We start from the raw sequence: 72,089 nt of genomic DNA, 5'->3' as shown, positions 1-72,089 counted from the left end.
CCATTATCATACTACTTCGGGGCTTTGAGTAATGGAAGTGGATCGGGGAAAACCATGTCCCACATTAAAATAGCCAACTTGTCAATAATACCAGGATGTGCGGTATATGAATGCAGCCAGCACCAATTCAAGGGATGTGGGAAGACATTTCATATGCAAGTATCTAAATTATTAGTGTAGAAAATGTTTTTGGGGGTGCAGGCTGTAACCATAGCAACGCATGTAAGCAAACGTCTGTGTATGCTAGCTAGCTTAAAAAACTGTAACCCATTTGTTGATGTTATTAAGCATGGATGAAGTGGTGATACATTTGTACAATTAAACCACAGATCTTCATTGTAAAGGGTTTAAACACTGTTTCCCATGCTTGCTCAATGAACCATAAACAATTAATGAACTAGCACCTGTGGAACGGTCGTTAAGACACTAATAGCTTACAGACGGTAGACAATTAAGGTCACAGTTATGAAAACTTAGGACACTAAAGAGACCTTTCTACTGACTCTGAAAAACACCAAAAGAAAGATGCCCAGGGTCCCTGCTCATCTGCGTGAACGTGCCTTAGGCATGCTGCAAGGAGGCATGAGGACTGCAGATGTGGCCAGGGCAATAAATTGCAATGTCCGTACTGTGAGACGCCGAAGACAACGCTACAGGGAGACAGGACGGACAGCTGATTGTCCTTGCAGTGGCAAACCATGTGTAACAACACCTGCACAGGATCGGTACATCCGAACATCACACCTGCGGGACAGGTACAGGATGGCAACAACAACTGCCTGAGTTACACCAGGAACGCACAATCCCTCCATCAGTGCTCAGATTGTCCGCAATAGGCTGAGAGAGGCTGGACTGAGGGCTTGTAGGCCTGTTGTAAGGCAGATCCTCACCAGACATCACCGGCAACAACGTCGCCTATGGGCACAAACCCACCGTCGCTGGACCAGACAGGACTGGCAAAAAGTGCTCTTCACTGACGAGTCACGGTTTTGTCTCACCAGGGGTGATGGTCGGATTCGCGTTTATCGTCGAAGGAATGAGCGTTACACCGAGGCCTGTACTCTGGAGCGGGATCGATTTGGAGGTGGACGGTCCGCCATGTTCTGGGGCAGTGTGTCACAGCATCATCGGACTGAGCTTGTTGTCATTGCAGGCAATCTCAACGCTGTGTGTTGCAAGGAAGACATCCTCCTCCCTCATGTGGTACCCTTCCTGCAGGCTCATCCTGACATGACCCTCCAGCATGACAATCCCACCAGCCATACTGCTTGTTCTGTGCGTGATTTCCTGCAAGACAGGAATGTCAGTGTTCTGCCATGGACAGCGAAGAGCACGTCTGGGACCTGTTGGATCTGAGAAATGTTTGGGAACTTGCAGATGCCTTGGTGGAAAAGTGAGGTAACATCTCACAGCAAGAACTGGCAAATCTGGTGCAGTCCATGAGGAGGAGATGCACTGCAGTACTTAATGCAGCTGGTGGCCACACCAGATACTGACTGTTACTTTTGATTTTGACCCCCCCTTTGTTCAGGGACACATTATTCCATTTCTGCTAGTCACATGTCTGTGGAACTTGTTCAGTTTATGTCTCAGTTGTTGAATCTTGTTATGTTCATACAAATATTTACACATGTTAAGTTTGCTGAAAATATACGCAGTTGACAGTGAGAGGATGTTTCTTTTTTTGCTGAGTTTAGTATTGTATGAATTTAACAGAAGCCAATAATTGATCAGTGAAAATTGAAAATATAAAAACATTTAGGACATTTTCATAGAGTTCTTATGTTGCGGTCCCCTCTACAATAAAGAAATACTTAAATGCATGTATTTTTGTTCTTGAAACATGACAATGAAATTCCTATGGAGGCTTTTCATATGGAGGAGTATCATAATGACCTCCCGGGTGGCGCAGTGGTCTAGGGCACTGCATCGCAGTGCTAGCTGCGCCACCAGAGTCTCTGGGTTCACGCCCAGGCTCTGTCGCAGCCGGCCGCAACCGGGAGGTCCGTGGGGCGACGCACAATTGTCATAGCGTCGTCCGGGTTAGGGAGGGTTTGGCCGGTAGGGATATCCTTGTCTCAGTATGTAAAATGTAATAAAATGTATGCACTCTACTGTAAGTCGCTCTGGATAAGAGCGTCTGCTAAATGACTAAAATGTAAATGTAATAATGGCGGACGGTGACTTCCGAACAGCACCCCCTGTCAGTCATCTAGTGAATACACATATATCATTTGTTACACCCCTACTCAATTGTCAACATGTTGAAACTTTATCGATGTTATATACGTAGATCTTGGTAAACAGAATTTTTGCTTTCTGGATCTGTTTCTCTGACAGGAAGACTGATGCGTAACGCATTATTGCATCTCAGTCGTGTCTGTGTGGCCAAGGTCTAGAAGAGTACACAGTGCAGTAGTATTGATAAATGTGGGATAATAAATTAAGTCTATAAAAGAACATATCGTACAACAGGAGAAAAAATAAGATTCTTTCACAAAACTAATTGACTAGAGCAAAAGTCATGAAGCAGTAGGCCTAGCAGATGTTAAAGCAATTGTATATGTGACCCGTTCTCAGTAAATGTCTTTCTGTAAATGAGTAATTTGACAGGCTTGCAGAATGGATGTCATACATTGAATTTATTCATTGATGTTACAAGACACGTGGTAAATGTCTGGTGAACTTTGAAGAAGGTAGGTGATTTTTAGGCATACAGATGGCATGAGCCTTGTGGTCAGTGTTGGCTAGAAAGCTAAGCTCCCATTACTGTGTTATTGGACTCAGTGTGAACATGCCCACACCCTTTTTCTAAAATAACCTTTTTACAGACTATTAAAATAGTCACTTCATCTCTTTTCAAAATCTTAATCAAGACACGTATATATATTCCCAGCTGTTCTCTCTACCACTTTGGAAACAAGCGTTATAATTAATACTTTCAAGTGATATCCTCTGGGTCCACATTGTGCATTTTGTTGTATATGTCTGTTGCCCAAAATAAATTCAATTCAAAAGAGAAGAAAAAAGAAAAGAGATCAGTCCTTGAAGTTTGACATTCTCAGCTTTGTTCCTCTTTTCCCCCAAAACAATGCAGAGTTCCATGTGCTTGCAGACCGGTAGTTAGTGCTGTTGTGGCTGCTTTAGCTCCATCCTGGCACTAAAGAGTTGTGTTCAAAGGTGACCGACCGCCTCAATTCGATCTTACATTATGTAGGAACATTTTAAATTGTGTTTTTTACATTGGATAAAAGTTTCAGAGCTTGAAAATTGTATATCATACACTGCAGTTGAGGAACAATGGCAAAGTAATTCTGCTATGAAAGTTGATAAACTTGTAACCCCACTTTTGAGAAAATGTCCCTTGAATGTTTTGGTATACCTACTGGAGAGCTTTTCTTTGTCTACACCAATTCATATTTAATATGAGAGGATAAAAGAGCCACAGACGTCCGTCTTCATATTCAGACCAACAACCACCACAGGATTAAACACAAACAAGAAACGTGTTGGATGGAATGATTAGAAGAACCATTTAAATTTCTCCAAAAACACCTTCAAAAAGTCCCAAGTCCACCACAATTCTATATTGTTGGTTACTATAATCTATGTGGTTGTTTGTATTTAGGTCACTCTAAGGCACCAAGGCTATATGCCATGATGCCATAACGTCTGCTTTTACAAACAGGCGTCCTCAAACATCTCATCAAATGTCTCATCCACCGCAGTCGCAGCCTACATTCCTATACAATGTTGGTGCTCCCGCTGGCAGTGCGCAGTCCAAAGACTCACCGTCTACGTCCCAAATGGTACCCTATCCCCTATTTAGGCCACTACTTTTGATCAGGGCCTATAGGATAGTAGTGCAATAGGTAGGGAATAGGGTGCCATTTGGGATGCAGATCCATCTGTAGAAGTCATCAAGTCATTATCTCTCCCCCTTGCGGATCCATCCTCACATTCCTCAAAGCTTTTCAAATATGTCAGCTGGATAAACCCTGAATAATCTATTTGCTTAGTGATTTGTTATAATCTTAATAATATAAACATTTCAACCAAATTTCGACTGAATTCAACAGTCATTTTGGTAAGAGAGGTAGAACAGCACTGAGAAATGACTTTGTCTCGGGCCAAACAACACCAGTGCCAATACATCCTCCAAACACCGGCTTCTCGGGCATTATCACTTTCATACAACGGCTTACCAACATGTTAAAATAATGATTGACATTTTTTCATAAAAAATGTTATTTTGATTACATTTATTCATACTATTTCATCCTTCCACAAGATATAGTCCCAACACAAATCTAGGGTTGCTACCCAAGCCGGCTGGTTGATCATTAAATTGGTTCGGTTTACAGAGACTCGACCCAGTCGTTCAGTCTTTTTGTTCTGTATCTATGGACGTGACCCAGTCGTTTGTTCTACACGTTCGTGCCATACTGGCTGGCAACATTCTCATCCCTTGCTTGCTAGCTAGGCAACTACTGCTGACTTACAGTCACGTCAAACAGTGCAGCGAGAATAACAACAAAGTAGCCGCATTTGCTTCAGTTTAAGCTGTTTTCTAGTGACATTTATTTGGAATCATTCATAAGAATGAGCTAATGAGGGCACTGCATCACAGCGCTAGCTGTGCCACCAGAGTCTCTGGGTTCGCGCCCAGGCCCAGGCGCGACCGAGGGGTCCGTGGGGCGACGCACAATTGGCGTCGTCCGGGTTAGGGAGGGTTTGGCCGGTAGGGATATCCTTATCTCATCGCGCTCCAGCGACTCCTGTGGCGGGCCGGGCGCAGTGCGCGCTAACCAAGGGGGGCGGGTGCACGGTGTTTTCTCCGACACATTGGTGCGGCTGGCTTCCGGGTTGGAGGCGCGCTGTGTTAAGAAGCAGTGCAGCTTGGTTGGGTTGTGCTTCGGAGGACGCATGACTTTCGACCTTCGTCTCTCCCGAGCCCGTACGGGAGTTGTAGCGATGAGACAAGATAGTAATTACTAGCGATTGGATACCACGAAAATTGGGGAGAAAAGGGGGTAAAAAAAAAGAAGAAAAAAAAGAATGAGCTAATGAGGCACGATTTCGCCTGACATAGAAAATGTGCTCACTCGTTAGGACACGGTTGTTCAGAGGAGCTAGTCAACAACACAGCTAACACAATCTCTACAATCTGAAGCTGGAAAGACTGCAAACTAGCTGCACTTTGTTTCGTTTGACCTTTTTTCAATTGACATTTCTTTGTATATATCCATAAAAAATATTCCAGCTGATTCATGATTTCAACTGGCTGAGACTCCCGACGCATTCATTACTGTGGGACAGCTGGAGATCGAATTTGAATTTTGAAACAATGTTGTAAATGTCGGCAAGACAGACAGAAAGGTTTGTACAAACCTCCGCTGTTGAAAACTAAATGTTAGTCTAAAAGAAGTGTGAGATAATGTCTAGATGCTTTTTATAGTGGAGATCAAGTTTCTAAGTTGCCTGGCTGGGCTGATGAGACAGTGGACTGCGTAATCAGATGGAACAGAGTAAATAGGCATTTTAACGTCATAGATTTAGCCGGTGGTAACTTGTGGAATAGACACGGCTGGAATGCGGTTTTGACCAATCAGCATTCAGGATTAGACCCACCCGTTGTATTAATTTATATAATTGAGTGAAATTACCTTCTGTAACGGTTTCGGTTTCCCCCCCCCCCCACTAATGGTTCAGTTGGGTGGGGAAGCGGATCCTAGATCTGTAGATCTGTACCTAGGGGAAACTAGATCTGTACCTAGGGGAAACTTCACCCCAGAGCCATGGTACAGAAGGATGTTGGTGTTGTTCAGAGAATCAAAGACTTTATGACAATATTATACCTGGCCCAAGCTGTATCCTGACCTGTCTGTACAGCTGCTTCACTCTCTGATCCAGGAAGTATAATGTATGTTCTATGGTCCTGATCCAGGATTTTTATCTTGCATGGTTTTTATCCAATTCTACATTTTTCAAAGTCGACTCCATGATAAATATAATATAATCTACTTCACTTTGATCCTAGCTCAAGTCTATATTCTGGGTGGTTCTGATGCTATGGTACTGATGCAACCATGGGCCTAATGTATATTATCTATGGCCACGATCCTTGTCTTTGTGCTTCGTGAGAAATCTAGTCACACATTCTCCATGGTTTTCATCTCGTCTTAAGGCTTTTCAAGAGTGAAGGGAGGCTACAGGGGGTACTGAGTCAAATTAGACCTGGGTGCAAATAGTATCGTAAATCTTTGTTTTACTTCATCTGTGCTTGATGGAGCTTGCCTGACACACTGGAACCAATGGGATTAGTCCTAAAAGTGCTATTTGAACCCAGGTCTAATTAAAATACAAGATCTCTGCAATCGCGTGACTGGGCTCTGACTCAATAATAGTCACATCCTGCAGCCCTCCTCTGGACCCAGTGGAAACTCTTACTCAGGGGAATTATGTCATCGTTCAAATTGACCCAGAGACAATGAACCCAGAACACATTATAGAAAGCCATCTCTCTGTGGCTGCAGGACGGTGGTAGGCTACTCACACGTGGCAGACGTCTATGCTGCTTTAGCTAACCATAATGAGTCAGTGTGCAATATGCATTGTGTCAGTCCATTTGGTCCACTCCTTCATACATTGGCTCAATTTCCTCTAGACGCAGAGCAATGTGGCTAAAACACTAGCACATTTAAACCACAGGAAACCCCCTTTCTGAGACCTAAACCTTATGTCACATGATGACCATTGCCTGACGTTGTTATAAACCAGAGCTTAACAGAGGTATCGAAGGGGACATTCACATTCATTGCATCGTATTCATTTATATTTGTGAATGCAGTTACAACTACTTGGCAAGGACGCACATTTATTCTATAGAGCCGTTTCGCAAACAAGCTAACAGCTTGCAGATACAGTAGCTATGAGCCTGAGAGGCGGAGAGGTGCAGACAGCCAGTCAGTCAGTCCAGCTGGTGAAAGTTGTCTTAATGGCTGGCTGTCTGTGAGTAGAACCAGTGATTACAGTGTATAACAAGGCACCTGTGTAAGCGGATGGACACACCACACACACACACACACACACACACACACACACACACACACACACACACACACACGTTCTCCTAATGGTACAGTGGATGATAATGCCAGCCTTAATATCCAGGAGAGTACTGTAACGAATGGTTACGATGCCAGCCCCAGACCATAATAAGTGGCGTGGCCTGCCTGAACCAGCCCAGTCTCCTAAACGGCACAGATGCAATCTCTTATCACTGTGGCAACACACATTACCTGGTCATTATAGGGCTGTTTCTCTATTTTTACGCTGTTAGTTTTTCCTGGGCCCCTGTGAAAGTAGATCCGCCTCCATGGTTTAGTGTATGTAAAACCCACAGCCCGCCGGCAGCTGTATCTGATACAGACTCAGTGTAACGGTGTACAGTACAGCCCTGTAATCATTATGCTTTTACACTGTAAACTATGTGTAATAGAACTGTAAATTAGATAAAGTTGAAAGATTGTATATGCACTTTTTATCGATATTAATTCAAGTTGTCATTGTGCATTCAATATACACCACATATTGTCTTTATACAAATGTGATTAGTTATGTATTGACAGATTGGGCAAATAGGGATTTAGCAAAAATGCGATAGGTTTGAAATCTCATTTGTGCTTCTCTTAGAAGTACAACGGGAAAAGCAGTGTAGCTCTTAAGGCCTGCAGAGGAAAGGAGCATTCCGAACTAAGTTTCCACTGGCTTCAAGGATTATTCAACTGCAAACATTCCAGGAAGATCTTTGCTTTATTTATTTTCTGAGAAATGGTCCATGGCAGCAATGACATTTCTTCGCCATTCAGTCTTGAATTTACAATGCATTTATTCTGGTAACCATAAACACGTCTACTCGCCAGTTCCGGCAATAGATGAATACTGATGTGAACTTCTCAAGGTTCAAGAAGTGAACTACCCTATTAGCTAAAATACTACACTCTGGTTCGCTATAAGTACCTGCATCATACTGGCTGTATTTCTGTATTTTGAAAGTTATACAGAACGCTTGGGGAGAAGTGTACCAGCGCACACTCTTGGTATGGGGAAGAGAAAGGCCAGAGAATTGGAATGAAGAGGCTTTGGCTGTGACCAGGACAACTTGTACTCAGCACACTAAGCTATAAATCAGCAGCCAGATGCATTCTGTTTCTGGAATCTGGATAGATCTGACCCCAGTTCAGATTGATGCTCCTCTAGCTCTGACTAAGTATCTTGTCATTACCCACAGTTTTGGACCACTCGCTCATCTCGTCTGAGCTCCCCTGTATTTTACAGTCTGCGAGGGAATGACCTCAACTCTTAAATTCTGTTCATGAGCTCACTTTGAGAAAATCCCAGTCAGTCATGCTCCACTTCAACCGCTGGCATTTCTTAAAAACAGAGCCAGGAGATAGGAAAAGATGCATGGGAAGAGATAGGAAAAGATGGGACATCTTTAAATGCCTTCATCCCATTTGTAAGGTATGGATGTGTGCACACAAATCCAAAACAACAACGCATCAAATGTACCACATTCACTTGTGGCTGTTACTTAACCCCTAAAAGTCTAGGCCTTTGGGGGGAGGGGGACGGGGTTCTACTAAGCTAACAGATGTCATTGTTTTAAGATGGTCATACCATAGATCATTTAGCTATTTGATTTGGAATATTCGGACCCCTGTAGATATATATAAAAAATATATACAGTCCCAGTCAAAAGTTTGGACAAACCTACTCATTCAAGGGGTTTTCTTTCTTTCTTTTTTTACTATTTTCTTCATTGTAGAACAATAGTGAAGACATCAACACTATGAAATAACACATATGGACTCATGTAGTAACCAAAAAAGTGTTAAACAAATGAAAATATATGTTATACAGTATTTGAGATTCTTCTAAGTAGCCACCCTTTTTTTTACCTTGATGACAGCTTTGCACACTCTTGGCATTCTCTCAACCAGCTTCATGAGGAATGCTTTTCTAACATTCTTTGAAGGAATTCCCACATATGCTGAGCACTTGTTGCCTGCTTTTCCTCCAACTCATCCCAAACCATCTCAATTGGGTTGAGGTCGGGTGATTGTGGAGGCGAGTCGACTTTTTTTTTTTTTTTAAATAGATGCATCATTAACATTAATCACACAACTTACCATAAACCGTTACTATTTGGATATTGATAATTTCCTAATTCTTACAGTTTTCCAGATAACATCATTACTTTACAATGCGGGAAGAAAAAGAGCCAATGGAAACAAATATTTTTAGTGTTGGTGTGAAAAGGCCAAATGTATACCATCAGCACTTTAAACTAATCCCCCATGCATTTGAGGAATGAAAGAAAGGCCATTGAATTGAACTGTTGCCTGCCAGCCATTTCAATACCAGCAGGCTCTTTCTTTCTCGCTGTTGTGACCATCAGTTACTGCCGCATAACATTGACTAATTATGTTTTTAATGAGAACTCCTTAAACATACACACAGACGCACACATACACGCACACACCTATACACACACACACACACACACACACACACACACACACACACACACACTTCAAAGGCGTTGCAGTGAATTTGACAGTAACTTTAAAAGGGGTAACAGTATTTTACTGTAATTACAAGGGAGTGGTTCAAGCAGGTTGGCTGTTAGGTAAGTTGTTTATGCATTACAGCATTGTAATGAATATTTGGTGTTTTATATCACTTACACTTTTAGAGGCCTTAACAAAGGCTTCTAAACCGGCAGCAAATACAGGGCAAAACAGAACAAAAGAACATGACAAAATGCTCAACCATCAATACTTGCTGCCACTCCAATCTGTCCTTAATACATTTTAAATTGATGGGAAACTTTAACACATATGAGTTCAATTGCCACAGCATTCTCTCTCACGGGTGCAACAAATATAGCCTCTTACAAGGCATGCCTCAAAATATGTTAATGACCCAGAAACCACAATACCATGCGCCCACTATAGTGGTCAAAAGGTTTTTGGCGCTCCAAAGATACGGTACGGTACTGTTTTCTGTGGGGTGGAATTATAGTACCATTTGAAATGCAGCAATTATTTCTCCTCCCATACTGCAGTATTCTGCAGTGAAACGTTTCATAGTATTTAAGTGTTGATAAAACCTCAAATTACATTATAAATTACAGTTTTACGTTACAGTGCACACAAATATACAGCAGAATGCAGTTTATTACACCTGCTGTATCCTGTACACTTGACAAACTTTGAAACTTGAAACGCACACACACACACAAATACACACATGTTCTTAGGCTGGGTCCATATAGAGGATAGAGGGTCAGCTGGGGTAACTGTCCTGGTGAATGAATGCATACCATTAGAGGGCTAGGCATGACTTGATGTACACAGTAGGCTATGTGTTATGATTGTGATCAAACACTTTCAACTGGATTCATTTGTCCGTTTTTTTCCCCTTCCTGTTTGAGACGCATTATATGGGTGTAGTATTTGTACGGCCAGAAGACTACATAACGTTCAAGGATTAGTGTCTCTGTATTCCCTTGGTTGTTATCTGGCTTATGTTGAGCTTACACTATGTTAGGCTATTAAACAACCAAGGTGATTGGTGAAGCTGAAACAAATACACCTCACAGAGATCAAATCAAATGTATTTATATAGCCCTTCGTACATCAGCTGATATCTCAAAGTGCTGTACAGAAACCCAGCCTAAAACCCCTAACAGCAAGCAATGCAGGTGTAGAAGCACGGTGGCTAGGAAAAACTCCCTAGAAAGGCCAAAACCTAGGAAGAAACCTAGAGAGGAACCAGGCTATGAGGGGTGGCCAGTCCTCTTCTGGCTGTGCCGGGTGGAGATTATAACAGAACATGGCCAAGATGTTCAAATGTTCATAAATGACCAGCATGGTCAAATAATAATAATCCCAGTAGAGATCCCCACACACACAGAGGGCCTGAAAGGCAATGGTCTTTTGTTGGGCCAAAGGAAGACAGCTCTGCTTTTCTAGACCTGGCAGCATCCTAAATCAATGCGTTTGTGTCCGTGATAGAGGTCTTCACAGATCCACGTGTACCCAAATACCCGAGACCCGATCCGGGACCCGAGTGGGTCCGGATCCAGAATAATGTCACGGGTTTGGGTCGGATCTGAATGATTGTCACGGGTCTCGGGTATGTGTAATTTTAACTGACTTGTCCGGAAGGGCCCGTACAGATCCGAATGTGACTGCTGCAGTAGAGAGAGAGAGACATTTGATCATTTATGCTGCTGCTTTTCACGAGAGTGGAGCATGGCGCGTGTAGCTTCCCACTTGGCAAAGACTGGTTGAATCAGTGTTGTTTCCACGTCATTTCAACCAAGAAAATCAATGTGATGACATTGAATCAACGTGGAAAACTGATTGGATTTGTAAAAAAATGATCAACGTAAGGGTGTTTTCGTATTTGTTTTGACCCAACTTTATACCTAAATCGGATGACATGGTGAAATTATTTAGGGATTTCACTTTGAATTCACGTTAGTTGAAAACTCAAACAAATGTAAATCAAAACTAGATGTTGAACTGACATCTGTGCCCAGTGGGTTGTTGTTGGTCAATCATTAGTCATCAAAGCTGCAATAGGCCACAGTCACACCACGTCATTTCAAAGTGGATAATTGAGTAATATTTGGTTGAGATGTTGATTAATGAGATTACAACTGATATTCATCCACTCAATAGACAGCCAAAATGTAGTTGAATTTCCAATGTGTTATCACTATGATTACAACCAGACAATTATTCTAGTATCAAAATTGACTACAAAGTGTAAGTAGAACCTCAATGTGTCACAACGGGTAAATGAGGTTGGGTTTGGATTACAATTATGTCAACAAATCATGCCCCTTTTGCATGTGCACATCTTTCTCCATCTGCAATCGCTCCTCCGCCCACTTTGTTTCCCTTTATTGAATAAGGCTCTGTTGTTTTCTCGCCCCCAAAACGTTCAAAGGATCACGGCCGTTTGAGACTGAAAAGCCCAATAGGATTGTCCAACTATGATTTGCATGCTCTGCCGAAGGAACCTATCATGTGGAATAGGTGGTTGGAGTTGGTTGGTCCCCAGTGCAGTGGTGGTGAGTATACCGGTAGATAGACCATAGACTGCTGGTTACAGTGCACTCGGAAAGTATTCAGACCCCTTGACTTTTTCCACATTTTGTTAGGTTACAGCCTTATTCTAAAATGTATTAAATGTTTTTTTCCCTCATCAATCTACACACAATACCCCATAATGACAGACAAATTTATAAAAAAACAAACAACTGAAATATCACATTTACATAAATATTCAGACCCTTTACTCAGTACTTTGTTGAAGCACCTTTGGCAGTGATTACAGCCTCAAGTCTTCTTGGGTATGACGCTACAAACTTGGCACATCTGTATTTGAGGAGTTTCTCCCATTCTTCTCTGCAGATCCCCTCAAGCTCTGTCAGGTTGGATAGGGAGCGTTGCTGCACAGCTATTTTCAGTTCTCTCCAGAGATGTTCGATCGGGTTCAAGTCCGGGCTCTGGTGGGCCACTCAAGGATATTCAGAGACTTGTCCCGAAGCCACTCCTATGCTGTCTTGGCTGTGTGCTTAGGGTCGTTGTCCTGTTGGAAGGTGAACCTTCACCCTCAGTCTGAGGTCCTGAGCGCTCTGGAATCGGTTTTCATCAAGGATCTCTCCATACTTAGCACTGTTTGTCTCATATTACAGCCTAAAATTAAAATGGATTCAATTGAGATTTTGTGTCACTGATCTACATACCATACTCCATAATATCAAAGTGGAATTATGTTTTTAGAAATGTTTACAAATGACTACCCCATCTTTGTAACCTACACATACAATTATTTGTAAGGTCCCACAGTTGAGCAGTGAATTATATAAAACGATTAAACCACAAAGACCAGGGTGGTTTTCCAATGCCTCACAAAGGAGGGCACCTATTGGTAGTTCAGTAAAAATTGTCCTTTTGAGCATGGTGAAGTTATTAATTACACTTTGGATGGTGTATCAATACACTCAGTCACTACAAAGACACAGGCGTACTTCCTAACTCAGTTGCCGGAGAGGAAGGAAACCACTCAGGGATTTCATCATGAGGCCAATGGTAATTTCAGTTTAAACTTCTTCTCAATAGGGGGTGCTGTTTGCACTTTGTAATAATTTCGTTCCCAAATTAAACTGCCTCGTACTCAATTCTTGCTCGTACAATATGCATATTATTATTACTATTGGATAGAAAACACTCTCTAGTTTCTAAAACCGTTTGAATTATATCTGTGAGTAAAACAGAACTGGACTTAGAGCAATTTTCCTATGAGGATGTGAGAATGCTGAAATCTGCTTGCTGTTCTGAGATCTGTTTATAAATCTGCCTGTCTTCTATTGGTTGAGATGCACTGCATACGTCTTCCCCTGGGTGTCAGCGAATAGTGAGAATTGAAATGGAGTTGCTAGGCAGAACTGAGAGGTTATAAATGGCCTGGGAACGTAGGGTCCGGTCTTTGTTCACTTCGCTCTGACGCAGGAAGGACCTCTGGCTGTGGCTCTAGAACGCTCCGGTTATAGGCCTTAGATATATCCGGCTCTGTTTTTATTCGTTATAGGTGTTAAAGACATCATAATGTTGTTATATTAAACCGAGTTATATCAGTTTATATCGGTATATTGCGATTTTCGGATATTTATTTGTCTTGCGTTTTAGTGAGTCGGACACGTCTTTGCCACATGGCTAATGTTTACTGCTAATTCGAACGTTGAAGAGGACAATCTACAACCAAGCAACGATTATTTTGGACAAAGAACACCTTGCCCAAGATTCTGATGGGAGTTCATCAAAAAGTAAGAAGTATTTATGATGTTAATTCGTTGTTCTGTTGAAAAATGTAGAACAGATATTCTGCCAATAATCTAGGTGCGGTCTCGCTTTAACGCACGCTGTATGTTGTAGTAACGTTAATTTTAAAAATCTAACACAGCGATTGCATTAAGAACTAATGTATCTTTCATTTGCTGTCCAACCTGTATTTTTTAGTCAAGTTTATGATTAGTTATCGATTAGATTAGGTGCCTCTCCCAAGATTTCTCCCGACATATTGTTGGCAGCCTGGCTACTTTTCTCATTGTATAACCACGATTTGTGCCGCTAAATATGCACATTTTCGAACAAACTCTAAATGTATTGTGTAATATGATGTTATAGGACTGTCATCTGATGAAGTTTTGAGAAGGTTAGTCAAAAATGTAATATCTTTTGCTGGTTTATTCGCTATCGCTAACGTGCATGAATTAATGCTGCTGTGTGGTTGGCTATTGTAGTAAGCTAATATAATGCTATATTGTGTTTTCGCTGTAAAACACTTAAAAAATCTGAAATATTGGCTGGATTCACAAGATCTTTGTCTTTCATTTGCTGTACGCTGTGTATTTTTCTGAAATGTTTTATGATGAGTATTTAGGTAATACACGATGGTCTCTGTAGTTATTCTAGTTGCTTTGGTGAGAGTTGTGATGGTGGCTGCAATGGTAAACTATGATTTATACCTGAAATATGCACATTTTTCTAACAAAACATATGCTATACAATAAATATGTTATCAGACTGTCATCTGATGAAGTTGTTTCTTGGTTAGTGGCTATTTATATCTTTATTTGGTCGAAATTGTGATAGCTACCTATGCAGGAAAAAAATGGTGGACAAAAGAAGTTGTGTCTTTTGCTATCGTGGTTAGCTAATAGATTTACATATTGTGTCTTCCCTGTAAAACATTTTAAAAATCAGAAATGATGGCTGGATTCACAAGATGTGTATCTTTCATCTGGTGTCTTGGACTTGTGATTTAATGATATTTAGATGCTAGTATTTACTTGTGACGCTATGCTAGGCTATGCTAGTCAGCTTTTTTACTGATGGGGTGCTCCCGGATCCGGGATTGTGTGGAAGTAGAGGTTAATGGCTGTGATAGGAGAAAACTGAAGACAGTGTTGTGACAAGGTAGGGGTGGTATACAGAAGATAGCCCGATTTGGTAAAATACCAAGTCCATATTATGGCAAGAACAGCTCAAATAAGCAAAGAGAAATGACAGTCCATCATTAGTTTAAATCATGAAGGTCAGTCAATCTGGAAAATGTAAAGAACTTTGAAAGTTTCTTCAAATGCAGTCGCAAAAACCATCAAGTGCTATGATGAAACTGGCTCTCATGTGGACCGCCACAGGAAAAGAAGACCCAGAGTTACCTCTGCTACAGAGGATAAGCCCGAATAAATGCTTCACAGAGTTCAAGTAACAGACACATCTCAACATCAACTGTTCAGAGGAGACTCCGTGAATCAGGCCTTTATCGTCAAATTGCTGCAAAGAAACCAGACACCAATAAGAAGAATAGACTTGCTTGGGCCAAGAAACAGGAGCAATGACATTAGACCGGTGGAAGTCTGTCCTTTTGTCTGATGATTCGAAATATGATATTTTTGGTTCCAATCGCTGTGTCTTTGTGAGACCCAGAGTTGGTGAACAGATGATCTCCGCATGTGTGGTTCCCAACTGTGAGGCATGGAGGAGGAGGTGTGATGGTGTGGGGGTGCTTTGCTGGTGACACTGTCAGTGATTTATTTAGAATTCAAGGCACACTTAACCAGCATGGCTACCACAGCATTCTGCAGCGATATGCCATCCCATCTGGTTTGCGCTTAGTGGGACTATCATGTGTTTTTCAACAGGACAAAGACCTAACACACCTCCAGGGTGTGCGTAAGGGCTATTTGACCAAGAAGGAGAGTGATGGAGTGCTGCTTCAGATGACCTGGCCTCCACAATCACCCGACCTCAACCCAATTGAGATGGTTTGGGATGAGTTGGACTGCAGAGGGAAGGAAAAGCAGCCAACAAGTGTTCAGCGTATGTGGGAACTCCTTCAAGACTGTTGGAAAAACATTCCAGGTGAAGCTGGTTGAGAGAATGCCAAGAGTGTGCTATGTTGTCAAGGCAAAGGGTGGCTACTTTGAAGAATGTAACACTTTTTTGGCAACTACATGATTCCATATGTGTTATTTCATGGTTTTGATGTCTTCACTATTATTCTACAATGTAGAAAATAGTAAGAATTAAAAATAAAAAAACTTGAATGAGTATGTGTGTCCAAGCTTTTGACTGGTACTGTAAATCTATATAAACATCTATGGCAAGACCTAAAAATGGTTGTTTTTACAGAGCTTGAATAATAATAATTTTTTAAAGAATAATGGGCAAGTATTGTACAATCCAGGTATGCAAAGGTCTTACAGACTTACCAAGAAAGGTGATTCTAACAGGTATTGACTCAAGGTAACAGGTATTGACTTTTTGAACAAGATAGGTCCCATTATGTCTGTTGAAAATCAAACACTGCATTCCACAGTAAGAACTTCATACCAACGGTAAAGCATGGTGGTGGTAGTGTGGTGGTTCAGGAAGCCGACCCAAAACAACACTGGCAAAGGAGAGGTACTCAGAGTGGTCTTCTAGTCCAATTTAGGAGGCGCGCACACCACCCACCGCTTCTGAGTATATTACTCGCTAATGTTCAGTCTCTGGATAATAAAGTTGACAAGCTTAGGGCGCGGGTCTCTTTCCAGAGAGATGCTTTGCTGCCTCAGGACCTGGACGACTTGCCTTAATAGAAGGCCCTCCGTCAGTGAGCTGAAGCGCAGCTGGGTCATGCAGCAAGACAATGATCCAAAACACACAATCAAGTCTACATGAAAATTATTAAAAAGCAACACATTTGAAGTTTTGGAGTGGCCTAGTCAAAGTCCGGACCTAATCTCAATTGAGAAGATGTGGCAGGACTTGAAACAAGCGTCGACAGAGAGGGCTGCCTCACTTCTTGCTCTTAGGAATCTTTTTTTTAATGTATTATTTCTTACATTGTTAGCCCAGAAAATGTTTTGTGTTATTACATACAGCCGGAAAGAACTATTGAATATCAGAGTGGCGGTAACTCACCAGCACTGCCAGCATCACGACCAGGAATACGACTTTCCCGAAGCAGATCCTTTGTTAGCACCCCCCAGGGCAATTGAACTGATTCCAGAAGCCGACCCAAAACAACACTGGCAAAGGAGAGGTACTCAGAGTGGTCTTCTAGTCCAATTTAGGAGGCGCGCACACCACCCACCGCTTCTGAGTATATTACTCGCTAATGTTCAGTCTCTGGATAATAAAGTTGACAAGCTTAGGGCGCGGGTCTCTTTCCAGAGAGACATCAGGGATTGTAACATACTCTGCTTCACGGAAACATGGCACTCTTGGGATATACTGTCTGAATCGATCCAGCCAGCTGGATTCTCAGTTCATCGCGCAGACAGGAATAAATATCTCACTGGGAAGAAGAAGGGCGGGGGTGTATGTTTCATGATTAATGACTCATGGTGTAATTGTGATAACATACAGGAACTCAAGTCCTTCTGTTCACCCGATCTAGAATACCTCACAATCAAATGCTGACCGTGTTATCTCCCAAGAGAATTCTCATTGGTTATAGCCACGGCCGTGTATAGAAAGTACCCGTGCTAAGGACTATTCAACGCTGGTCTGACCAATCGGAATCAATGCTTCAAGATTGTTTTGATCACGCGGACTGGGATATGTTTCGGTTAGCTTCCGAGAATGACATTGACGAATATATTGATTCGGTGACAGATTTTTTCAGGAAGTGTATAGGAGATGTTGTACCCACTGTGACTATTAAAACCTACCCTAAACAGAAACCGTGGATAGATGACAGCAGTCGCGCAAAACTGAAAGCGCGAACCACCGCATTAAACCATGGCAAGGTGACTGGGAATATGGCAGAATACAAACAGTGTCGTTATTACCTCCACAAGGCAATCAAACAGACAAAACGTCAGTATAGAGACAAAGTGGAGTCGCAATTCAATGGCTCAGGCACGAGACGTATGTGGCAGGGTCTACAGACAATCACAGACTCCAAAAGGAAAACCAGCCACGTTGCGGACACCATCTTGCTTCCAGACAAGCTAAACACCTTCTTTGGCCGCTTTGAGGATAACACAATGCCGCGGCCCGCTACCAAGGACTGTGGGCTCTCCTTCTTTGTGGCCAATGTGAGTAAGACATTTAAATGTGTTAACCCTCACAAGGCTGCCGGCCCAAACGACATCCCTAGCCGCATCCTCAGAGTATGCGCAGGCCAGCTGGCTGGTGTGTTTACGGACTTATTCAATCGCTCCCTATCCCAGTCTGCTGTCCCCACATGCTTCAAGATGGCCACCATTGTTCCTGTACCCAAGAAAGCAAAGGTAACTGAACTAAATGACTATCGTCCCATAGAACTCACTTCTGTCATCATGAAGTGCCTTGAGAGACTACTCAAGGATCATATCACCTCCACCTTACCTGTCACCCTAGACCCACTCCAATTTGCTTACCGCCCCAATAGATCCACAGACGATGCAATCGCCATCACACTGCACACTGCCCTATCCCATCTGGACAATAGGAAGACATACGTAAAAATGTTATTAATTGACTATAGCTTAGCATTCAACACCATAGTAACCACCAAGCTCATCATTAAGCTCGAGGCCCTGGGACTGAACCCCGCCCTGTGCAACTGGGTCCTGGACGTCCTGACAGCCCGCCCCCCAGATGGTGAAGGTAGGAAACAACACCTCCACTTCACTGATCCTCAATACTGGGGCCCCACAAGGGTGCGTGCTCAGTCCCCTCCTGTGCTCCCTGTTCACCCATGACTGTGTGGCTAAGCACACCTCCAACTCAAGCATCAAGTTTGCAGATGACACAACAGTAGTAGACTTGATTACCAAAAATGACGAGACAACCTACAGGGAGGGGGTCAGGCCTCTGGGAGTGTGGTGCCAGGAAAATAACCTCTCACCCAACATCAGCAAAACAAAGGAGATGATCGTGGACATCAGGAAACAACAGAGGGAGCACCCCCCTATCCACATTGACGGGACCGCAGTGGAGAAGATGGAAAGCTTCAAGTTCCTCGGCATACACATTACAGACAAACTGAAATGGTCCATTCACACAGACAGTGTGGTGAAGAAGGCGCAACAGAGCCTCTTCAATATCAGGAGGCTGAAGAAATTTGACTTGTCACCTAAAACCCTCACAAAATTTTTCAGATGCACAATCAAGAGCATCCTTTCGGGCTGTATCACTGCTTGGTAAGGCAACTGCATCACCCTCAACCGCAGGACTCTCCAGAGGTTGGTGAGGTCTGCCCAACGCATCACCAGGGGCAAACTACATTCCCTCCAGGACACCTACAGCACCCAATGTCATAGGAAGGCCAAAAAGATCATCAAGGACAACAACCACCCGAGCCACTGCCTGTTCACCCTGCTATCATCCAGAAGGCAAGGTCAGTACAGGTGCATCAAAGCTGGTTCCAAGAGAATGAAAATCAGCTTCTATCTCAAGGCCATCAGACTGTTAAATGGCCATCACTAGCACATAGAGGCTGCTGCCTATATACTGTACATGGACTTGAAATCACTGGCCACGTTAATAAATGGAACACTAGTCACTTTAATAATGTCTACATATCTTACATTACCCATCTCATATGTATATACTTTATCCTATACTATTCTACTGTATCTTATTCTATGCCTCTCTGACATTGCTTGTCCATATATTTTTATATTCTTAATTCCATTCCTTTACTAGATTTTTGTGTATTAGGTATATGTTGTGTAATTGTTAGATATTACTTGTTAGACATTACTGCACTGTTGGAGCTAGATGCACAAGCATTTCGCTACACCCGCAAAAACATCTGCTAAACACGTGTATGTGACCAATAAAATTTGATTTGAAATGTCGCTGAGTTAAAGCAGTTCAAGCAGTTCTGCATGGAAGAATGGGCCAAAATTCTTCCAATGTGAGAGACTAATCAACAATTACAGTCATTACAGCTAAAGGTGGCACAACCAGTTACTTTTTCACACAGGGGCATTGGGTGTAGCATAACTTTTGTTAATTAAATAAACAAAGTATCCATTTGTTATTTGTAAACTCAGGTTCTCTTCATCTAATATTAGGTTTTTGTTGAAGATCTGATAACATTCAGTATCAAAAATATGCAAAAATAGAGAAGATCAGAAAGGGGGCAAATACTTTTCACGGCTCTGTATGTCAAGTTCCCTGACGCTGCTGCCCAAGCCAACTACAAGGTAGAGTTCTATGAATATTGGAACTTCCCTGGAATCATCGGCTGTATAGATGAATGTCATATTCCTATCAGGTGTCCCTGATGCTGAGGAGTACAGGAATCTTAAAAACTGTCTCTCAATAAATGTACAAAGTGTGTGCCCTCCCAGTGTGCAGTTCTCCAACGTTGTTGCACATTGGAAAGGATTTTCCAAAACTCAAGCTGAGCTTGAAGGAGGACAACATAGTGGAATCATACTTGGTGAGAGTGGGTATGCACAGACCAACTTCTTATTCACCCCCTATCTTCATGCAATAGGACCTGAGCAACAACTGTACAGCCAAGTTCATATCCACACCAGAGGTGTAGTGGAGCGCATGTTTGGTGTATGGAAGAGTCGTTTCTAGTGTCTCAAACATATTGCGCTTTCAATCAAGAAGATGCTGCATTGTCAAAATTGTAACAGCAGTGCTTCCCAATTACCTCAAACAGCATGGCTGCCCAGATCTTCTCATTGAAGATGAAGATGACCTAGATGTTCCCATGGTTGAGGCAGACAATGACAGAAATGGACAAGCCTGCAGAGATGCTGTAGCTATGCAGCACTTCTCACAACAAAGATAGCTCAAGTGACTGAAGCAAACATTAGCCATGGATAAGATTTTTAATTCACAAATAGAAATATTGGGACACCGAACTGGTGCTGGTTTGAGAAGAACATTGGTACTGCTGCCGCTTCATGTTTCTCTTCTCCTCCTTCACTTTTAAATACATTAGTTTGCGCTCATGAAATTCCATGGGAAGTTTCTCATGCATGCTCAGCCTCTTTGTCTTTGTCCTCTGGCCCAGGTTAGTGACACAATCTTCCCTCCTGGTTGCTGCAGTTGTAGCAGGTTGACCTTCATCCTGTTAAGCCCCTCCAAGCTATGGTGATCATCTGCCTCTAAAAAATTATTACATTGCTGCATTAGAGAACATTGTTTATGAATTATAATTTTTTATTATCGGAGTGCAAGAGATGACTGACAACATTACATATTCCCTGCAGTCTGGGGATGTGTAACGTCCTGACCAGAGTTCTTATGTGTTTTGCTTGTTTAGTGTTGGTCAGGACGTGAGCTGGGTGGGAATTCTATGTTGTGTGTCTAGTTAGTCTGTTTCTGTGTCCAGCCTAATATGGTTCTCAATCAGAGACAGCTGTCAATCGTTGTCCCTGATTGAGAATCATATATAGGTGGCTTGTTTTGTGTTGGGGATTGTGGGTGGTTGTTTCCTGTCTTTGTGTTTTGTCTGCACCAGCTAGGACTGTGACGGTTAGTTTGTTTTGTCATTTTGTATAGTGTCTTGTTTTGTGTTCATTAAATAATGGAAAATTACCACGCTGCACATTGGTCCTCAGATCCTTCTCGCCTCTTCTCGTCTGAGGAGGAGGACGACTTAGACTGCCGTTACAGGATGAATGAATGTGTCCTACCAAATTAGGATTGGAACGGTCCCCCATCTGTACTGTCCAAATGGTCATCATCGGGGATACCTTTCAGAGGTTGCTGGCTATCAATGATCCCAGTTAACAAGTCCCCCAGCTCATCTGTCTCTGGTCTTACCAATCTTGAAACGCTCCCTACAAGCAACAGCCTTTTTTCTCTTTTAATTGATTTTTATGTTTTTCCACAGGACCATAGAAAGAAAAGACAATATAGAGATGTTATTAGTAATTTTGTATTATATTGTTTGTTTTACATTTCTATCTCACAAATACATTTAGGCAGTGGTGGAAAAAGTACCCAATTGTCATACTTGAGTAAAAGTAAAGATACCTTAATAGAAAATGACTCAAGTAAAAGTCACATAGTAAAATACTATTTGAGTAAAAGTCTAAAAGTATTTGGTTTTAAATGTACATAAGTATCAAAAGTAAATGTAATTGCTAAAATATACTAAAGTATCAAAGTAAAAGTAAAAGTATACATAATTTCAATGTCCTTATATTAAAAAAGGGTTTGATCTGATGGGTTGAGTGATGCAGAAACCAATTTCATAAATCGGCTGACTGTAGAAAACCAAGCCTTGAGGTCAAAGGAATTGTCCATAGAGCTCTGAGACAGGATTGTGGCGAGTCACAAATATGGGGAAGGGTACCAAAAACATTCTGCAGCATTGAAGATCCCCAAGGACACAGTGGCCTCCATCAGTGGCCAAACTGAGCAATCGGGGGAGAAGGGTCTTGAACAGGGAGGTGACCAAGAACCCGATGGTCACTCTGACAGAGCTCTGGAGTTTCTCTGTGGAGACGGGAGAACCTTCCAGAAGGACAACCATCTCTGCAGCACTTCACCAATCAGGCCTTTATAATAGAGTGGGCAGATGGAAGCCACTCCTCAGTAAAAAGCACATGATAGCCCGCTTGGAATTTGCCAAAAGGCAACTAAAGACTCTCAGACCATGAGAAACAAGATTCTCTGGTCTGATGAAACCAAGATTGAAGTCTTTGGCCTGAATGCCAAGCGTCACGTCTGGAGGAAACCTGGGCAGGGACTGGAAGATTAGTCAGGATCGAGGCAAAAAAGAAGGAAAAATGATAGGAGGAAAGTACAGAGCAATCCTTGATGAAAACCTGCTCCAGAGAGCTCAGGACCTCAGACTGGTCCCGAAAGTTCACCTTCCAACAGGACAACGACCCTAAGCACACAGCCAAGACAACGCAGGAGTGGCTTCGGGACAAGTCTCTGAATGTCCTTGAGTGGCCCAGCCAGAGCCCGGACTTGAATCACATCGAAAATCTCTGGAGAGACCTAAAAATAGCTGTGCAGCAATGCTCCCCATCCAACCTGACAGAGCTTGAGAGTATCTGCAGAGAAGATTGGGAGAAACTCTCCAAATACCGGTGTGCCAAGCTTGTAGCGTCATACCCATGTAGACTCGAAAATGTAATCGCTGCCAAAGGTGCTTCAACAAAGTACCAAGTAAAGGGTCTGAATACATATGTAAGTGGGATATTTCAGTTATCTTTTATAAATTAGCAAACATTTCTAAAAAACAGTTTTTGCTTTGTCATTATTGGGTATTGTGTGTAGATTGATAAGAGGAAAAAACTATTTAATACATTTTAGAATAAGGCAGTTACGTAACAAAATGTGGGAAAAGTCAAGGGGTCTGAATACTTTCCGAAGGCCCTGTATATACAGGGCTACAGATGTAGAATCTTAATCTGATCGTCCTATTGCAGGAGAACTTTGTTGCAATGCAGAACATTTTAAACTTGTAGGCTAATTCTACTTAAATTAATCCAGATTTTTTTAAATTGCTTTCTGAGACGTTGATTAACTTCAGATGAATTAGTTCTAGACTAGGGAGTCCCAGACTAGGGTAAGTAAGGACTAACCACTTAATCTTTGTGAAGCCTGATTAGATTAACAATATCCACATGGTCCTGATCTGAGGATGCTTCAAAAAACAGGGATGGGACACTAATACGTTGCATTGTGTGGAATTGGAGCAAGTCACCTAAACCAAACAATGGACAGAGGTAAAAAAAAAAATAACGGCCAAAGAATGTCAGTGACTTTGAAAAAACCCTCTTGAAGCTACTTTTGTCACACCCCCCAATTATGGAGAATAAACATGAAATAATGCCTGGACAAGCATCTGTAATGAATTCAACTCAATTGAAAAAGTAATCAAAAGGAGGCTACAACAACAGGTAAGATACTGTATTTATTGTTGGCCCACTTTTACAAAATTACAGTCACTTTGAAATGTTACTTCTTCTTGTGTATTACAACACAGTGGGGCCTAAATGTAGTGGTGTAAAGTACTTAAGTAAAAATACTTTAAAGTACTACTTAAGTCGCTTTTGGGGGTATCTGTACTTTACGTTACTATTTATATTTTTACTTTTACTTCACTATATTCCTAAAGAAAATAACATAGTTTTTACTCCATACATTTTCCCTGACACCCAAAAGTACATTTTGAATGTTTAGCAGGACAGAAATGGTTCAAGTCACGCATCAAAATCTCTGGTCATCCGTACTGCCTCTGATCTGCCGGACTCACTAATGCTTTTTTCATTTTTTTCTTTTGTAATGATAATTTTCGTAGTTTTTTTGTTGTTTAAAACAAATATGTATATTTATTTTTTAGGGGGTGCTTTGTTTGTAATTTATGTCTGAGTGTTGAAGAGTACCCCTGGCTATCCGTAAATTTAAAAAACAAGAAAATTGTGTCATCTGGTTTTCTTAATGGTTGAGATAGAACAGTCCCTATTTTATCAAATGTCTCAGAGTTGGAGTGCTGATTTAGGGTCAGTTTTGCCTTTTAGATCACATTTAATAAGAATACATGGACATGGAGGAACTGATTCTAGGTCAACACTCCATAAGCCTCCTTGTGAATAACTTTAAACATTAGGAACTGGTTGTGACAAGAAAATTACCTTAGGTCAGCCAACTCTCATTGGGCTGAAGCGGAAGCATAGGTCAGCCAACTCTCATTGGGCTGAAGCGGAAGCACAGGTCAGCCAACTCTCATTGGGCTGAAGCGGAAGCACAGGTCAGCCAACTCTCATTGGGCTGAAGCGGAAGCATAGGTCAGCCAACTCTCATTGGGCTGAAGCGGAAGCATAGGTCAGCCAACTCTCATTGGGATGAAGAGGAAGCGTAGGTCAGCCAACTCTCAGTGGGCTGAAGCGGAAGCATAGGTCAGCCAACTCTCAGTGGGCTGAAGCGGAAGCATAGGTCAGCCAACTCTCAGTGGGCTGAAGCGGAAGCATAGGTCAGCCAACTCTCATTGGGCTGAGGCGGAAGCACAGGTCAGCCAACTCTCATTGGGCTGAAGCGGAAGCACAGGTCAGCCAACTCTCAATGGGCTGAAGAGGAAGCATAGGTCAGCCAACTCTCATTGGGCTGAAGCACAGTGGTGGAAAAAGTACTCAACACTACTTGAGTAAAAGTTTTTAAGTATTTATTTTTAAATATACTTAAGTATCAAAAGTAAAAATCAGTTGAACTTCCTTATATTAAGCAAACCAGATGGCACAATTTTTTTTTTGCCAGGGGCACACTCCAACACTCAGACATAATTTACAAACAAAGCATTTGTGTTTAGTGAGTCTGCCAGATCAGAGGCAGTAGGGATGACCAGGCATGTTCTCTTGATAAGTGTGTGAATTGGACCATTTTCCTGTCAAAATGTAACAAGTACTTTTGGGTGTCAGGGAAAATGTATGGAGTAAAAATTACATTATTTTCTTTAGGAATGTAGTGAAGTAAAAGTAAAAGTTGGCAAAAAAAGAAATAGTACAGCACAGATACTTCAAAAAACGTCTTAAGTAATACTTTAAAGTATTTTTACTTAAATACTTTACACCACTGCTGAAGCATAGGTCAGTCAACTCTCATTGGGCTGAAGCATAGCACATCCTATACTTAAGGCAAGGTGGTAGTCAACATGGCTGTTATTACTAGGGCCATGTGTGCAATCATGTGACATACCTGGATTTTAACATTGATTTAAAGCTTTTTCATTTAACAGTCCCCTTTTCTTTTTCTGTCGGACGGACAATTGCTTACATAGTCACCCGAATCTCTTCACCACATGCAGTTTGATAACACAGCTACAAACACATGCAAAACAAGCCGCCTTGCCTCAGGTGCAGTTTTTGATTGACATTTTTATGATGCACAGCTTCACACTGAATTTCACTGTGTTAAAACTAAAATTAGTAGCAGATGCATGATGAATGGTTTATCACCGGGACACTAGGTGAAATGTGTTCAGTCCTGGTGTTATCCTCTGGTAGTGGATAGTGACAATGTTTACTGGGAGAGGACAAGGTGTGTGTGCTCTGAGGGGTAATGTCAGTGTCTGTCTGTGTGCTCTGAGGGGTAATGTCAGTATCTATCTGTGTGCTCTGAGGGGTAATGTACTATGAGGGGTAAGATTGATGTGGGAAAAAACACCTCTCAGATCACCTCAGAGCATCGCTCTCGTCAGTTTACCTGGCTTTACACATGTCCACAATACACCAATGCATTGCTTTGGTTTAGTACAAAGAGGTTTTTCCATAGTATGTAGAGCTACACTTGGTCAGGAGTGAGAATTCCCTGTGTTGGAGAGTGTGAGCTGTCTGTGCTAAAGTGACTGTGGATCTGAGACATAACCACCTTTCACATAAATCCGTTTCCTTAACACATTTTCCACACCAAAGGCAATGTAGAAAACTTCAATAGGCCTATGTCATTTAATAGCAAAGGCCGTTAATTCCAGACATTTAAAAATACATCATTGTCTTCCTGAACTGAACATCTGTGAACCAGACGAGTATTCAACCAGACACATTTCATTTAATTCCTATAGGCTAGATTCTTCACTTTGAGGGGAAATTCAACTCACCTTGGTGGTCATATGAAAACATCATAAACTACTTCTGCCTTCTTTAGAGAATGTAGGACTATCCCTCCCTAGTCATACAGCTACACGTAATAATTCCTGTTTGTTTACCAATGCTATTGAACAATCTACAGCTCAGTGGCATAGCTGGGATGCACATTGCTCAGTTCATGGCCAGTTCGTCGGGGGGGGGGGGGGGGGGGGCTTGTCCAACTTAAAGTGTCATAAAAAAAAATACACTCCCCTCTCCAACGTTAAAAATATTTTCACATGACCCTCCCCTTTTACTGAAAAGAACATTGTACACCCTCCCCCGCATACAATCAACTCACAATATTGTTCCATGAACAGGTTTCTGTGCCAATGCACCACAACCAGTAAGCAAAGCATACCGATTTCGGGCACTTCAACATTATGGTATGCGTCAACATTATTTTAGGAAGACTTGAAGAAGAATGATGATCCGCAACAGATAGCGCATCTCAGTATCAGAACTTAAAATACAGACAGACTGGCCAGCTACTGGGCCTTTCTAGACATTATAAACTGTCCAGAGTAGACCCACAATTGGTCCAAATGGAATGAATGGAATTAAATATTCACATCACAGGGCTTTTGCGTCGTTATTCAAATGAGATTTTCACTGCAGTTTACAACCTAGAGTAGAATTTTGTACTCACTTGAAAACAATTATGCAATTTTTCATTTCATTGTGGTGTTGTAGGCTAGTCTAGGTAGGATAATAATATGGTCCCTAAACAAGCTCAATAAGGGAGCTTTTTGAACTGTGTGTCTCATGTCTTCACTGTTCTTTCATGAGCAATGACATACCTGGCCTCTCCGCATTTATTGAAAATTAGTGCAGCTTTGAATGAATTTATGTGTGGTATGATTACTAGTTAGCATTTTGTAGATCTGGACGAACGATTCACCTACCACTATTGTCACTATGAATGGTGGATAGAGGGCAGTTAGACTGGTAGACTATATTGACTTGTGGTATAGTTAGCAAAAGGAAAAGCATAGTGCATAAGGGAAGTATCAAGACATCTTGACATAGGGGAGGCGCAAGCAGACGAAATGTGTCTTGGACGGAATAAATGATATAGTAAAACCTGCAAAAGGGCGAACGTAAAACCTAACCCTCCCAAAGCAAAAAAAAAGTTTGACAATCCTCCCCTATTTTGGAAAAACACCACTCTTCCCCTAATAAATGTTGAACTGTCCCTTATTGACAAGCCACCTCAACTTCATGAAAGGCTTTCGTGCCTGAGGAGCAGCGGGTGAGAGTGGAGGAGAGGGAAAAGACAGAGTGCTATGCTAGAAAAATGCGGGGCTCGTCCTAAAACCTGACGTCAGCAGCACGAGCTTTAATAACATCTCCAGTCCCAGTCCGAGACAGTGGTCCTCGCGGAGGAGATGACAACTAGAAGAAGCAGAATGCCTGAGACTTGTGCAGTGCAAAATATTTTGTTTTTAGAAAAGGAGTAATTCTGGGTTCAATGAATTTAAAATTCCTAACCAGTGATGAGCTGGCTCCTGGTGTGGATTCTTATAGCAGCTGGGATTCAAAAGGTGAGAAAGTGTCATAATAATTTTTATTAACACATGGTTGAAACTTTATTTTGCAAATATATTTCTTTCTGAAGTACCAGACCCGACTCTTATGATTTATTTAGATTATTAGGCCTAAATCATTTGTGTAAATTTCCAGTGGTGGAAAAAGTACCCAATTGTCATATTTGAGTAAAAGTAAAGATACCTTAATAGAAAATGTCTCAAGTAAAAGTGAAAGTCACCCAGTAAAATACAACTTGAGTAAAAGTCTAAAAGAATTAGGTTTTAAATATACTTCAGTATCAAAAGTAAATGTAATTGCTCAAATATACTTATGTATTAAAAGTAAAAGTATAAATCATGTCAAATTCCTTATATTATGCAAACCAGACAGCACAATTTTCATGTTTTTTTTTGTTGACTTATAGCCAGGGGCACACTCCAACACTCAGACATCATTTACAAACGAAAATTGTGTTTAGTGAGTCCACCAGATCAGAGGCAGTAGGGATGACCAGGGATGTTCTCTTGATAATTGTGTGAATTGGACTATTTTCATGTCCTGTTAAGCATTCAAAATGTAACAACTACTTTTTTGTGTCAGGGAAAATGTATGGAGTTCTTTGGGAATGTAGTAGAGTAAAAATACAAGTAATCAGAAATATAAATATTAAAGTCCAGATATGCAAAAAAAAACTACTTAGGTAGCACTTTAAAGTATTTTTCACTTAAGTACTTTCCACCACTGCTAATTTCCAATTAAGATATAAACATAGTCGCTAACGATGAAAAAGCTATATTGAATATTGAATGGCCTACCAATATGTGATTCCTTAGTCACCTTTAGGCTTCAGAATCAGAGAAGATAATTATGCAGAATTGACTCCTCTGGCATTGGATCTACTGTGACATTTCGACTAAAATCACCCGGCATTCCTTTTACACATCCCATTCTTAGTCATACTTTACTGCCACCTTGTGGTTGTGTGGAGTCAGGTTTTGCATTTTACTCCAGATTCCACAAGTTATTGGAAAATACTATTATTTGCATGGCCTCAACAAACAGCAAAGTTTCAGTTTTTTTCTAGTTTAATTGTCCTCATGAAAGATTTTAAAGAACCTCAATAGATTTCAAAAGTTAAAACTGCTCACATCGTCTCTGATTTGCTGGGCTCAAACTTATGTTGTATCACACACCCTCCACCCTCCATCAAGATAATTGACAATTGATTGATCACTTTTTCAGTCTCAGCACTTTACAGCGTTTGATGATATATGTCTGTTTAAGGTCACAAGGTCACACAAAGGGTCAAAAGGTTATAACCTTGAACACATCATGGTATTCGGGTTCATCTCAACTCCAATTTCAGCTGTCTAGATATGATGGGGGTTAGGAATGATGCAACTATGCAACAATGTACCTAAACCGACATGCACAAAGCTTGTCATCTCATTAGAAAGCCCAATTCAACTTCCTGTTATGCCATATGTATATGGATATTATGACATTATTGACTACACCTCTCTACTTTCTCTTCCTTTTTAGGTTAAAGAAGGGAAGCTACATGAAGACAACAAACTGTTAATGTCATGATCAGTTGTTGTTGTGGTCCGTGTGGGTTTCATTACCTTGAGAAACACCCATAAAACGCAATGTGAGGCATAAAGTGGCATTTTGTGATTGTGTCCCTAATGGCACCCTATTCCCTATATAGTGAACTACTTTTAACCATGGCCCATATTTCTCTGCTCAAAAGTAGTGCACTATATAGGGAACATAGTACCATTTGGGACATATCCGTGTTCTCTGATGTTGTTGTGTAATTGACAGCCTGATGACAGCTGACTGGGCTTCAGCAGCAGAACCCCCTGGTTACTGGCTCTGTGCTACACCCGTGATTAAGCCTCATTGATCTGTATTAAGCCTCCTATGCACGTCATGAATTTACTATTTATTAACAGAAATCTATTAGAAAAACGTAAAGGAAGCTTAAGAGAAACAATATGAGAAACTTATAAGATGATTAAGGGGTCTTTTTTACAATTAATTAATTGGAGATGAATTGTGTGTGTATAATTTACCTGGATTAGAAGCTCTTTGGTTTCTATGATATTTAACATGTTGAGGCTGAAATGTAAGAGGTTAGAGAGGTTTAATTAAGCAATAAGGCACCGGGGGTATGGCCAATATACCATGGTTAAAGGTTGTTCTTCAAAAAATAAAGGAGAGCCGCACACTCTAGGAGCTCAGATGAAGAAATATTTATGTCCAACATTTCAACAGACAAGCTGTCTTCATCAGGGTATAATGACAAACACTGCAGGGTGACTCATTTATATAGTGTCTAAAGACACACACAGGTGTCTGTAATCATGGCCAGGTGTGGCCTGATATCATTGGTTAATTCGCATATATTAAAATAGCATACAAAAAACGAATGGATGGCGTATGATCATAGATACAATTTGGCTACATAAGCCTACAAACATTTACAATAGCAAAATCACAATAATCACAAGAATGGCTTCAGATCAGTCTACGTTGAGACCGAAGGGAGCAAGGGTCTTTAAATTAAAGATCCAGGCAGCCTCTCGTTTTAACAATAAATTGTCGAGGTCACCCCCTCTCCTAGGGAGGGTGACATGTTCGATGCCAATATAACATAGAGATGAAATCGAGTGGTTTTCTTCCAAAAAGTGGGCCGCAACTGGGTAAGTCCAGTTTTTGCACCTAATGGTGCTTAATTCGCGCTTTGTTTTACCCACATCATTTTTACCACAAGGACAAGTTATAAAATAAATAACTGCCTTAGTGAAGCACAGATTGGGATCTGTTTCCCTGTTTGGAGGTGTTTGAAGGATCTACATTTATAAGTGCCATTGCATTGAGCGCAGCCATTACACTTCTAGTTTCCATCCAGTAGGGGCGCAAATACACGTTGTGCAGGGATATCTTGGGGTGGTAAATCAGAGTTTACCAATTGATCTCTGAGTTTTCTGCCCCGCGAGAATACGACCAAGGGAAGGTCCGAAAACACATTACCGATACCATCATCGGATCTTAGAATGTGCCATTGTTTGTGAACGATTCCCTTAATTTGTTCAGAGCACTTTGACTAGAGGGTAGTTAGAACACAAGAATGCTAAGGGTTGTTCTTAAGCATGACGCAACACGGACTTCCTGGATACAGCCCTTAGCCTTGGTATATTGGCCAGATACTACAAACCCCCAAAGTGCCGTATTGCTATTCTAAACTGGTTACCAATGTAATTAGAGAAGTAAAAATACATGTTTTGTCATACCTGTGGTATACGGTCTGATATCACACGGCTGTCAACCAATCAGCATTCAGGGCTAAAACCACCCAGTTTGTAATAGAGAATTCTACCCTGCAGTAACCTGTATGGGAATCTCCAAGACAAGTTCGTTAAGCAGTGTTGGTCGGCCCATACTGGAGGCAGTGGTTGCTGTTATGACAGTAACAACAAGAGTTAATATTGTTTTCAATGGGCCGGTTTCCCGGACACAGATTAAGCCTGGTCCTGGACTAAAAAGTGATTTCGATAGAGAATCTCTATTGAGACAGGCCTAGGCTGGAAACCGGTCTGGGAAACCCGCCCAATATGTTCTGATTCTGAAGAAAGTTCCCCAAAAAGTGTCTGCTGTTGAATGTTCAGACATCAGAAATAAGAGTAGTCACAGCATTTTGGCCCGCAGATGGCATGCAAGGCACAGCCAAAATAGAATGTATGACATTTTAAATTAGACCATTAGGCGATCTGGCTACTTGATCTGTAATAATGTGTTGTAGAACATTCTGTGTCCTGACTCATACAAGGAAGTCATGCTCTCTTCACACTCAGACAGTCTGGATCCTAGACTAAGAATCATGTTTGTAGCCAGTCTGAGCCAGCGGACGGGCCAGTTTCCCCAGAAGAGACCCATACACTCTGGATCCTAGACTAAAAATCATCTTTATAGCCAGTCTGAACCAGTGGACGGGCCAGTTCCCTATGAAGGGACTCATACAGTCTGGATCCAAGACCAACCGCCATTTGTTTGGTTGTAAAACTCTCCCTGGTGGCTTGTTCAGACAGCATCTGTTTATGAGTGCTTTAAAAATGTTCTGTTACTGATCTTGGCATGAATATATAGTTTGTACAGGCAATATTCATGAGGTAAAATGTTGGACACCTTTTATTGAACTTGTTTTGTCACTTCAGCTATGAACATACTTTATATTTTCAAAGAAACAATATGAGAAATAGGCAGAATAATATACAGCCAGAATATTATGTAGACAGGAATCAAGTATTACCTAGACTAACCAGTATCATATTGATGAAATCATTTTTTCAAATGTAGCCTTGGCCATGGGACAGGACTACTAACTCAAGACCTGTGGAACAGCAGGTAGCCTAGCGGTTAAGAGTGTTGGGCCAGAAACTGAGAGGTTGAATCCCCAAGTTAACTAGGTGTGCTTTTGGGCAAGCAACTTAACTCTAATTGCTCCTGTATGTCGCTCTGGGTAAGCACGTCGCCTAAAGGACTAAAATGTAATTGTCTCTCCGTTACCCTGTAATTCAACATTGCTATAAAGAAGGCCTGCAAACCAGACCTTTAAGCCCATTCGGGAGGTGCAACATTTATCCAGCCCAATAAGGGGATTTGGGTCTATTACGTCGTTGGCCGAACAAGAGGGAGTTAATTAGGACAGGTTGGAAATGAAAAGATTAAGTAGATGAAGTGAATTATGACTTTATTCCTTGGGGTGAATTAATACTGCTTATGTAACAGACTATTATTCTCCTGTACAGTTGCTACTTCAACCGAGTGCTGAGAAGTGTTTTAAATTGTCCCAGATATGGTAGCCTACTCAGAAAAAATACATATGTGATGCCTTAGGGATGTCTGTTCTCTACTTACATGGTTTATTGTGTTACAAGGTCATAGCGTTTGACCATACCAAACTAAAATATGTATTATGCATATCGAGAGCGCATAACCCTAACTCCTCCTTGTCCCTCTCATCTAGGCCTACTCCCAGACCCAGAATTCCACTGCCATGCTGCCCCTAACAGAACCCACAGACCTGGAGCCATACAACCGGACCCAGTACTGCCACTGGCCCTGTGAGTGCCCCCCGGTCCTCCCCCCCTGCCCCGCAGGAGTGAGCCTGCTCATGGACGGCTGTGACTGCTGCAAGGCCTGCGCCAGGCAGGTGGGGGAGGAGTGCAACGAGGCAGACACCTGTGACTACCATAAGGGACTGTACTGCGACTACAGCGCGGACAAGCCGAGGTACGAAAAAGGAGTGTGTGCATGTAAGTGTCATTCTAACCTACTAAAGACCGTTGTCTTACGTCAAATCGCGTCACTTTACACCACGCTCGTCCCTCAACCGAGTGTAGGTGGAATCAACTCGCTATCTGACGTAAGACAATGACTAAAGACACCAATCATAAGTCACAGTAACACTGCTATCATCATGCCCCAACACACTAATTGCACATCTAGTAACATAATCCTTGAAGAAAATGAGAAATGTAATGACAAATTAACAATTAAAAAGTGAACATGTTTCAGAATCATATTACCCGATGTCATGACATGTTTGTTTTTGTTCAGATATCACTAAAAACAAAAGCTGCTACATTACCTTGTCATCATTACCACTGTGTGTCTCTCTGTGATGTAAGACTTCTGTCCTGACCTTCTTTGCCAGATATGGTTGGCACGGGCTGCGAGCATGACGGTGTGATCTACCGGAACGGGCAGAGCTTCAAGCCCAGCTGTAAATACCAGTGTCTGTGTGTGAACGGGGCCATCGGGTGCGTGACCCTGTGTACGGACTCCCAGCCTCCCCGGGTGTGGTGCCAGAACCCGAGGAGGGTCAAGATCCCCGGACGCTGCTGTGAACAGTGGATCTGTGACGAGCCCAAGAAGGGGAGGAAGACTGCTCCAAGACATGCAGTGGAGGGTAGGACACAGATCCATCAATCAATCAATCAATTAAGGTTAAGGTCATGTTTTATTATGCCATTTGTAAGTATCAGAATACATACATTGGGATGTCTTTTGTAAGAGCTCTCAACAATCATTAATTTAATCAGTCAATCAATGGTGGCTGGTGTCACTTAAAATGTGAGGACATGCTCATACTAATAGCTGGAATGGAATGAATGGAACAGTATGATACCATTCCAGTCATTGCTATAAGCTGTACTCCCGTCACCAGCCTCCACTGCAGTATGTTACAGTTGATATGTATCTATTGAGAATCTTAAAACACTAATAACACAGGTGCATATTGGGTATTCCTTTGTGAATTGTGAAGCAAAATAGTTTGAGGACAGTGCTTCAGTGTAGCTCACAGGTAGTGCTGCTGTTGCAGCAGTATGTTGTGTGGGTTCTTGGAACAGTATCTGTGGTGGACTAGGGTGTGGGCGTAGGTTGTTACTCCAGGGAGGAGCAGAGGTGCAGCTGTGTAAGAGAAGACCAAACGCTTTTCCTGTACACTCTCACTCTCTCTGTGTCTCAGTGTTATTTTTGGGTAGTTCAAGTGCTCAGCGATCCTGGCCAGTAGTGTGCAAAGCCAAAAGAGAACTTGGATTTACTAGAGAATGTTTGTTTTGGTTAAAAATACAAAATAGCAACGAGAACTGTCACCCTTGCACAACTATCAATCTTGAAGGTAAAAGCACTTCTCATGGCAACAAGCTATTAGGTCCAGTTTTGATGAATAATTATATCACTGCCCGTATTCAATTGTTATTATTCTCTGTCTCTCTCTCTTTATCTATGTATCTTTCTCTCTCGCTCTCTCTGTATGTCTCTTTCTCTATGTATCTCTCTCTCTCTCTCGCTCTGTATGTCTCTTTCTCTATGTATCTCTCTCTCTCTCTCTCTGTATGTCTCTTTCTCTATGTATCTCTCTCTCTCTCTCTTTGTTTCTCTCTTTCTCTATGTCTCTCTCTCTCTCTCTGTATGTCTCTTTATCTATGTATCTCTCTCGCTCTCTTTGTTTCTCTCTTTCTCTATGTCTCTCTCTCTCTCTCTCTCTGTATGTCTCTTTCTCTATGTATCTCTCTCTCTCGCTCTCTTTGTATCTCTCTTTCTCTATGTATCTCTCTCTCTCTCTCTTTGTATCTCTCTTTATCTATGTATCTTTCTCTCTCTCTCTCTCTCTCTCTCTGTATGTCTCTTTCTCTATGTATCTCTCTCTCTCTCTCGCTCTCTTTGTATCTCTCTTTCTCTATGTATCTCTCTCTCTCTTTATCTATGTATCTCTCTCTCTCTGTATGTCTCTTTCTCTATGTATCTCTCTCTCTCGCTCTCTTTGTATCTCTCTGTATCTCTCTTTCTCCATTTATCTCTCTCTATCTATGTATCTCTCTCTATCTATGCATCTCTCTCTCACACGCTCTCTCTTTGTATCTCTCTTTCTCCATGTATCTCTCTCTCGCTATCATGTGTATCTCTATCTATGCATCTCTCTCTCTCTATGTATCTCTCTTTCTCCATGTATCTCTCTCTATTGCTCTCTCTATCTAGCTACGTATCTCTCTCTCAATTCAATTCAATTTGCTTTATTGGCATGACATAAGCTTACTTTTGAGATTTCCAATATTAACATAATTAAATAATACTAACCAATATTGTCAACAATAATCAAGGGTAAAAATGACCATACATTGAACAATAACAATGACAATGGCATAGGGGACATGTGCAGGTTGGTTGGTCTGTCAGACACTGTCCCTCTTCTCTCTCAATTCAATTTCAATTTAAGGCCTTTATTGGCATTGGAAACATATGGTAACATTGACAAAACAAGTGAAGTAGATAATAAACAAAAGTGAAATAAACAATACAAACATTAAACATTACACTCACAAAAGTGTCTGTCTGTCTGTGTTGACATAGCTCTTCCTGCTGAGGCTCAGGGCCGGAGCAGGAACTGTGTGATCCAGACCACCTCCTGGAGTATCTGTTCTAAGACGTGTGGTCGAGGTCTGTCACTGCGCGTCTCCAACGCCAACGAGAGGTGTGAGATGGTGAAAGAGTCCCGCCTCTGCAACATACGGCCCTGTGGGGTGGACATCACCAAGCACATCAAGGTACATATACTGACGTGCACAGACACACTTCCACGCTCAAATATGCACGCACACGTGGACACAGACACACATGTGCATGCATGCATAGACGCACATGCATTGCATAGAGGTCAAATGTTTGTTCATGATATCTATATTGAAGAGTTCACCTAAAAAAATACAACATTCCCAATATTATAGGAACATTACAAAGCATTGATTCAATCATTCAACTTGTCCTCTTTCACTTTCGCTTTCTCATCGCTCTCAGCCAGGGAAGAAGTGTCTGAACATCTACAGAGAAGAACAGCCAAAAAACTTCACAATCTCGGGCTGTGTGAGTAAGCAGCCTTACTGGCCTAAATACTGTGGGGTGTGCGTGGCCACGGACCATCGCTGCTGCATTCCCTATAAGTCCAAGACCATCGACGTGGAGTTTATGTGTCCCAACGGGGCCGTGTTCACATGGCAGGTCATGTGGATCAACGCCTGCTTCTGTAACCTCAGCTGCAGGAACCCCAACGACATCTTCGCCGAGCTGGAGAATTACTATGGTTACCCTGAGATCGTGAACTGAGACATTTCAATAATTAGCCGTAAGCTTATTAAGGGCTCTATTCAGTCTGGATCGCTGAAGCGTTACAGATTGCACAATATAAATTTAAAGGTAATTTCTGATTGACCCAACATATGCAGTGTTTACCGTGAATGCAGCCGTCGCTAACACGAGAACATTGCCTTTAAATTTGAATCACGCTGTAACACTAAACTTCAGTGATACGGAGTAGAGCCCTAAACTTCCATCTACCTACATTTTGATCTTCTTTTCCCTTCCTCAAACGTTTTTTGTCAGAACTTCCAGAAAAAAAAATATTTGATGTTTGTATACATAAAGGCAGGTATTCAATCCGAGGCGCGTTATAGTGCACAGCATCATACAACAGACAGTCCGCCGTTTGAAGGCATTTTCCCGGTGTCCGCGGAGATGGCATTCATGGTAAATGCTCTGATTGTCAGCTCAAGCCTAAATTACCTTTACAAGTCTGTTATAGTGTGCTGCTCTATATCTTGCATTGGATTGAATCAATTAGATTGAATCCCACCCAAAGTATTTTTCTTATAAGGGGATATTTAAACTTGAGGATTTTTTTCAGCATATTTTTATGCTCTGTATAGGGTTGCTTTGGGAATGAGTGTGAAATATTTTAGTTTTAATTTATTCAATACTAAATGATTGAATTTTTTTTGCCATACAGGTATTTTTTGAAAGTCACAGAAACAAGTTTCACGAAATCTCGTCCACACTCATGTAAAGATTGGTTTGATCACGTGGCTCTGAATTGAATAATGAGTAAGAGACGGCGTGAGATGCTACTATAGAATGCATGTACTATATATGGTTAAATATCCATCTGTGGAAGTGTGGTGTCATTCTTACAACGTCACATTCTACTTATGATCATTGAAGTAATCACAAAACCAGGACAAAAAGTTATAGGTTTTTATTTATTAAATAAATACAAAACTGTTATGCCATATTTAATGCTTCTCATCTACAGCATTAGGCAGTTGTGCATCTTTACAAAGCGATGTAGGCCTGTGTTGCTGTAGTGCAAGTAAGAGTGGGAGGGTTTTTGATACGTTCTATGGATAACTATCCTCACATTACATTATGTGGATCTATCGGCTTGACTCTCTCAAATCCATCACAACAAAATAACTTTAATAAATCAGAGAAGGTTTCCATGGCACATCTTTGTTCTGCCGTGCTTGATTGCATAGAAAACATTTACATACACACACAAAAAAATATCCAAAATAAAAACTTTTGTCTGAAGCCATGATCTGTTAATAAAGCAATAGGATGCAAAGCTGTTCGATTTAGTGTTTTGTGTTTGATTAATGAAAAGAATAGCGTATTTTGGAATGTTCTAGAATAGAACAGTTACAATTGTTTGATTCCACAGAGTTGACAGATACAGAACATCCAGGACTTAACTCAAAATGAATGGACAACATCATAAAACAGAGGAATGGTTACAGGAATGTGTTGTATGCACATGATACATTTCCGATTCCCTCCTTCCCACGGTTTCAAAGACGAATATCAATTTGAGCAAAAAAACTATCCACTTGCCTCCCTATTCTTTCTCCACATCTAGGCCTAACACTGTCTATCCTATATCACACAGAACATGAATTATAACACTGAAAAGTTAATGAACAATAACAATGAGAACAGAAAGAAGCACTCATTTACAGTCAGGTACGTATTTAAGAAAACTGTGTCAGATGTGATAAAACACTACAAACAAACAAAAAAATCCTAATGAGAGATTTAAAAGAAAAATGTACAAACTGGTGTACTAGGTACTCGCTCTGCAGCAACAGCTTTCTCCCACATTCTCCGTTGCGGTGTCACTATTCAGCCACAGCTATCTCCCACATTCTCTGTTGCAGTGTCGCTCAGCTGCGTTGCCCCTAACACCTAGATATTCCACCGGACTCTGCAGATGGGAAGGGATCAGTTTATTTTTTTTCCTCTACAGAATTTCCTTTATTATGCAGTAGTATATACTTGCATATCTTTACAAAAACAACTCTTTGCATAGAGAAAACATTCTCCAATTGGGGGCATCCCAATTGCATTGAATGGAATCCTGTGTGTGTGTGTGTGTGTGTGTGTGTGTGTGTGTGTGTGTGTGTGTGTGTGTGTGTGTGTGTGAGAGAGAGTGGTTAGTGGCAGAGCAGCAGGAACCAGGGGGCTGGAGGTTAAAGGTCGAGGGTAAGGGTCGTCTAGCAGGACACTTCGGTGGACTTGAGAGCTGCGCTGCGGTTTGCTGTGCCTTCCATACTGTCTGTGTGGGAGCGGCCACGCTTCTCGTTGGTGTGTGACCGGCTTCGGTTTCCCTCATTGGTGTGAGACCGGCTCCTGTTGCCTTCCATGGAGTGGATGCTGGATCCGGACGCCGTGCGAGAGCGGACCAGTCTGGTCATGCTGGCAGCAGGCACTGAGGGAAGGAGGAAGAGGAGAGAAGGGGGAGGAAAAGGAGGCAGGGGGAACAGGAGGAGGTTAATGATCCATTCACACTCCTGTGTCCATGGTCAGCTGAATTCCTATTGAGGGCATTATGTAATATATTATATTTAATCATTACAGAACAGGTAACAGACTTCCTGTTGTCTAAATGTGTAATCTGAAGGTGAAGTTACTCATCTCATCTCCTAGTTCTAGACAATGTCATTCTTACAGGTTGTCGTGAAGATCCATATTATTAGTTGGCAGCAACACTAATAGGGTAACAGGCTTTTATATTTCTACATACCTAATGTTAATATGATTACTGGTCAGCGTTGGTTACACAGAGAGAGTGTGTACTTACTGTAGCCCATTCCCTGAATGAAGTACTTGAAGGCCTCTGTCAGCTTTGCAGGCTGTCGAGAGAGCAAATGATAAAGCTAGGCACTTTTTCCCCCTGTTATTATCCACATAATGACATATCAACTGACAGATTCATGGCGTATCCTACAGACTCTGTGATAATGAGAGGCGTATGTATGACAGCTGTTGTAGCAGATGGTGCTGAGCTGGGTATAAACTCTCCATCCTGACGTCCGTGCCTCATTGCTACTGTCACTAATGCTCTTAAGTGAAGCTGCCCTGTGTTAGCCCCTTAACTGTTATCCCTTGGCCACCCCAATCCGCCCGGCCTCCGTGAACGTGTTAACAAGCTAGAAACACACCTGGTCAACCATGGGCAGGCCTCCACAATCAGCCATCTGGATGGAGGAGGGGAGAAAAGAAAGAGGCTATGAGTTTGGAGTCAGTTAACACCTCATGGGGTGCGTCATTCAAGAGAGCAGAGTTAAGGTAGCACGTCATCAGCGGGACAACATTAGTCACCCGCCATAACTCTTCATTACACAAAACAACCTCCCATTTAATATTTAACACTGTCTCAGCAAACAACAAGGTCCATTAACATCACGTGTCCATTAACATCACGTGTCCATTAACATCACCTGTCCATTAACATTAACATCACGTGTCCATTAACATTAACATCACGTGTCCATTAACATTAATATCACCTGTCCATTAACATTAACATCACGTATCCATTAACACTAACATCACGTGTCCATTAACATTAACATCACGTGTCCATTAACATCACCTGTCCATTAACATCACGTGTCCATTAACATCACCTGTCCATTAACATTAACATCACGTGTCCATTAACATCACGTGTCCATTAACATTAACATCACGTGTCCATTAACATTAACATCACGTGTCCATTAACATTAACAACACGTGTCCATTAACATTAACAACACGTGTCCATTAACATTAACAACACGTGTCCATTAACATTAACAACACGTGTCCATTAACAACACGTGTCCATTAACAACACGTGTCCATTAACAACACGTGTCCATTAACAACACGTGTCCATTAACATTAACATCACGTGTCCATTAACATTAACAACACGTGTCCATTAACATTAACAACACGTGTCCATTAACAACACGTGTCCATTAACATCACGTGTCCATTAACATTAACAACACGTGTCCATTAACAACAAGTGTCCATTAACATCACGTGTCCATTAACATTAACTGCACGTGTCCATTAACAACACGTGTCCATTAACATTAACAACACGTGTCCATTAACATTAACAACACGTATCCATTAACATTAACAACACGTGTCCATTAACATTAACAACACGTGTCCATTAACATTAACAACACGTATCCATTAACATTAACATCACATGTCCATTAACATTTACAAAACGTGTCCATTAACATTAACATCACGTGTCCATTAACATTAACATCATGTGTCCATTAACATTAACATCACGTGTCCATTAACAACACGTGTCCATTAACATTAACAACACGTGTCCATTAACATTAACAACACGTGTCCATTAACATTAACAACACGTGTCCATTAACATTAACATCACGTGTCCATTAACATCACGTGTCCATTAACATTAACACCACGTGTCCATTAACATTAACATCATGTGTCCATTAACAACACGTGTCCATTAACATTAACAACACGTGTCCATTAACATTAACAACACGTATCCATTAACATTAACAACACGTGTCCATTAACATTAACAACACGTGTCCATTAACATTAACATCACGTGTCCATTAACATTAACATCATGTGTCCATTAACATTAAAATCACGTGTCCATTAACATCACGTGTCCATTAACATTTACAAAACGTGTCCATTAACATTAACATCACGTGTCCATTAACATTAACATCATGTGTCCATTAACATTAACATCACGTGTCCATTAACAACACGTGTCCATTAACATTAACAACACGTGTCCATTAACATTAACAACACGTGTCCATTAACATTAACATCACGTGTCCATTAACATTAACATCACGTGTCCATTAACATTAACACCACGTGTCCATTAACATTAACATCATGTGTCCATTAACAACACGTGTCCATTAACATTAACAACACGTGTCCATTAACATTAACAACACGTGTCCATTAACATTAACATCACGTGTCCATTAACATTAACATCACGTGTCCATTAACATTAACACCACGTGTCCATTAACATTAACATCATGTGTCCATTAACAACACGTGTCCATTAACATTAACATCACGTGTCCATTAACATTAACATCACGTGTCCATTAACATTAACAACACGTGTCCATTAACATTAACAACACGTGTCCATTAACATTAACATCACGTGTCCATTAACATTAACATCACGTGTCCATTAACATTAACATCACGTGTCCATTAACATTAACAACACGTGTCCATTAACATTAACATCATGTGTCCATTAACATTAACATCATGTGTCCATTAACAACACGTGTCCATTAACAACATGTGTCCATTAACATTAACATCACGTGTCCATTAACATTAACATCACGTGTCCATTAACATTAACATCACGTGTCCATTAACAACACGTGTCCATTAACATTAACATCACGTGTCCATTAACATTAACATCACGCTTCCATTAACATTAACATCACGTGTCCATTAACATTAACAACACGTGTCCATTAACATTAACAACACGTGTCCATTAACAACACGTGTCCATTAACATCATGTGTCCATTAACAACATGTGTCCATTAACATTAACAGCATGTGTCCATTAACAACATGTGTCCATTAACATTAACATCACGTGTCCATTAACATTAACATCACGTGTCCATTAACATTAACATCACGTGTCCATTAACATTAACATCACGTGTCCATTAACATTAACATCACGTGTCCATTAACATTAACAACACGTGTCCATTAACATCACGTGTCCATTAACATTAACATCACGTGTCCATTAACATTAACATCACGTGTCCATTAACATTAACAACACGTGTCCATTAACATTAACAACACGTGTCCATTAACATTAACAACATGTGTCCATTAACATTAACAACACGTGTCCATTAACATCACGTGTCCATTAACATCACGTGTCCATTAACATTAACATCACGTGTCCATTAACATTAACAACACGTGTCCATTAACATCACGTGTCCATTAACATTAACAACACGTGTCCATTAACATCACGTGTCCATTAACATTAACAACACGTGTCCATTAACATTAACAACACGTGTCCATTAACATCACGTGTCCATTAACATTAACATCACGTGTCCATTAACATTAACATCACCTGTCCATTAACATTAACAACACGTGTCCATTAACATTAACATCACGTGTCCATTAACATTAACAACACGTGTCCATTAACAATAACAACACGTGTCCATTAACATCACGTGTCCATTAACATCACGTGTCCATTAACATTAACATCACGTGTCCATTAACATTAACAACACGTGTCCATTAACATTAACAACACGTGTCCATTAACATTAACAACACGTGTCCATTAACATTAACAACACGTGTCCATTAACATTAACAACACGTGTCCATTAACATTAACAACACGTGTCCATTAACATTAACAACACGTGTCCATTAACATTAACATCACGTGTCCATTAACATTAACATCACGTGTCCATTAACATTAACATCACGTGTCCATTAACATTAACAACACGTGTCCATTAACATCACGTGTCCATTAACATTAACAACACGTGTCCATTAACATCACGTGTCCATTAACATTAACAACACGTGTCCATTAACATTAACATCACGTGTCCATTAACATCACGTGTCCATTAACATTAACATCACCTGTCCATTAACATTAACAACACGTGTCCATTAACATTAACATCACGTGTCCATTAACATTAACATCACGTGTCCATTAACATTAACATCACGTGTCCATTAACATTAACATCACGTGTCCATTAACATCACGTGTCCATTAACATCACGTGTCCATTAACATCACGTGTCCATTAACACTAACAACACGTGTCCATTAACATCACGTGTCCATTAACATTAACATCACATGTCCATTAACATTAACATCACCTGTCCATTAACATTAACAACACGTGTCCATTAACATTAACATCACGTGTCCATTAACATTAACATCACGTGTCCATTAACATTAACATCACGTGTCCATTAACATTAACAACACGTGTCCATTAACATTAACAACACGTGTCCATTAACAACACGTGACCATTAACATTAACATCACGTGTCCATTAACATTAACATCATGTGTCCATTAACATTAACATCATGTGTCCATTAACATCACGTGTCCATTAACATCACCTGTCCATTAACATTAACATCATGTGTCCATTAACATTAACACGTGTCCATTAACAACACGTGTCCATTAACATTAACATCACGTGTCCATTAACATCACGTGTCCATTAACATTAACATCACGTGTCCATTAACATCACGTGTCCATTAACATTAACATCACGTGTCCATTAACATTAACAACACGTGTCCATTAACATTAACATCACGTGTCCATTAACATTAACATCACGTGTCCATTAACATCACGTGTCCATTAACATTAACAACACGTGTCCATTAACATTAACAACACGTGTCCATTAACATCACGTGTCCATTAACATTAACAACACGTGTCCATTAACATTAACATCACGTGTCCATTAACATCACGTGTCCATTAACATTAACATCACGTGTCCATTAACATCACGTGTCCATTAACATTAACATCACGTGTCCATTAACATTAACATCACGTGTCCATTAACATTAACAACACGTGTCCATTAACATTAACATCACGTGTCCATTAACATCACGTGTCCATTAACATTAACATCACGTGTCCATTAACATTAACATCACGTGTCCATTAACATTAACATCACGTGTCCATTAACATTAACAACACGTGTCCATTAACATTAACATCACGTGTCCATTAACATTAACATCACGTGTCCATTAACATTAACAACACGTGTCCATTAACATTAACAACACGTGTCCATTAACATTAACATCACGTGTCCATTAACATCACGTGTCCATTAACATTAACAACACGTGTCCATTAACATCACGTGTCCATTAACATTAACATCACCTGTCCATTAACATTAACAACACGTGTCCATTAACATCAACATCACGTGTCCATTAACATTAACATCACGTGTCCATTAACATCACGTGTCCATTAACATTAACATCACGTGTCCATTAACATTAACATCACGTGTCCATTAACATTAACATCACGTGTCCATTAACATTAACAACACGTGTCCATTAACATTAACATCACGTGTCCATTAACATTAACATCACGTGTCCATTAACATTAACAACACGTGTCCATTAACATTAACAACACGTGTCCATTAACATTAACATCACGTGTCCATTAACATCACGTGTCCATTAACATTAACAACACGTGTCCATTAACATCACGTGTCCATTAACATTAACATCACCTGTCCATTAACATTAACAACACGTGTCCATTAACATCAACATCACGTGTCCATTAACATCAACATCACGTGTCCATTAACATTAAGTGTCCATTAACATTAACATCACGTGTCCATTAACATTAACATCATGTGTCCATTAACAACACGTGTCCATTAACATTAACATCACGTGTCCATTAACATTAACAACACGTGTCCATTAACAACACGTGTCCATTAACATTAACATCACGTGTCCATTAACAACACGTGTCCATTAACATTAACATCACGTGTCCATTAACATTAACATCACGTGTCCATTAACAACACGTGTCCATTAACATTAACAACACGTGTCCATTAACATTAACATCACGTGTCCATTAACATTAACATCACGTGTCCATTAACATTAACATCACGTGTCCATTAACATTAACATCACGTGTCCATTAACATTAACATCACGTGTCCATTAACATTAACATCACGTGTCCATTAACATCACGTGTCCATTAACATCAACATCACGTGTCCATTAACATTAACAACACGTGTCCATTAACATTAACAACACGTGTCCATTAACATTAACAACACGTGTCCATTAACATTAACATCACGTGTCCATTAACATTTACATCACGTGTCCATTAACATTAAAACATCACGTGTCCATTAACATTAACATCACGTGTCCATTAACATTAACAACACGTGTCCATTAACATTAACAACACGTGTCCATTAACATCACGTGTCCATTAACATTAACAACACGTGTCCATTAACATCACGTGTCCATTAACATTAACAACACGTGTCCATTAACAACACGTGTCCATTAACATTAACATCACGTGTCCGTTAACATCACGTGTCCATTAACATTAACATCACGTGTCCATTAACATTAACAACACGTGTCCATTAACATTAACATCACGTGTCCATTAACATTAACATCACGTGTCCATTAACATTAACATCACGTGTCCATTAACATTAACATCACGTGTCCATTAACATCACGTGTCCATTAACATTAACATCACGTGTCCATTAACATTAACATCACGTGTCCATTAACATTAACAACACGTGTCCATTAACATTAACATCACGTGTCCATTAACATTAACATCACGTGTCCATTAACATTAACATCACGTGTCCATTAACATTAACATCACGTGTCCATTAACATTAACAACACGTGTCCATTAACATTAACAACACGTGTCCATTAACAACACGTGACCATTAACATTAACATCACGTGTCCATTAACATTAACATCATGTGTCCATTAACATCACGTGTCCATTAACATCACCTGTCCATTAACATTAACATCACGTGTCCATTAACATTAACAACACGTGTCCATTAACATTAACATCACGTGTCCATTAACATTAACATCACGTGTCCATTAACATTAACATCACGTGTCCATTAACATTAACAACACGTGTCCATTAACATTAACATCACGTGTCCATTAACATTAACATCACGTGTCCATTAACATTAACAACACGTGTCCATTAACATTAACATCACGTGTCCATTAACATCACGTGTCCATTAACATCACGTGTCCATTAACATTAACATCACGTGTCCATTAACATTAACATCACGTGTCCATTAACATTAACATCACGTGTCCATTAACATTAACAACACGTGTCCATTAACATTAACATCACGTGTCCATTAACATTAACATCACGTGTCCATTAACATCACGTGTCCATTAACATTAACATCACGTGTCCATTAACATTAACATCACGTGTCCATTAACATTAACATCACGTGTCCATTAACATTAACATCACGTGTCCATTAACATTAACAACACGTGTCCATTAACATTAACATTACGTGTCCATTAACATTAACATCACGTGTCCATTAACATTAACAACACGTGTCCATTAACATTAACAACACGTGTCCATTAACATTAACATCACGTGTCCATTAACATCACGTGTCCATTAACATTAACAACACGTGTCCATTAACATCACGTGCCCATTAACATTAACATCACCTGTCCATTAACATTAACAACACGTGTCCATTAACATTAACATCACGTCTCCATTAACATCAACATCACGTGTCCATTAACATCAACATCACGTGTCCATTAACATCAACATCACGTGTCCATTAACATTAACATCACGTGTCCATTAACATTAACATCACGTGTCCATTAACATTAACATCATGTGTCCATTAACAACACGTGTCCATTAACATTAACATCACGTGTCCATTAACATTAACATCACGTGTCCATTAACAACACGTGTCCATTAACATTACGTGTCCATTAACAACACGTGTCCATTAACATTAACATCACGTGTCCATTAACATTAACATCATGTGTCCATTAACAACATGTGTCCATTAACATTAACATCACGTGTCCATTAACATCACGTGTCCATTAACATTAACAACACGTGTCCATTAACATTAACAACACGTGTCCATTAACATTAACATCACGTGTCCATTAACATTAACATCACGTGTCCATTAACATTAACATCACGTGTCCATTAACATTAACATCACGTGTCCATTAACATCACGTGTCCATTAACATCAACATCACGTGTCCATTAACATTAACAACACGTGTCCATTAACATTAACAACACGTGTCCATTAACATTAACAACACGTGTCCATTAACATTAACAACACGTGTCCATTAACATTAACAACACGTGTCCATTAACATTAACATCACGTGTCCATTAACATTAACATCACGTGTCCATTAACATTAACATCACGTGTCCATTAACATTAACATCACGTGTCCATTAACATCACGTGTCCATTAACATTAACATCACGTGTCCATTAACATTAACATCACGTGTCCATTAACATCACGTGTCCATTAACATTAACATCACGTGTCCATTAACAACACGTGACCATTAACATTAACATCACGTGTCCATTAACATTAACATCATGTGTCCATTAACATCACGTGTCCATTAACATTAACATCACGTGTCCATTAACATCACGTGTCCATTAACATTAACATCACGTGTCCATTAACATCACGTGTCCATTAACATTAACATCACGTGTCCATTAACATCACGTGTCCATTAACATTAACATCACGTGTCCATTAACATTAACAACACGTGTCCATTAACATTAACATCACATGTCCATTAACATTAACATCACGTGTCCATTAACATTAACATCACGTGTCCATTAACATTAACATCACGTGTCCATTAACATTAACATCACGTGTCCATTAACATCACGTGTCCATTAACATTAACATCACGTGTCCATTAACATTAACAACACGTGTCCATTAACATTAACATCACGTGTCCATTAACATTAACATCACGTGTCCATTAACATTAACATCACGTGTCCATTAACATTAACATCACCTGTCCATTAACATCACGTGTCCATTAACATTAACAACACGTGTCCATTAACATCACGTGTCCATTAACATTAACATCACGTGTCCATTAACATTAACATCACGTGTCCATTAACATCACGTGTCCATTAACATTAACATCACGTGTCCATTAACATTAACAACACGTGTCCATTAACATTAACATCACGTGTCCATTAACATTAACATCACGTGTCCATTAACATTAACATCACGTGTCCATTAACATTAACATCACCTGTCCATTAACATCACGTGTCCATTAACATTAACATCACGTGTCCATTAACATCACGTGTCCATTAACATTAACATCACGTGTCCATTAACATTAACATCATGTGTCCATTAACATCACGTGTCCATTAACATTAACATCACGTGTCCATTAACATCACGTGTCCATTAACATTAACATCACGTGTCCATTAACATCACGTGTCCATTAACATTAACATCACGTGTCCATTAACATTAACAACACGTGTCCATTAACATTAACATCACGTGTCCATTAACATTAACAACACGTGTCCATTAACATTAACATCACATGTCCATTAACATTAACATCACGTGTCCATTAACATTAACATCACGTGTCCATTAACATTAACATCACGTGTCCATTAACATTAACATCACGTGTCCATTAACATTAACATCACGTGTCCATTAACATCACGTGTCCATTAACATTAACATCACGTGTCCATTAACATTAACAACACGTGTCCATTAACATTAACATCACGTGTCCATTAACATTAACATCACGTGTCCATTAACATTAACATCACGTGTCCATTAACATTAACATCACCTGTCCATTAACATCACGTGTCCATTAACATTAACAACACGTGTCCATTAACATCACGTGTCCATTAACATTAACATCACGTGTCCATTAACATTAACATCACGTGTCCATTAACATCACGTGTCCATTAACATTAACATCACGTGTCCATTAACATTAACAACACGTGTCCATTAACATTAACATCACGTGTCCATTAACATTAACATCACGTGTCCATTAACATTAACATCACGTGTCCATTAACATTAACATCACCTGTCCATTAACATCACGTGTCCATTAACATTAACAACACGTGTCCATTAACATCACGTGTCCATTAACATTAACATCACGTGTCCATTAACATTAACATCACGTGTCCATTAACATTAACAACACGTGTCCATTAACATCACGTGTCCATTAACATTAACATCACGTGTCCATTAACATCGCGTGTCCATTAACATCGCGTGTCCATTAACATTAACATCGCGTGTCCATTAACATTAACATCACGTGTCCATTAACATTAACATCACGTGTCCATTAACAACACGTGTCCATTAACATTAACATCACATATCCATTAACATTAACAACACGTGTCCATTAACATTAACATCACGTGTCCATTAACATTAACATCACGTGTCCATTAACATCACGTGTCCATTAACATTAACATCACATATCCATTAACATTAACAACACGTGTCCATTAACAACACGTGTCCATTAACATTAACATCACGTGTCCATTAACATTAACAACACGTGTCCATTAACAACACGTGTCCATTAACATTAACAACACGTGTCCATTAACATCACGTGTCCATTAACATTAACAACACGTGTCCATTAACAACAAGTGACCATTTCCCTTAGCCTCTGGACAGTTAACAGTTAATGTTGGTATGACGTGCCCATTTGGTCACAGCCGGGGTCATGCATTTCATAGGTAAGCCTAAGTAGTAGGTCAAACAGGAAGAATTGTGATATGGGTCATGTTCATCAGGAATCAAACAGAGGTAAACAAACTCAAACAGGGAGGCCTCTAGCTGGACTTCGTGCAATAAATAATGCAAGTTTTTGTTTTCCGTTGCGAAACGTATTATATTACATGCCTAATGAACAGGACCCTGGAGGCTGGGTACAGCAGCAGTAGCCTCGGCCTGTGGCAAGGCTAGCAAATCAATCACCAGGTCATTACTGAGCTACTGGAAGCTTATCAGTGATCGTCTTTCCATGATCAGATCTGTTATGAGCAGCAGGAGGGAGATTGTTGGAGGCCACTCACCTTCAGCAGTGTGGTCTTTGTCGGGTCCAGCTTAGTATTGCACTCCACCTGTGGACGCAAAGTACAGAGTCTAATTTAGCGACTAAATATCATTCATTTACCATAGTAGAGAAATAAATAGGTAGTCAAATTAAAGGAATTGGGGGAGTAATATTTCATTGCTAGAATTGTTTTAGTTGTGTTTGACTTCTTTCCCTATTTTGTCCCATATTTTAATCATAAACGACATTTTTAACCTTCCATTGTTAATCTTTAAAAATCTCCTGTTAACTTAGGCGAATGTTCAATGCATCAACACATGTTCCTAGGGACCGGGAATGAGGACAAGAGGCATTATCGTTAATGATTTGTTTATGACATTTAGGATTACAGAGTGTGTACTTGAACTTACCACAGCGTCAACGGCCGGAGAGCTGTCTCCTACCACCAACAGAGAAGGACACCTGAGAGCAATAACAGGAATTGAAACAAATTTCAACCTGTTGGGTTAGAGGATTACAGGGCCAAGTGTTTCCTCGACTATGTGACCAGGCTATAACTAGGGCCCAGAGTTTCCAGGTCAGGGAAAACTCAGGGCTCTAGCAATATGCCATGTGAGGTGATTGAGGTATGGTGAAAGTCAGAAGGTTTGGAACTCACGTCAGGGTTCTGACGGTGACTTTTCCACCAGGAATGGGCCTCTCAATCTCCAGATCCCGCCGGCTGGGATGGGAAAAGGTGGGATATCAGTGAGGCACAAAATTAACATACATACACTGCTCAAAAAAATAAAGGGAACACTTAAACAACACAATGTAACTCCAAGTCAATCACACTTCTGTGAAATCAAACTGTCCACTTAGTAAGCAACACTGATTGACAATAAATTGCACATGCTGTTGTGCAAATGGAATAGACAAAAGGTGGAAATTATAGGCAATTAGCAAGACACCCCCAATAAAGGAGTGATTCTGCAGGTGGTGACCACAGACCACTTCTCAGTTCCTATGCTTCCTGGCTGATGTTTTGGTCACTTTTGAATGCTAGTGGTGCCCTCACTCTAGTGGTAGCATGAGACGGAGTCTACAACCCACACAAGTGGCTCAGGTAGTGCAGCTCATCCAGGATGGCACATCAATGCGAGCTGTGGCAAGAAGGTTTGCTGTGTCTGTCAGCGTAGTGTCCAGAGCATGGAGGCGCTACCAGGAGACAGGCCAGTACATCAGGAGACGTGGAGGAGGCCGTAGGAGGGCAACAACCCAGGAGCAGGACCGCTACCTCCGCCTTTGTGCAAAGAGTAGCACTGCCAGAGCCCTGCAAAATGAACTCCAGCAGGCCACAAATGTGCATGTGTCAGCATATGGTCTCACAAGGGCTCTGAGGATCTCATCTCGGTACCTAATGGCAGTCAGGCTACCTCTGGCGAGCACATGGAGGGCTGTGCGGCCCCACAAAGAAATGCCACCCCACACCATGACTGACCCACCGCCAAACCGGTCATGCTGGAGGATGTTGCAGGCAGCAGAACGTTCTCCACGGCGTCTCCAGACTCTGTCACGTCTGTCACATGTGCTCATGTGCTCAGTGTGAACCTGCTGTCATCTGTGAAGAGCACAGGGCGCCAGTGGCGAATTTGCCAATATTGGTGTTCTCTGGCAAATGCCAAACGTCCTGCACGGTGTTGGGCTGTAAGCACAACCCCCACCTGTGGACGTCGGGCCATCATACCACCCTCATGGAGTCTGTTTCTGACCGTTTGAGCAGACACATGCACATTTGTGGCCTGGTGGAGGTCATTTTGCAGGGCTCTGGCAGTGCTCCTCCTTGCACAAAGGCGGAGGTAGCGGTCCTGCTGCTGGGTTGTTGCCCTCCTACGGCCTCCTCCACGTCTCCTGATGTACTGGCCTGTCTCCTGGTAGCGCCTCCATGCTCTGGACACTACGCTGACAGACACAGCAAACCTTCTTGCCACAGCTCGCATTGATGTGCCATCCTGGATGAGCTGCACTACCTGAGCCACTTGTGTGGGTTGTAGACTCCGTCTCATGCTACCACTAGAGTGAGGGCACCGCCAGCATTCAAAAGTGACCAAAACATCAGCCAGGAAGCATAGGAACTGAGAAGTGGTCTGTGGTCACCACCTGCAGAATCACTCCTTTATTGGGGGTGTCTTGCTAATTGCCTATAATTTCCACCTTTTGTCTATTCCATTTGCACAACAGCATGTGCAATTTATTGTCAATCAGTGTTGCTTCCTAAGTGGACAGTTTGATTTCATAGAAGTGTGATTGACTTGGAGTTACATTGTGTTGTTTAAGTGTTCCTTTTATTTTTTTGAGCAGTGTATATTACAAATATAATAAATATACTATTAAACACATGAGACATTGAATATATTAGAAATACATAGATCATATATATGTTCAGTGTACTCTGGGAGACTTTGAAGACTTGAGTATGTATATAAAATATACACTGAACAAAAATATAAAAGGCAACATGTAAAGTGCTGTCACACAACACAATGCCACAGATGTCTCAAGTTGAGGGAGCGTGCAATTGGCATGCTGACTGCAGGAATGTCCACCAGAGCTGTTGCCAGAGAATTTAATGTTAATTTCTCTACCATAAAACATTGTTTTAGAGAATTTGGCAGTACGTCCAATCTTCCTCACAAACGCAGACGACGTGTAGCCACACCAGCCCAGGACCTCCACATCCGGCTTCTTCACCTGCAGGATCGTCTGAAACCAGCCACCCATACAGCTGATCAAACTTTGCACAACTGAAGAATTTCTGCACAAACTGTCAGAAACCTTCAAGGAAGCGCATCTGCTTGCTTGTTGTCCTCACCAGGGTCTTGAACTGAATGCAGTTCGGCGTCATAACCGACTTCAGAGGGCAAATGCTCACCTTTGATGGCCACTGGTACGCAGGAGAAGTGCACTCTTCACGGATAAATCCCAGTTTCAACTATACTGGGCAGATGGCAGACATGGTGTATGGCGTCATGTGGGTGAGTGGTTTGATGATGTCAACGTTGTGAACAGAGTGCCCCATGGTGGTGGTGGGGTTATGGTATGGGGCAGGCATAAGCTACGAACAACAAACACAATTGCATTTTATTGATGGCCATTTGAATGCACATAGTCACCGTGACGAGATCCTGAGGCCCATTGTCATGCCATTCATTGGCCGCCATATCCTCATGTTTCAGCATGATAAATGCACGGCCCCATGTCGCAAGAATTTGTACATAATTCTTGGAGCTGAAAATGTCCCAGTTCTTCCATGGCCTGCATACTCACCAGACATGTCACCCATTGAGCATGTTTGGGATGCTCTGGTTCGAAGTGTACGACACTGTGTTCCACTTCCCGTCAACATCCAGCAACATCCCACAGCCATTTAAGAGAAGTGGGACATCATTCCACAATCAACAGCCCAATCAACTAACTCTATGTGAAGGAGATATGTCGCACTGCATGAGGCAAATGGTGGTCACACCAGATACTGACTGTTTTTCTGATCCACACCCCTACTTTTTCTTTAAGTTATCTGTGACCAACATATCTGTATTCCCAGTCATGTGAAATCCATTGATTAGGCCTAAAACATTTATTTCAATTGACTGACGTCCTTATATGAACTGTAACTCAGTAAAATCTTTGTAATTGGTGCCTTTTGCTTTTCTATTATGTTGATGAGTAGTCAACGTATGCTCATGGTATTCTTAAGCAATAAGGCTTGAGGAGGTGTGGTATATGGCCAATATACCACGGCTAAGTCCTGTTCATAAGCACGACGCAACGCTGAGTGCCTGGACACAGCCCTTAGCCGTGGTATATTGGCAATATACCACAAACCCCAGAGGTGCATTATTGTTATTATAAACTGGTTTACAAAATAATTAGAGCAGTAAAAATAAATGTTTTGTCATTTATTTACCTGTTGTAAGCTTTAACAAAGTGTTGCAGGTTGTACTGGTTCATGTCATTCATGATGTGATGGCGGTAGGTGGCGATAAGGTCATGGTTGTTGGAGATTTCCTCCTACAGAGACAAAAATAAACACCTCCTCAGACTCTGTGATCTAGTGACACAGTACTGAACATTCTAAGCCAGCTGTGAACTGTCTTATATCTATGTAGCCGACAATTAGAATAGATTCAGTGGGATTATGTTGACGTGATTTGCAGTTTCAACCACTGTCTCTATCTGGGGGCTCACTGCTTACCTTTCCAAAGAGATGGCCGATGAGCATGTCAGGCAAAGGAGTGACCTGAAAAGAGATTAAAAAGCAGATTTATATCACAGCAACGATCAATCATATGCTGTATACACATACATAGTTATGTGATGCTTTGTTGAAATGGGTAGAGAATGTCCCAAGCTGATTGGGAGGGTGGGACTTTTGTGATTTTATGACAACTGTTGACAATGTAAAAACGGCTTTATAAAATCAAAGTTGATTGATTGTTGTGGATCTGTGGACTTTAGGAGATGTATAATACCTTGTTTGCAGCCCAGTCCATCCACCCCTCAGCACAGGGGTTGATATTAATCAGAACCAGGCCTTCCACCAACGTGGGGTAGTCCAACTAAAAACAGAAACAAACATTCGGTCACTGACTTCTTAATGGTGAAAATATTGTTAAAAGTACTCGTTGAAACTTCAAAGGGGTCGATTTTATTCACTATACTCATTGAAACCTCAACGTTTCATTACAGAGAGAGGTCAGATGTGGGTCAGTTAGGAGTTAAAACGTCCTTTGTATTCCTCCATTGCTGGGTATCAGCACAGTGAGACCCCACAGAGCCGGGTGTTTTGGTGCAGAGCCAGTCTAGAACATTCCACAGACTCTCAGCAAGCAGCAGGCTAAAGCAATAAGCAGGAGTGAACTGCCAAAATCAGCACAGCATCACTGGAAACATTGATCTCGGTTCTAATCCCGGTTTGATTAAAACTCTTCATAATGAAGCAAACTTAAGCATGATTGAAAGGGGAAATAAGGAAGGAGGGAGAAGGATATCAAACTCACAGCGAATCTTGCAAGGATGTAGGCTCCAGCTCCGACGGCCATTCCAATGACGCTCTTCAGACTGTGGTTAACAACAAACAAAGAGAATATCATCAGAATCTCTTTTTTGATCCAAAATGGATGCAGGTCTAATACACCATGGTCTGTATTCATAAAGCATCTCAGAGTAGGAGTGCAGATCTAGGATCAGTCTTAGTCATCATGATCTACAGGGCAAAACAGCAGCTCTAATCTGAGACGCTTTTTTATGTATATGAATCCTGAACGGTCAGCAGTGTAAACCCTATGGACTGGGTTCAAATGTATGAGGAGAAATACATTGCATAATGAAATTATCTGATCAATTTCAAAATCGTATAAAGTCCTTCTTTGGACTTACCCAAAATGCTTGAGGACCAGGGGGAGAGACTCAGACAGCAGATCCATGGAGGGGTACTCGTACCTGGAGAGAAAACAACAACCGTCAGGGGTAAAGTACTTCAATTATCAACACTTTACAATGTATCTTATCACAGCCCTCCATCTCTCTATTCCATCAATGGCCTTATACTGGATTCTGATATCTGTTTTTCACTTTGAATATCTCTCCTATTCAAGTGAAGTGTCAAAGCATTCAGGTAAAAACAAGCAGTGTAAACCAAGCTAATGATTTATCAAGAGAGTATAAATGTGTCACAAAAATAATCTAGATCAACAATAAAGAACTTTGATGGGGGCCACAAATAATCTGAACTCATCATACGGGGCTGCAGTTGCTCGCAGGTCTGTGTCATTTTCTTTTTACATTTTAGAGTTAATGTTGTGCAATTCACATTTTTCCATGGTGCGTAGAGAAAATGTTGCTGTTTTAAAGCAAGTTGCTGCAATTCTACACATTTTAGCATGGGGCGGAGAGAAGATTTTGCAATATTATAACTAATTTCATGCAATTCTAAAAATGAGAGAAATGTTTGCAGTTGTTGATATATCTGACTGAGACTGTATAAGAAAATCAAATGGGGCCCCACGGACGGAAATTCGACCATAATAACAAGTTTCGATAGCTGGACGCAAAACTAACTTAGCAATCTAAAAACGTACAACCAAATTTCGAAATTGCACCTTGTGTACTCTACTATTCTAACTCACAACAGTAAGACCCCGACTGAGTAAAAAAATACATATAGTAATAATTGATCTGGGGATCTTCAAAAGGAAGCATGGAGCCACCAGTTGCCCTTCCCTGATCTAGATTCTCTGGCAAACAGATGGAAAGGGCTGGCAAACAGACAGGCAGGCTGACCTACATTTGGTGCTAAGGCGAGGTGTGGCGTGGCCTAGGGTGGTTTAACGGTGGGTTCGATTCCGGTCCATTCTCTCCTCTATATTTCCCCTCAGATTTTTTTGTTGATTGGATAGTACTGTGAGATGATGCTAGGCGACTGGACTCACCCGGTAGAGAAGGTGTTGGCCCCCTCGTGCTGTCCAGGGGCATCGACATGGCACACAGCAAAGTGCTGCATGATCTCCTGCATGTCCTCATGTTGGAACATGGAGTCAAAGCACGTCTTGTCTGAAACAACATGGAGGGCAGGTACAAGATGTTAGTGATGAGGTCTCACATGATTTGTAGATGTCAGATTTCGAACACGGTGACATGGTGACCATTGAGTGTTTCTTCTCAACGTTAGATAATGCTAAGGAATAGATACATCTATTCCATTTACCATTATTTAGCCAATAAAGAGAACCAATTCTCTTTTACAACAATTGACTCAAGCTAAGTAAATTAACTGTCGTTGACCAGCCGTTACAATCAACAAACAGACGTTCTCATTCACAATGAAGGCAGTAAAACCAAAGTGCATGGGAGCTTTAGACTCACATTGGGGGTGACATTAAATATTATGAGATGAATTAAGCGTTTGAGGCTTACGGTTCAGTCCAATGTCATGGAAGGTGAGGATGACGGGGCGGTCTCCTTTGGGCACCCCCTTCATGGTGCAGTGGATCCTTCCATGGGGAGTCTCTACATCGTGCTCCTAAAGATGGAATAAACCACGGTTAGCAAATAGGGGTACCACAGAACTCAGTCAACTTTCTAAGAAAATATTATCCATAGCAAAAATAAACATTATTGAAGAACTCTACCCAACCTGGACAAGGTAAACCCTAAGCGAAACTGAGTTGAACTGCACCAAGGTATCCATGCTTAGCAGAGAATGGTTTTCCAGAACACTGTTCAAACGCACCAATACAGCCTATAGCTCATGTGGTGAGCCCTGAAGATGGCAGTGTAGAGAAAACTTTATTTAATTTTTTTACTTTGATCTGTATGTGTTTTATCTCCAATACTCAAAACATTGTAATCAGAATACATCCACCCACTTTAAGTCCTTCTGAATAAGAGCAAATGCTAAATGACCAAAATGTAAATGCTTCATCAGTAAGAGCCATTCAAAACAAAACACATGTATCCAACCTTCTGTGAATCAGACCATTGGCTCATGCAAAAGAAGTTAGCCTTTCTGCATCTAGTTCTTTCAGTATGTTCCGTTTCTCCAGAAGTCGTCAGCCAGAGCGTCTGGCTATAACGCTTCAAATAATCAACTATATTTAATCCAACATCATGATTTCTGACTGATGCATATTACTTCAAAGGGACCATTAATCCACAATATTTATCACAGTCTGAGATTTTCTCTTCATTTCAATCCCACAAAGGTATAAACAGACAAAAAGCTACAGAAGGTAAACAAGCCCAAGACTATCCATCAAAGCACACTATCAACTATAGACAGAGAGACCCAATAGTACTCACAGAGGTTTCAATCTCAGCCATAACACACTCCATGTCCGAATCCCCCTCAAGAACCATGTTTCCTAGTGCCTTTTTGGTCACTCGTAGGGAGTAGTGAACTGTGAACGGATGTAATGTTCTGAGCTATAGGTCGAATTGGTGGTAAGCTTCTGTAAAGGTGCTTATGAGGGGACTTGCCTGTGGGTTGTGTTTTATACCCCTGGTACTTACTACTCTGCATAAGACCTGGCCTCCCATGGTGCTTTGCACGGTGGTCAAAACAAGCTAATTCTAGCTGAAGAGATCCTTAAATTGGATCAGCACAATGTCAGACAGTGGGGCAGCATGGGATATTTAGTGAAGAGTAGTGCAAAGTGAAGAGCAAGCAAGCAATCAGATCAATGGGAATATACAAGAGCAATGATTAACCTTTAACCCCGTTTGTCAAAATCTCCTAATTTGTCAACACATCAGGCGGTCAAGAAAGTGACAAAATAGCACTGGCAACACTAGCAATATAATCAATTATTACTTTTCATAAGCATGTCTGAAGCCTTTATAGTGTATAAAGTCATAGTATGTTAAGTCTGTCTATGTGGTAATGTTTCAATAGATTGAAAATGACTAACTCAGGATCGTTATGGGATACATATCTTGTCTTATTGGTCTATTTCACAATAATCTGGGATAGCAATCCACCATTATCAACGAGGGAGAACCATCTTTATACTACTACTCCAGAAGATCAGAGACGATTGGCCCCTAGGGGGAATTTTGTTTGAGGCATTGTGTAAAGGTTCAACTTCATAGGTGGCCGGTAGCCTAGTGGTTAAGAATGGTGGGGCCAGTGACCGAAAGGTCTCTGGTTTGAATCCCTGAGCCAACTAGGTGAAAGATCTGTGCCATCAAGCAAGGCACTTAACCCTAATTGCTCCTGAAAGTCACTCTGGATAAATTACTTTATGTCATAAACCCCATACACTGACCAAAACTCTTACAAGAAAGGTAGTTAGATCCAGTTTGAGACCCTTAGGAGGGAGGTTAGGTGTAGTATAGAAGGTCAGGGGAAAAGTCAAAACCCTAATGGCACCCCTATTGCACAGCTTTTGACAAGATTTCTAGGGCCCTGGTCCAAAGTAATACACCACATCAGGAATAGGGTGTCATTTGGAATGTAATAAGAGTCAATTACATAACTGAATCCAGTTCAACCAAGGCTTCCCTCCAGTAAGAACATTCACATAACCTGTTTACATGACTAGAGGTAAACAACTGACGGCAGTGCCACCTAGGTAGCCAGGGCTAAATTAGCGGCCGTTTGAATGCAGACACATGCTGAGCTAATCCCAGACGAGGCCGGGGGAGAGGAGGAAGGAGGAGGGATACGTGTGGACCTAGTGTGTCTGAAGGCAGCCTCGGAACGGGACAGATGGATGAAGTGTCCCTCTACCTACGTCACTAGGGCTCCAAGACACAAGGCGATTTTGAACGTTGCCCTGGAAACCTGAGTTGACTAATCCTAGCCGTCGTGAGGGTCGGTTAGCACGAGATGGTTAGCTGCAGGGAGCATACCTCTACTGGCCTCGTTGATAACACTCTAGAAGGAAAAGCTGTTTGACTCTCAGGTTGAGAGGTATGAATCAGATATATTGGGACGTGGATAGGCTATTTGTAAAGGCAGTTCAACAAGTTAAGCATGATTGTTAGGTAGTGGTTTCCATGTGGTGCTATCCAAGGTCCTGAATGTACGTAGTTGGTACAGTATGCTGTACAGTTGAAGTTGGAAGTTCACATACACCTTAGCCAAATACATTAAAACTCAGTTTCACAATTCCTAACATTTAATCCTAGCAACAATTCCCTGTCTTAGGTAAGTTAGGATCACCACTTTATTTTAAGAATGTGAAATGTCAGAATAATAGTAGATAAATCATTCTATTTCAGCTTTTATTTCTTTCATGACATTCCCAGTAGGTCAGAAGTTTACATACACTCAATTAGTATTTGGTAGCATTGCCTTTAAATTGTTTAACTTGGGTCAAACATTTCAGGTAGCCTTCCACAAGCTTCCTACAATAAGTTGTGGGAATATTGGCCCATTCCTCCTGACAGAGCTGGTGTAACTGAGTCAGGTTTGTAGGCCTCCTTGCTCTCACACGCTTTTTCAGTTCTGCCCATACATTTTCTATAGGATTGAGGTCAGGGCTTTGTGATGGCCACTCCAATACCTTGACTTTGTTGTCCTTAAGCCATTTTGCCACAACTTTGGAAGTAGGCTTGGGTCCATTTGGAAGACCCATTTGCGACCAAGCTTTAACATCCTGACTGATGTCTTGAGATGTTGCTTCAATATATCCACATCATTTTCTTTCCTCATGATGCCATCTATTTTGTGAAGTGCACCAGTCCCTCCTGCAGCAAAGCACCCCCACAACATGATGCTGCCACCCCCGTGCTTCACGGTTGGGATGGTGTTTTTCGGGCTTGCAAGCCTCCCCCTTTTTCCTCCAAACGTAACGATGGTCATTATGACCAAACAATTCTATTTTTGTTTCATCAGACCAGAGGACATTTCTCCAAAAAGTACGATCTTGGTCCCCATGTGCAGTTGCAAACCATAGTCTGGCATTTTATGGCGGTTTTGGAGCAGTGGCTTCTTCCTTGATGAGCGGCCTTTCAGGTAATGTCGATATAGGACTCGTTTTACTGTGGATATAGATACTTTTGTACCTGTTTCCCCCAGCATCTTCACAAGGTCCTTTGCTGTTGTTCTGGGATTGATTTGCACTTTTTGCACCAAAGTACATTAATCTCTAGGAGACCGAACTCGTCTCCTTCCTGAGCGGTATGACGGCTGCGTGGTCCCATGGTGTTTATACTTGCGTACTATTGTTTGTACAGAGGAACGTGGTACCGTCAGGCGTTTGGAAATTACTCCCAAGGATGAACCAGACTTGGAGGTCTACACTTTTGTTTCTGAGGTCTTGGCTGATTTTTTTTAATTTCCCATGATGTCAAGCAAAGAGGCACTGAGTTTGAAGGTAGCCTTGAAATACATCCACAGGTACACCTCCAATTGACTCAAATGATGTCAATTAGCCTATCAGAAGCTTCTAAAGCCACAATTTTCTGGAATTTCCAAGCTGTTTAAAGGCACAGTCAACTTAGTGTATGTAAACTTCTGACCCACTGGACTTGCGATACAGTGAATTATAAGTGAAATAATCTGTCTGTAAACAATTGTTGGAAAAATTACTTGTATCATGCACAAAGTAGATGTCCTAACTGACTTGCCAAAACTATAGTTTGTTAACAAGACATTTGTGGAGTGGTTGAAAAATGAGTTTTAATGACACCAACTTAAGTGTATGTAAACTTCCGACTTCAACTGTATGTCAAGTCAACAGATAGTCACACAAACTAATATTACAGCAGGCCATACTTTTTCCACTTCAGATTACACAAAGGGTGTGGTCATCTCTTAGTATCAAAGAGCCCAAAATGTGGGCAAATCTTCCACCACAAAACGCTAAGGGGCACCAAGTGCTGCAAGATGATATATAAATCATTGCCCACCAGATGGGGCTAAATAATACTGAAATATCATAACCTAATCCACGTGGAAACTCATTGAGAGTAGGCGCTACACTGAAACAAGTGCATCATGTGTGAATTTTTATGGATATCTAAGTGTGGACCATAGGGACATACCTTTATCACAAGTTGTGCTACAGCCTCTCTCAACCCCTAGAAATGACAGAAACAGAACGGTTATATAAAGTTGAAGGGATACTTCAGGATTTGTTGAATGAAGCTCTTTATCTACATCCCAAGTAAGATCAACTTGTGAATACCATTTTTATGTCTCTGTGTGCAGTTTGAAGGAAGTTGCTAACTAGTGTTAGCACAATTGCTAACTAGGGTTAGCACAATGACTGGAAGTCTATGGTAACTGCTAGCATGCGAGTAGATACCATAGACTTCCAGTCATTGTGCTAGTTAGCATTGCCTTGCAAAACTACCTCTAACTTCCTTCATACTGCAAAAATCCCAAAGTATCCCTTTAAATTAAGCAATTAAGATATGATAACAAAGACAATAATTGTCCTTTGGGCTGAATTATGTTTTAAATATAAAGAAAGTGACAAATTAATTTATGTATCCATAAGGACCAGTTTCATTGTACTGTGTACATATTTCAGACAATTCCTGACATGCTAAACAGACATAATTCATCTATGGAGTTCAGCTGTCATATAACAACAAAGTGTGAGCTACATGGTACTACTGGGCAAGGTATAGAAAGAGTGACAGGTAGAGCCTCTAGGATTAGTGCAGATGTCCCCTTCTGCAGCTGCTCTGTGGCTGCATCCTGTATGTAGTATCCTGGACTGTAGTGTACTGTACAGTGTAAAGTGCTGTGGTGTTAGCGCCAACCACAGCCCGTGTCAGGTAGGGAGGGGCTTTGGGATGCCAGTTCAGTGGGGGAAAAGGCCAGGGGGCAATGGGTTGTTGTTGACATGTTATAAAAAAAAAAAAAATTGCACTTGTCTTTTCCTACTAGCACTGACTTTGCTGATAAATACTTTGTTGAGGAAATGTATACTTGATATGATACGTTCTTGTCTCACATAGCTATCTTAAGATGAATGCACGAACTGTAAGTCGCTCTGGATAACAGCATCTGCTAATGACTAAAATGTACATTTTTCACAGACAAGTAAACCGCAGGCTATACATGCAAAGCAAATCATGTGTCTACTTACTGGCAATTCCCTGTCAACGAGCAGGGGAGCTTTTGACGCAACCTGGATATCATCCATGTCTTTCAATTGAGGAAACCTGGAGGGAGAGAGGGATGGGGGGAGAGAGAAAGAGAAAGAGAGAAAGAGGAGAGGGAGAAAGAGAGACTTATTTAGACCCATGCGGACTGGTTCAGCCAGTGGTGGAGCGTTCCTTCATGTTTGGAACCTTTCAATGAAAGGAATTTTCATATTACACACATGCCTTTCTGATCCTGAGACGTTTTTTGAGATCATGTTATTAGGATAATAACTTACCACTGAGAAAAACACTGATACAATCTCGTTAAACAGGTTCCAATGTGGATTTTATATGTACAGATGTAGGATCTTAATTTGAGCCAGTTTGATACAGCAGGAAAATAGCCATGCAGCAACAGGAAATGTGAATTATTATGTGGATTATAATGAAGAGACATTTTTTTGTAGGGGTTGATACAATTTTTTGTTACGGCAAATCAAGTCTGACATTTTTAAGTGGAACCTACAAACTTCAGAAGCGCTTTTAAACCTTGAATACACAACATGTTTGCTGAGAAAATTCTCAGCTAAAAAGTGTGATAAAATTAAGATCCTACATCTGTACACACCCCAACCAACCAAAAGGGAGAAAAGGCCTTTTCATTTCCATGACAACAGACTGTACAATTAGAATAAATTCTTATTTAAAATGACGGCCTACACCGTCCAAATTTGGACGATTCTGGGACACCCAATCACAGCCGGTTGTGATACAGCCTGTAGCAACCAATACAAGTTAATAACAAGTTTATTACCTGTTTTTTTTACAAGTTTATTACACGTTATTACTAAAAAAGGCGTTACAAAGCCAAAGTCGCCTTTCACCGCGCTACATTTCCTATACTTACATTTAACTGTATAGCAGTACACCAGGCCCTATAGCTACAACTACAGTTTCCAATGCATTCTAAACCAAAATGAACTCAAATGAACTCTTGTGAGAGTCGCTCCAGCTGCTTGCTATTTCGACAGAGGCGAGGGAGAAACGAAATCAAGCTGCTGTCTGCAGTTCATGCTGTTGTGGATCGTGATGCCATTTTGGTAGGAGTGGGAGCTCTGCTGTGCATGCTAATCAAATCAGATGGTAAACAGACGGGGGCTTTGTGTCCGGCAGGCCAAGGCAGGACAGGCAGGCAGGCCGAGGCAGGACAGGCCAGGAGTCAGGCTCTTCCTCTGTGGTGTGGTGGGCTAACTGGGCTTGGCCGGCTCACAGGAAGCTACTGACAAGTCACAGCTTCCATAGCTCCCTTCACACACATTCTCTGTGACTAATCCTCTCTCATACCCTCTCAGTAAATCTCTCCCTCTTCCTGCCTCACTCTTTCTTGCTGTTGCTCTCTCCCCCTCTGTCTCTTCCGCTCTCAGCTATAACAATATATTTTGCATCTGATCTACCTACAGGTTTCAGATGCGCCTCTACAGGTTTCAGATGCACCTCTACAGGAAGTGATTCATTTTCGGGCATCTGGCCAGCTTTTCAACAAAACAGCTTCCTGACTCTAGGGCTTTGTCCCAAATAACACCCTATTCCCTATGCACTGCTGGTCAAAAGTAGTGTACTACATAGGTAGTAATTTGGGATGCACTTCAGCCAGGCCTCACAATAGTGCAGAGAGGAAGAGGAGTATAAAAAAATATATATATTTTTTTAAACTGGGAAATATTTATTCTGTGGTTTTTAGGAAAAACCTTCTACTGCAAATCAGATGCGCCTCTACAGGGTAATCTTTAACTTGTAGAGTGCGCTAAACATTATTGGTAGTCTTAAACAAATTTACTTTGAAACAAAAGTATGCACCTCACACACATGGTCATGGGCAAAACAAGAAGACACCTGTACCATGTCAGATATAAAATTGAAATGTATTACATTTTGAGTCTGCATCCCAATATTACACTTTATATACATCAGAGGAGACTGAAATATAACAAAACTGTGACATACTGTGTGTCAATTTTTTTAAACGCAATAATCTTTATTAATTATGAAATTATGAAAAATATTAATAACATTCCACTCATGAGGCTAAAAGGGGCACTTTTGGTCACTGACTGCATGAAAGGGCTACAGGAAATGATTCATTTTCGGGCATCTGGCCAGCTTTTCAACAAAACAGCTTCCTGACTCTAGGGCTTTGTCCTAAATAACACCCTATTCCCTATGTAGTGCTGGTCAAAAGTAGTGTACTACATAGGTAGTCATTTGGGATGCACTTCAGCCAGGCCTCACAATAGTGCAGAGAGGAAAAGGAGTATAAAAAAAAATATATATATATTAAATATATTTCTTCTGTGGTTTTTAGGAAAAACATGGACGCCTTCTACTGCAAATCCTTTGTTGGAGAAACTGTCCGCCAGCTCCCACTGACATTCCAACATTCAATTCAACTGAAAGCATGTGAGAGAAGTTACGTAACCATAAATAATCTGGAAATTCAGATAATAGAAAATAAAGTCATTTGTATTTACAGCAACACGGTTAATCCTACTTAACATAGGCAAGTAACATTAAACCCAAACCAGTTTCCAGACCTGTAAATAGGCTAAGTGCTGAGCAAGTAGTTTGAGGCCACTAGGCAAACCTATTTTTACAAGATAAGATTCCCTTCTGACACCCCTAAACTAATCTTTTACCTGGCAGTATCAAACACCTCTCAGGACATCAGTAATGTCTCATTGAGATCCACATGGGGCACCTCACAAGTACAGAATTCTCTCCCAATTCAATTAAAATGGCTTTATTGGCTTGGGAAACCAAAATCCCTCTCGCTTTCACTGCCCCCCTCTCTCTCCGTCTTTCACTGCCCCCCTCTCTCTCCGTCTTTCACTGCCCCCCTCTCTCTCCCCGTCTTTCACTGCCCCCCTCTCTCTCTCCGTCTTTCACTGCCCCCCTCTCTCTCCGTCTTTCACTGCCCCCCTCTCTCTCTCCGTCTTTCTCTGCCCCCCTCTCTCTCTCCGTCTTTCTCTGCCCCCCTCTCTCTCTCCGTCTTTCTCTGCCCCCCTCTCTCTCCGTCTTTCACTGCCCCCCTCTCTCTCTCCGTCTTTCTCTGCCCCCCTCTCTCTCTCCGTCTTTCTCTGCCCCCTCTCTCTCTCCGTCTTTCTCTGCCCCCCTCTCTCTCTCCATCTTTCTCTGCCCCCCTCTCTCTCCATCTTTCTCTGCCCCCCTCTCTCTCCGTCTTTCTCTGCCCCCCTCTCTCTCCGTCTTTCTCTGCCCCTCTCTCTCTCCGTCTTTCTCTGCCCCTCTCTTTCTCCGTCTTTCTCTGCCCCTCTCTCTCTCTCTCTCTCTCTCTCAATTTAATTCAATTCAAAGGGCTTTATTGGCATGGGAAACACGTTTACATTGCCAAAGTAATTGAAACAGATAATAAACAAAAGTGAAATAAACAATATAAAATTAACAGTAAACATTACACTCACAAAAGTTCCAAAGAAATAGAGACATTTCAAATGTTGTATTATGGCTATATACAGTGTTGTAACGATGTGCAAATAGTTAAAGTACAAAACGGAAAATAAATAAACATAAATATGGGTTGTATTTACAATGTTGTTTGTTCTTCACTGGTTGCCCTTTTCTTGTGGCAACACAGGTCACAAATATTTCTGCTGTGATGGCACACTGTGGTATTTCACCCAGTAGATATGAGAGTTTATCAACAGTTGATTTGTTTTCGAATTCTTTGTGGATCTGTGTAATCTGAGGAAAATATGTGTCCCTAATATGGTCATACATTTGGCAGGAGGTTAGGAAGTGCAGCTCAATTTCTACCTCATTGTGTGGCCAGTGTGCACATTGTCTTCTCTCCATTTAGGGCCAAATGGCATTCTAGTTTGGAAAGAATTAACAAAAAAACTGAGCAATGTGTCAAGTAATTATCTTTTTGTTTTCTCGTGATTTGGTTGGGTCTAATGGTGTTGCTGTCTTCGGGCTCTGTGGTTTGTTTGTTAACAGAGCTCCAGGACCAGCTTGCTTAGTGGACTCTTATCCAGGCCATCTCTCTGTAGGTAATGGCTTTGTTATGGAAGGTTTGGGAATCACTTCCTTTTAGCTGGTTGGAGAATTGAACCACACTTTTCTGGATTTTGATAATTAGCGGGCATCTGCCCAATTCTGCTCTGCATGCATTATTTTGTGTTGTACAAGGAGGACATTTTTGCAGAATTCTGCATGCAGAGTCTCAATTTGCTGTTTGTCCCATTTTGTGAATTATTGGTTGGTGAGCAGACCCCAGACCTCACAACCATAAGGGTCAATGGGTTCTATAACTGATTCAAGCAATTAGCCAGATCCTAATTGGTATGTCAAATTTCATGTTAATTTTGATTGCGTAGAAGGCCCTCAGATTGTTTACAGCTTTGAGGAAGTTACCTGTTGCACTGATGTTTAGGCCGAGGTATGTATAGTTTTGTTAGTTACTCTCCAACTGTGTGGGAATATGACAATGACAGTATTGCCACAGATACAGCTGTGTGGTGGTCAGCTACGTATCAGATCCTAAGCTTCCTGAGTTCCTTTCACTCTTCTACAATTTGTGCGTAGACATGGACAACAGACAATTCACTAAAATAATCTTGGCCTGCAGAAGTGAGACTGCCTTATGCAATCATCCAAAACAGGAAATATTGGAAGGATAAAGTGTCTGCGTTACAAATATTCAACACTTTCTGACTGAGAAGGCCTTACATGTTGAGATCGACTGCTTAAAACCAGATAATGTAAGTTATATGTTACAAAACACCAAATCTCCTCTACTTTGTTCACAAAACCCATTTGTGGCTTACTGATTGGAATTGGGAAGCAAAGTCTCCCTTTTAGATAGCTAGAATTAAGGCCACTGCCACTCTGCCTTTCCCTTCATATGGGTTAAATCCAGAAACCAATCCAGCTACATCTACACAAACAATGATTACTTCCCTAATCTTTCGTCGCCCATTTAATCTGTCAAATCCCCTCATTCTGAAATATTAGCAGTAGGGCAGGCTGCTGCTAGCTAAATTAAGCTCTTACAGACATACATTTTGAAATGGTAAAAGATATCAAAATGTATGTGCGTGGCTCATACTCGGGGGATGATACACATCCGAGTTATTTTTGTCTCCATGCACACTAACAGGACCCTCCCTACACACTTACCCACACTGACACTCCAACACACACTCACTCCATCATTTGCTCTCACACACACACACAATATGCACATACATTTACACCCACTCACATTTACACCCACTCACATTTACACCCACTCACATTTACACCCACTCACATTTACACCCACTCACATACAATCATCATATATGCTGCTGCTACTTTGTTAATCATATATCCTGTTGCCTCGTCATCTTACCTCTATACATATCTACCTCTATCGATCCAGTATCTCTGCACATTGTAAATATGGTGTTGTAACTGACCCTGTATATAGTATGCTTGCTTACTTAATCATATTCTTCTTATTTTTATATCTTCTGTGTTTTGTTTCTATTTTTAGTATTATATTGTTATTGATTACTGCAAAGGCATTTCACTGTACTTGAGCATGTGACATTAAAACATGATATAGTTGGTCTGTGGGTACCACAAAAACATACACTAATAAGGCAAAAGGTTGAACCAATTCAAATGAGAGGGGATCTCTTGCGATGCTACAGAAAATGAAGGATGGGTATTTCACTACTAGATGTTCACTGCATAGGCCATCTTACTTTGGACTTAGCTACATTCATTAGTGATAGCTGCCAAGCATACTTGTGAAAACAAAAATCATGTATCATAATTGAAAAAAATATCCTCTCAATCCTGAAAGACCCTGTCCTTGTTATATCTCTTAAAAAACACATGAATAAGAAACTGGAAAATGTATCTTGAAATAGTCAGAACACTGACATTACTTCCTAATGAAAGAGACAAATATTGTCACATTGTCATGCCATCTTAATGTCACACTTCTGCATCTTCTGCCCATGCTGTCACATCCACAATTGCTTGCTTGACTGTAGGCAACCACCCCTGGGTATTTTGACTACACATTCTAATAAAAATACAAACGCAAACTTGTGCATGCACTATTACACAAACAAAAGCAGAAGGTATACGGTTGTTTAGTTATGAGGTAGAGGCGTCCACAGAATCCGGTCACGCAGCCACTCCATTGTTGAAAATGTAAACAAACAATCTTCCTGTGTGGCTTAGCGGTGCTCGTGGCACGTGCACAGCAGCATGTAATATGTTTAGACGCAATAGCAGCTACACTGGCACGAGCATCTGGACAGTTTTAAAATGACCTATATATTTAGGACCTGCATTTAATGTGGAATGCGTTGTAATATCCTTTAAATCTACCAATTTAAAAAAAAAAATACATTTCGACTTTCAAATATCTGACTGAGTGGAAGTTATAACATCAAAATAAATACTATAAAAGGAATACAAAATGTGAAAAATATCGATATCACTGTAGTCAATGAAAGTACGATTTTATACAAACCAGAAACCAAAATAAAATGCAGACTTACAAAGTGTAAAGATGTCTAGAAATTACAACGTCATAATAATTATGATAACCATACTCATCGTTCTATTGTATGCAAAATAACTTACCTGTAAAGCTTGATTGTCCACTGGTGATCACCCACAACAAGTCCTTAAACACTCTTTAAATGCTTTGCAAATCGCCTCAGTACTATTTCTTCACTATAACAAAGATTTGGTTATTTACTACGTGCAATTGAAGCGCGGATGTATCGGACGTTTATAAAGACCTCAGACCAGCCTCTTTTCCCTTCTCCACTTGCTATTGGGCAATATCACTGCATTTGGTAAAACAGCTACACTGTTTACAGCGGTTGCACGACAAAATGGGATGACACAGAGACTGCTGATTAAAGTGTGTCAATAGCACAGTTGTGGTGAAGTATTAGTACATTCACTTCTCACCTCTTAACTACATGTATATCTCCGGACATTTGTGCATTTATGTAGTGCAGTTATTGCATTTACTCATTTTGCAACGCGTTTAGAATCAGAGAGGGATCACTTTGATGTGAGTTTTTTGGGGGGGGAAGTTTGTTAATTTGTCAACAGTCCATGTTTTGTGGTTAGATGATAATTCCTGGGATATTACTTGGGTACACTTTCACTAAACAGTGGCTGGGTGTGTACTGGAATCTTGGCAACCCTGTCGTATTTATATGAGACCATGCCAAACTAATTAATCTGCTTTGAGTTTTAAGGGGAAAGGGAGTCTGGGATGTATTTCTCACTCCCTCTGTATGACTTTGTCAACCGGCAAAGTGCAACTTTTAAGCTTTGGAAGAGGAGGAGGAGCAGGAGAATGCCTGCAACCTTGGGTTTGTATTCTCCAGAGAGTAGCTCTGGTCCAGGTCAATGATGCACGTTCCTTCACTAAGGATCACACACTCACGCCCTGGACCAGAGCTACCCAGAGATAAGTCTGTATGAAGGGAAGCCATACCCCTTCCCTCAGCATTTCTGGATGGGATATTGGGGATCCTGTGCAGATAGTGTTTTCTATCTCTGTGTTGTTCAATCAATACTAGAACCAATACTAACTCCAGTTTGACCTCTGGTCAGAAGTAGTCCACTACATAGGGAATAGGGTGCTGATTGGGACGCAAGCATGATCTAGGGAGAGGTACTCTTGTAACGGATGTGAAATGGCTAGCTAGTTAGCGGGTACGCGCTAGTAGCGTTTCAATCAGTTACGTCACTTGCTCTGAAACCTATTAGTAGTGTTGCACTCTACTTGACTGATTTACACTGTATGTGGTCAATAACATTTGTAGCTTCTTTGTCCTGATAGATCCTGTGTATACGATCATCCACACTTATTTGACAAATAACACAAATGTGGTTTCATCCATAAACTGTTGAATTGGAATGACTGTGTCTGTGTGTAAAGTCTCTGGGGCAATACAATGCCTTCACTGTGGTTTTGTAAATGTGAAGCCCTCAATAGGAACACGTGGAATACAATGGACGCGTTGGATAGAAAATATAACCATTATGCTAATCACTAAGTCACGAAGTACTAGACCAATAAACTGAATAAGAGCCAATGACGATAGATTCCTAACAACATTGTAGTTCCCCCGGCCACATTCAAGTCATACTACACAGAAAACATTCTTTCACTTCAGCAAGTCAAGTTTCACTACATGAAGTTCTGATTAGCAGCGTTTTACATACTTACAAAGAGACAGGGCCATATTGAAAAGAGAAGTCTGCAGCATAAATTATGTACTACAAATATAACTTCAGTGTTGAATGATGCTGATTCTCAATAGATTTCAGTTTTGAGCTAATAGAAGTTTTAGGACTCTGTATTTGGGTCAAAGTGTCTCAACACTTGATAAGAATGGTGGACTTTTACCTGGCTGATTACAGTGTTTGTGAGAGCATTCAGAAGACCTGTGTGTGTGTGTGTGTGTGTGTGTGTGTGTGTGTGTGTGTGTGTGTGTGTGTGTGTGTGTGTGTGTGTGTGTGTGTGTGTGTGTGTGTGTGTGTGTGTGTGTGTGTGTGTGTGTGTGTGTGTGTGTGTGTGTGTGCGTTG

At 41.0% G+C, this 72,089-nt stretch overlaps 2 protein-coding genes across 4 annotated transcripts; one reads left to right on the top strand and one right to left on the bottom strand.

Annotated features, from left to right (window-relative positions):
• Positions 1-27,939: 27,939 nt before the first annotated feature.
• Positions 27,940-38,171, top strand: LOC120022224 (CCN family member 4-like). 2 transcript variants are annotated; one of them, XM_038966106.1, is made up of 6 exons: positions 27,940-28,218; positions 29,747-29,855; positions 33,237-33,525; positions 33,927-34,181; positions 36,128-36,321; positions 36,572-38,171. In XM_038966106.1, the coding sequence occupies exons 3-6, from the start codon at positions 33,267-33,269 to the stop codon at positions 36,875-36,877; spliced, it is 1,014 nt and encodes a 337-aa protein (XP_038822034.1). In that variant the 5' UTR covers positions 27,940-28,218; positions 29,747-29,855; positions 33,237-33,266; the 3' UTR covers positions 36,878-38,171. The 2 variants fall into 2 exon arrangements, with proteins under 2 accessions (XP_038822034.1, XP_038822033.1); XM_038966105.1 differs by lacking the exon at positions 29,747-29,855 and having other exon boundaries at positions 27,942-28,218.
• Positions 37,788-71,838, bottom strand: LOC120022223 (protein NDRG1-like). 2 transcript variants are annotated; one of them, XM_038966103.1, is made up of 16 exons: positions 70,118-70,299; positions 63,460-63,535; positions 62,405-62,440; positions 57,830-57,935; positions 57,346-57,466; positions 56,294-56,356; positions 55,915-55,975; positions 55,387-55,473; positions 55,110-55,154; positions 54,822-54,925; positions 51,534-51,596; positions 51,286-51,337; positions 50,895-50,942; positions 40,045-40,080; positions 39,684-39,735; positions 37,788-39,311 (listed from the first exon to the last, which is right to left on the bottom strand). In XM_038966103.1, the coding sequence occupies exons 2-16, from the start codon at positions 63,514-63,516 to the stop codon at positions 39,097-39,099; spliced, it is 1,146 nt and encodes a 381-aa protein (XP_038822031.1). In that variant the 5' UTR covers positions 63,517-63,535; positions 70,118-70,299; the 3' UTR covers positions 37,788-39,096. The 2 variants fall into 2 exon arrangements, with proteins under 2 accessions (XP_038822031.1, XP_038822032.1); XM_038966104.1 differs by lacking the exon at positions 70,118-70,299 and adding an exon at positions 71,730-71,838 and having other exon boundaries at positions 39,097-39,311.
• Between the last annotated feature and the right edge of the window lie 251 nt (positions 71,839-72,089).

Source organism: Salvelinus namaycush, chromosome 27, assembly GCF_016432855.1.
Source record: "Salvelinus namaycush isolate Seneca chromosome 27, SaNama_1.0, whole genome shotgun sequence".
Lineage (NCBI taxonomy): Eukaryota > Metazoa > Chordata > Actinopteri > Salmoniformes > Salmonidae > Salvelinus > Salvelinus namaycush.
Note: the sequence above shows the minus strand (reverse complement) of the source record. Positions and strands in the feature narration are given on the sequence as shown.

Bases quoted from the DNA above. Each gene is read 5' to 3' on its own strand.
- LOC120022224 (XM_038966105.1), top strand. From the start codon at position 28,171: ATGAGCTGGCTCCTGGTGTGGATTCTTATAGCAGCTGGGATTCAAAAG. The intron at 33,526-33,926 runs GTAAGTGTCATT...CTTCTTTGCCAG, and splicing joins CGAAAAAGGAGTGTGTGCAT to ATATGGTTGGCACGGGCTGC. The intron at 36,322-36,571 runs GTACATATACTG...CATCGCTCTCAG, and splicing joins ACATCACCAAGCACATCAAG to CCAGGGAAGAAGTGTCTGAA.
- LOC120022223 (XM_038966104.1), bottom strand. From the start codon at position 63,516: ATGGATGATATCCAGGTTGCGTCAAAAGCTCCCCTGCTCGTTGACAGG. The intron at 55,474-55,914 runs GTGAGTTTGATA...TTCTGTTTTTAG, and splicing joins ACATCCTTGCAAGATTCGCT to TTGGACTACCCCACGTTGGT. The intron at 50,943-51,285 runs GTAAGTTCAAGT...TTGCGTCCACAG, and splicing joins CTCCGGCCGTTGACGCTGTG to GTGGAGTGCAATACTAAGCT.